General features: G+C 49.2%; 6 protein-coding genes across 6 annotated transcripts; 3 read left to right on the top strand and 3 right to left on the bottom strand.

Annotated features, from left to right (window-relative positions):
* Nucleotides 1–736: 736 nt before the first annotated feature.
* On the bottom strand, nt 737–2,862 carry EI90DRAFT_3085983 (uncharacterized protein; the record flags this gene model as incomplete). The annotated part of the gene is made up of 4 exons (XM_039062169.1): nt 2,630–2,862; nt 2,506–2,581; nt 2,033–2,444; nt 737–1,982 (listed from the first exon to the last, which is right to left on the bottom strand). Exons 1-4 carry the CDS (start codon nt 2,750–2,752, stop codon nt 740–742), a joined length of 1,854 nt encoding a protein of 617 aa, XP_038909229.1. The 5' UTR covers nt 2,753–2,862.
* Nucleotides 2,770–4,004, bottom strand: EI90DRAFT_222065 (uncharacterized protein). The gene is made up of 7 exons (XM_039052716.1): nt 3,926–4,004; nt 3,695–3,868; nt 3,395–3,517; nt 3,258–3,335; nt 3,150–3,207; nt 3,004–3,091; nt 2,770–2,952 (listed from the first exon to the last, which is right to left on the bottom strand). Exons 1-6 carry the CDS (start codon nt 3,942–3,944, stop codon nt 3,034–3,036), a joined length of 510 nt encoding a protein of 169 aa, XP_038909228.1. The 5' UTR covers nt 3,945–4,004; the 3' UTR covers nt 2,770–2,952; nt 3,004–3,033.
* Nucleotides 4,005–18,949: 14,945 nt separating this feature from the next.
* Nucleotides 18,950–19,871, bottom strand: EI90DRAFT_3134225 (uncharacterized protein; the record flags this gene model as incomplete). The annotated part of the gene is made up of 2 exons (XM_039064645.1): nt 18,950–19,669; nt 19,743–19,871. 2 exons carry the CDS (start codon nt 19,869–19,871, stop codon nt 18,950–18,952), a joined length of 849 nt encoding a protein of 282 aa, XP_038909227.1.
* Nucleotides 19,872–20,723: 852 nt separating this feature from the next.
* Nucleotides 20,724–21,447, top strand: EI90DRAFT_2944264 (uncharacterized protein; the record flags this gene model as incomplete). The annotated part of the gene is made up of 2 exons (XM_039055313.1): nt 20,724–21,000; nt 21,083–21,447. Coding segments are annotated over 2 exons (642 nt in total), but the record flags the coding sequence as incomplete, so codon positions are not given.
* A 287-nt stretch (nt 21,448–21,734) lies between these two features.
* EI90DRAFT_2944133 (uncharacterized protein) lies at nt 21,735–22,976 on the top strand (the record flags this gene model as incomplete). Its single annotated transcript, XM_039055309.1, has 2 exons — nt 21,735–22,152; nt 22,204–22,976. Coding segments are annotated over 2 exons (1,191 nt in total), but the record flags the coding sequence as incomplete, so codon positions are not given.
* Nucleotides 22,977–41,140: 18,164 nt separating this feature from the next.
* EI90DRAFT_3134221 (uncharacterized protein) lies at nt 41,141–43,439 on the top strand (the record flags this gene model as incomplete). Its single annotated transcript, XM_039064644.1, has 2 exons — nt 41,141–41,231; nt 42,256–43,439. 2 exons carry the CDS (start codon nt 41,141–41,143, stop codon nt 43,437–43,439), a joined length of 1,275 nt encoding a protein of 424 aa, XP_038909224.1.
* Nucleotides 43,440–58,403: the final 14,964 nt, after the last annotated feature.

The following is a 58,403-nucleotide window of genomic DNA, read 5'->3' as shown; positions in this document are numbered from 1 at the left end:
GCGGTTACAATATCAAGTTGGTTGTTCCCCACTATCCGAGTGTCCCCGCTGAGAGCTTCATAACAACATGAATCGTGTGTGTTGGTGTTGGAAAACACCGCGCTAGCGCGGCCGTGCGAGTTTTCGTACAGCCACATTCCCACGGCCGAGCGAGGAACTCGCCCGGCCAGCCACATCTATTTATTCATTCTTTTGTATTCATTTCGGACTATCCCGCTCCCAAACTACATGGGAATTACCGCTCTTTGAATCACTTTTTCCCTCAGTTCTCTTTCGCATTATTTGCTTGAGACTGAGGTTAGCAACATCATTCCTTTATTTCAATCTATACTTATATACTGTATATTACCTCTAGTTGCCCCGCTTTGCTAGGTAATATATTCGAGTTCTCTTTCGCATTATTTGCTTGAGACTGAGTTGCCCCGCTTTGCTAGCAATCTCATATTACTTTAGTTGGAAGAGACAGTGGGGCCCAGGCCGCATCCCTCAATACCCCAAACGGTGTAATCTGCGCAAGGTCTATGGAGGTCAGGTGTAGTGGGTGGTGGAGTGCCACCCCCATTTGACCACATTCATACCCCATCACTCCTATATCACGCGACCACATGCAAACGGGACATAGCCACCTGATATCCGGGCTCGGATATCACCTCAGATATTTTGCCTCGAAACACAGTGAATTATTCTACATGTGGTAATGATTATGGGTGATACATTTGCACAATCAGCCGGAAGTAATTCAACTAGTACTACAAAATGACCAATGACCAGCATCACAAGCTCCGCCAGGGTACATACTCCTTACAGCATCCCGCATAAATTCTTCATCAGGCTCAAACATTGCAGGGACATCCTTTGACAACTTCAGCAAGGCATCATATGTTCCGTCATCCTGGGACCGAATGGTGCGAAAAGTCCTTGAAGAAGTCCCGGCACACCAAATATCAAATGAGGTGAAGGCACTCGTGCGGACCTGTTTCTCTTGCCTTGATGGCTGCACCCGCTCAGGTGGCATTATAACAGAAACTTTGGATTCCTTCGATGCCAGTGCATTCACCATCCGAATCACTGGGGGTGGTCCTGTCGACTTGGCAAAAATTCCAAGTTCGAACGGGTCCATCTTGTCAAATAAGTGTCCCGTCGGGCTGGTCCCGTAAGAGTGATCATTCTTCGACTGTATCATGAGGACAGACATATTGTTCCTTCGTAGTATGGTGTCTTGATAAAGAATGGGAATGACCACATCAATGCCATGTTGATTATCCGCACAGACAACTCCGACACCCCGGGCGGCAAGCTTAAAGAGATATTGGACAGAGAGTACCTTGAAATCATAAACCTTAATGAAATGCGTAACGTAAATGCGTGAGCTCTTGAATGTATCAGCAAATGCGTCGTTGCAACTGCCTGTCAGCAGCCTTGAGGGCAAAGAATCCTTGATCGACTTGTGATAGATGTCGTGGGTAAAGAGCGCCTCGAACAACGAGGTCACCATGACCCCCCCTGGCTCCCATCTCCCTTCCCTGGACATAAGGTCATCTACGGTGTCGAGAATAATGTTGCACGTAATGAGTTCTCCCCGATCTCCCTTACTCATTCCAGGCCACTCCAAAATGTCTCGTAACATCTGACAGGACCGGACCTTATCCCGGATGGTGCACAAGATGATGGCCGCGGCCTCGGTGAGGATCGGCTCCGAGGCTGCAACCGTAACGACAGACTCAAATCCATCCTTGACACCCAAGCATACACGCATGTGCCTCTCGACTTGGTTCATCTGGTTCCTTACTGCCAACGTTCGGTGCCGACCAAAGTAAATGCTCGTATTGAAGTCCAGCACAAGGCGATGAGACATCACGGCAAACTTTTCATCGAGGGTCAAGTCATCCTTTTCCCACGCACGGCAGAGAAGTTTCTGGACAGCAAATACGGTGATTGTGGCTTTGACGCGTTCTCCGCCCTCTTGGTAGCGTGTCAGCCATCTACAATGACATAAAGTTATTATAGTGAAGAAAGATCTGGGAGAACGTACAAGGGACGACCTAATGATAACCTGTACGGTAACTTAGTGACATCATCCAAAGTCATGCCCTCACGAAACTTCATCGCCATGCGATCGAAACCTAGTGCGCTGAACGGTTTGACACTGGCAAGTTTGCCTTGGAGAATGCGGCTCGATGGATCAAGGGAAGGTGGTGGGGAGAATTGGTCAGACTTTCCTGTTGTGGATAAGAAGAGGGTCCAGATAGGGAACGACCGTAAACCCCGCAAAGCGCGTCTGATCGATGAGAATGCGGACCACCTCCTACCAGTATTTGAAGGCGCCAAGGTGTGGGCTTCATCAAATGCCAAAGTCAATATGGGAGTATGCTGCGTTCTGAGCTCGAAATGAGGGTCGATCTTCCCTAATACTTGTCGGACGACAGTATCAAGTGCAACCATGCCTTGTGTATAAAAAAGACATTGATTAGTCAAGACCATGCTTAGGGAAGTAATGAGGAATACCATTTGTGTTTGTCGTGAACTTCCCGGGCGGTGTTTTCTGTTCTGAAGGAGTCATTGGCCTAATATTTGAATATAGCTGCCTCGATTATGAGTGACCTAGCGGCGACACAAAACAGGGACTTGCCTCCTCCGCTCTGGCCAATACCTCCTCGTAAAACTGCACACGTAGAGGAGCTTGGTGTCCAAACCGCTGTCCAAGTGTCATAAAAAGTCGAAACTGCCCGGCAAGGGATTTAGGATAGTCCATTAATGCCGCTGACTTCTCGGCCGGTGAGAGCACAGAAGAGGAGGCGATAATACTTTTTATTGAGTTATGTGGTCCAATAACGTTGGACACCCTCTCGAACAATGCAGTGAGAAATGCGCTGAAACGAGTATCGCTTTCATGCTCTTTAAGGCCAATCCTTGTGAACCAATTCAAGACATCATGGTCAGGAGCCGGATATCCTAGATTGAAACATTAGAATCACACAGAAGAATACGGGAAGAGAATATCACCTTCAGCTCCCTGACGGAGATTGAAGGGGACTACAAAGTGCTTCTTGGAGAACTCGTCGACCATTCGCGATTTCCCCATGCCAGAGGACTGTACGATTGGTAAGAGGCGAGCATATGTATCAACAATATCTTGTCTCATCATGTACTGGTAAAGAATGTTGGCAGCGTCTCCTCTGTATTTGGAAGACCACGACTTGACTGCCGCTGGAAGGAGGTCGGAAAGGAATGACACAAGCAGGCGACGCTCTACCCACCATCTTCGGATGATTGAGAATCAAGTATCGCTTCAGGGTCGGGAGGACCCGCAGGCTGGGCGGTTGGAAGAAGAATTTCTGTAACGACCACAGTTTATCAGAGCCATCCAACGACGCCCAAAGCCAACGGTGCATACCCAAGTTTCGTATCTCCTTGAACGATTGAGCCTCCCATGCTTCATCTAACCTATCCCCCAACTCCGGATGTTGTGCGATTAAATCATCCAGTGGCGGTAAACTTTTCGAGTCGAGTACTCCGTCTGATTGGAGGACAATTTCTTTGAGAAGAAGAAGACGAAATTGATTTCTGGAGAGATTCTCGGCAAACTTGAGCATGAACTCCATGACAAGTGCGTCAAGCGTTATGTGGGTGGCTTCGTCCAGGACATTGGGATGAACCGCGAGAGTCGTGGGTGCACGTTTAGAGGAGGGCTCACCCACTGACGGGCCAATCTCCAAATTGGATCTCTTTAGAGCTGACTGATTTGGGAGCGGGACTTGAATTTCGCGACTGCCGTGCGGATGTTGCTGGGGAGGCGTCAAGTTTCCTGGAGAATCCCCGAAGGCAGGCTCGGTGACTTCCACCGACGAACCTCCGATGTGCAGAGGTTCTTCTTCCATCAGTGTTTCTGGGGCCAAGGCATCTAATGGAACGGCTCCATGCCTACCGCTTCGCAAATTCGGCATGTTGCAGCGTATTTAGTAGAGTAGGAGGACTTGAGATGGACAGTCCCAAGCCGATCGAGGAATGCGAACTGTAAATGTAACAACAACTACAAAGAACCCCGGCATACTCCGAGCCCCGAAAGTTGGCGCACGCGACCGCAACGTCGTTAAACTAGCAGGGTAAAACAATACGTTCTAAGTACACAATAAACAACAGAAAATTGGCATAAGATACGGGAGGGACCACCAGCTGAAAGAAAAAAAAAAGAAAGTCCCCTGGACCCCGACAAGGCAATCATATTAAGCCTAATACGCTGTCGGGTAGGGGCTAGGAGCAGGGTACACGTTAAACTTTTACAGTTTCCTGTATCCGGGTAATCCCGCAAGGATAAGGCTCATACTGCCGCGAAGTACTCATACAGAAGTACCGCTCGCCCCACATCGAATACCAGCGGAAGTACATGTGTATCCTCACGGACTCCTAAACAATACCATAACATACAATAACGTACAAATAATACCCCACACAGCAGTCCCTCCCCGAACAGCCAATATGCAAGATAGCCCTCTATCATCACCGTCGCCCACTAAATACCTTGAGGAAGATGACACTATGGTAGACGACTCCCCAAACAAGTCATACCGACAAAGTACCCCCGCGACTTCCCGACCATGACCGAACCACCCTTGTCCGTACTCCCACCTACCACCTTCATACTCGAAGTAACCAAACGCCAGAGGTCCCCCGAATCGGCCAACATACAAGGGCCGAGCCTCGCGCCCCCACCCCCCCTACTGAAGGAAGGGCCGGCAACACCTCTACTGACAACCACATGACGGCCAACACCCCAAATCCTATCACTACACCCAACCTCCCTCTCGAACTCCCATACGACACCCGAATCCCGGCCACGGCAGACGCCCCGGACTATGTAACAGCGGCAGCCCAGCGCCCACAAGATGGGAATGACCTCTTCAACTTCGTTGACCTCGACTGCGAACTGACCGACTTCCAAGCCCACGGCGCGTGACCCGCAAGAATTCTTGCCAATATCAGCGACGACCGCCTCGCTCAATGGAGATCCATCTCGAGAACTATTCTATCATACCTGCTAGACGCCAAACACAACGCCGAAAGTAACCAGAAATTCAGGAATAATCTGACGACCTTTCTTAAAAGGGCCTTCCCTCAATCAGGCCCAAACATTACGGTCCGTCCGCCGACGGCCCAAACCCATGACCAATCTGGAACCCCTTGGGGCTTCCTCGTGGAAGGCCTCCACCCCTCACATATCAATACCCTCATAGCTGGCCACCTATGGATAAGCCGCGCGATATGCTTTATCGCGATCGACTTCGCCAACTACAGACCATCCAGATATGTAGTCTCCCTACGCGGGCTCGGAGTGAACCTAAATGAAAAGGACGACGTGGAAAAGGCCATTACTCAAAGAATCCTCGAACATAGATCACCATTCAGAAACTTCCTGGAAAAAGCCAACCTAAATGAGGATGAGATTAACTGCCTAGCGAATAGATGTGCGGCCATCCCATGAGGCTACTCCAACTCCAACCACGGGGGTCTCAACCCATCTGAACGTAGGAACCCAACCTCCGATGCAAATGTCACTCTATGGGAAATCCACCTCCCCCCCCCTTTCTTCAAAGTCCAAGACCCCACCCCCGGGGACATGAATAGTATCCACAACCTATGGATTCAACTGTTCAAACAAACCTCGTTCTCCACCCCCACAAGCAACAATGGGTCTGCCAGTGGCGACCATATTTTCTGCCATACGTGCAAAGGGATTGACCACACATTCTCGGTGTGCCCAATTCATGAGCACCACATCTGGCGCGAGCTCAACCTGGGTCCGAGTAACATCCCAACCCCGGACCGACCCACGCACCACCCTGTGAGACGTGGCCACAGTAGGTACCCTGGCCGAAATAGCAGACACGGAAGATACCATGAATAAATAATAGGGTAAAGTCGCATTACACTACTACAATGGCAACCCAGTCCGCTGCCCAATGTACCTCTCCCCCCATATAATAAAAAATGATCATGCTGAAAAACCCGAGAAAAACACACTGGCACGCCCAAATTTACTGGACCGAAAGGTGACAGGAAAGCATGCCAGCCCCCCCTCCCCACAACAATTTCCCAAATGGCTGGCAACCAATGGGAACTAACACAACCACCAGTGAACAACTAAGTCTAACCAAAAGAAAACCCAGGAAGGATCCCCAATCTCCTTACGCACGCTCATCTGGTAAAAGGCCTCTGCCCCCCAAGGATGATCAGTTTATGCCGTTTAATGAACACCCCATGAAGGGGGCAGTGGATCGAAAAACGGAGTCTCCCAAAAAACCCCTCTGCCTAAGGGGTGGCAATGGACCGCCAAAGAACCCATCTACCAACCTAAAAATAGGTGCCCTCAACATAAAAGGGGCTAATAGCCCCGTGACAAGGAATAAGTGGCCAACCATCCTACAGAAAATGAAACAAGAAAAATACGGCATCTTTTGCCTCTCCGAAACCCACATAGACCAGCCACAACAGGCCTACCTGGACAGCACATTCAGTGCTGAATGGCACATCTCACACTCTTACAACCCAGACCACACCCACTCAGGCGGAGTTGCCATTGTAATAAATAAAAACATAATTAAGAAAGACCCATCCATATCGAGAAGCATAATCCCTGGCCATGCCCTCCTCACTGAAATAGAATGGCAAACTAACAAAACCACGAAAATCCTGACAATATATGCCCCTAACATTAACTCTAGCAACAACACCCAATTCTGGGCAGACCTAAGCCAAAAACTAGATGGCACCCCAATCGACATTATGCTTGGTGACCTCAATACGGTAGAAGAGGCCTCTGACAGACTCCCCCCCCACCCAGACCCTGAAGCGGCAGTAATGGCACTCCAAAACTGCACCACCCTAAAAGCCCTCTCAGACGGATGGAGAGCGATGCACCCAGCCCCAGAAAAGAACTTCACCTACGGTCACGCAACTGGAACATCCCTATCGCGAATAGACAGAATATACACCTCCGATGCGATAAGAAACCAAGCACTCACCTGGGAAATCCTAAACCCTGACCTCACGACAGCCGACCACCAGCTGGTCTCAGTTGAGCTACACGATGACCAAGCCCCAAAAATTGGCAGAGGTCAATGGGCCATTCCCCCATACCTCACCAATGACCCAATCTTCCTACAAGAGGTCGAAACAATTGGCAATGAAGCCCTCGAGGAGATAGCAAGGCACAACAATGCCCAAATCACCTTCCAAGAATTTATAACGGCAGTGAGACTCCTAGCCAAAAAAATGTCTAAAATAAAATCTGGGAAACTCAACTCAGAAGTAAGACACCTCACACAGAGACGCGACAAAGCGATGAAAAGACTGAATACCGCAGACATAACCCTAGCTGAGATTACACAGATCCAAATACAAAACCTAACTAGAAGGATAAACGAAATTGAGAGAACTAAACAAGCAAAGGCAAAAGGCCGCTCTGGATCCAACAAAAAGCTACTGAGTGAAACCACCAATAAATACTGGTGCAGCTGGGGAAAAGAAAACAAACCCCACGACACCATCCCTGAACTAAGAGTTCCAGGATCCAACCCCCCAACCTATACCTCCATAACTGAAGAAATGTCCACTATTGCGGCCAAACACTATGATGCCGTCCAACACAGAGACCTTACATCCACCCCCAAGGAGCGGGATTCCCACCTAACAATCGTGCTTAATAAAATCCACAACTGAGTCCCACCTGAAACCTCTGAAAAACTTGCCTCCCCCCTGAACCAGGACAACATCGCCAAAGCCCTGAGCCAATCACCCAATGGGAAAGCCCTGGGCCTCAACGGCATCCCAACAGAACTATATAAGAAACTAGACATAAGATGGAGAAAAGAGAACAGCACGGGCCTACACATCGTCGGCCTCCTAACTCTCCTGGCAAATGACATAGAAAAAAATGGGACCACCTGCGCCCAAATATCCGAAGGCTGGCTCTGCCCCCTATACAAAAAAAAAGACAAACAGGAAATTGAAAACTACAGACCGGTAACAGTTCTCAATGCGGAATACAAGGTCATAACAACAGCCTTAATGAATAAACTCTCCCCCATAGCCCCTCATCTAGTCCATAAATGCCAAGCAGCCTTTATCAAAGGCCATAGCATTTTCGACCAAATTGACCTCGTAAACCATATGACAGACCTATGCGAGCTCATAGGTCAGGACAGTGCAATCATCACCCTAGATCAGGAAAAAGCCTACGACTGCATCTGACATGACTACCTCTGGAAAGTCATGGAGAAAATGGGCATACCCCACCCCTACATATTAACTGTAAAAAGCTTATATGTGGCTGCCAAAACTAAAGTTATCCCAAACGGCGTAATAAGCGACGACTTCTCGATATTCAGAGGAGTCCGCCAAGGTGACCCCCTATCATGCCTACTATTCAACATTGCCATAGAACCTCTCTCCATCGCCCTAAGAGACTCTACTGCCCTCCATGGCCTCGAAATCAAAACCCCTTCCCTCTCCCAAAGAACAATCCTATCCTTATTTGCCGACGACACAGCCGTCTTCCTCTCCAAAGACGATGACCTAACCGACCTCTTCTCAATCCTAGACAGCTGGTGTACTGCATCTGGGGCAAAATTCAACCGTGAGAAAACTGTCATCCTCCCGGTGGGAACACTGGAACACAGAGAAAGAACTTACAATGAAAGATGTATAAATCCCCACTCGAATAATAAACTTGAGGACTCAATCACAATCCTGAAAGACGGTCAAACTATGAGATACCTAGGGGCCCAATGTGGCAATAAACCAAACCACAAGGACCCCTGGCCCGCCATCATGACTAACATTGAAAAATCACTCACCCAATGGAACAAAACCTACCCATCCATCAAAGGCCGCCGGCTGATTGTCCAGATGACTATCAGCGGAATGATGCAATTCCACACCCGCGCCCAAGGCATGCCCAAAGAATATGAGTGCCGACTTGACAGGAGAATCTGCGAGTTCATATGGAACTCTGATAGCCCCCCCCCAATCAGCATGAACCAACTCAACCGTCCAAGAAACCAAGGCGGGAAAAATGTGCTAAACATACAAGACAGAAACGAGGCGATCTGCCTCACCAAACTCCAGCGGATCCTTGATAGATCCCCTAAAAGACCCCCGGCCTCCGACGCTGCCGAAGCCATACTAATGGCCACCCTCCCCAAAAAACTACAACCTAATGACCCCGACCGCCCCTACATCCTCGACGTATTCACACAAAAGCCCTTCCTCAAAACACGCTTTCACCATAGAAAGATCCTGGCCGAACTATGTGACACCTTGAACACAGGCGCCAAGTATAACCTGAGAATTGACCACCCTGCTATCGACCTGGAAACCAAACTTAACTGCCCAGCCTGGGCCCACCCCGGCCTGGAAGAGGATATAACTATCAGCGACCGCTCAAAGACGGCATCCTGTCTAAGAACAACTCACAACTGCCTCAGAGTCGGCGACCTCCTAATCCAAACAGACGCCCAAGAGGACCCAACCCATAACCCCACTAAGAACCGATGTCGTTGCCGACCCTGCACAACCTACAGACAAAACGGCTGCAAACCCGGAAGCTTGTTACCAAACTGCAATAAAGATAACCACGAACCTCACGCCCCATTACAACCCACATAGCGACACACACATCATCCCTCCGCTAACCAACATCTCTCAGGAATCCGCAAGACTACATGCCATCGGCGACCCAAAGGACATCAAAACCTTTGACCCAATACCACGCCGCTGCTGTCCACTATACTACCACTTCAGGATCTTTGGGAGAAGCCCCCCCAACCCTCCAGATCCCCTGCCCTCCCATACTCCAATGCCCTGAGACATAGTTGCCTACATGGACGGGTCATGTACACAAAATGGAAACACCAATGCAAAAGCAGGGTACGGCATCTGGTACAGCCCCGAAAACCCGCTAAACACCAGCAAAAGAGTCCACCCTCTTCTCCCACAAACAAATAACATGGCGGAAATGCTGGCGATCCACCATGCCGCCACATATACCGCAATCGACTCGAACCTCCACATCAAGTCCGACTCGGAATGGTGCATCAATACACTCTGCCAGAACCTGAACACCCTTGAAGACCTAGACTATATACACGCCAAACACCATTATGTCACCGAACTGACGGCAAGTGCACTGAGAAGCAGAACTCACCCAACCTCCTTCGAATGGCTCAAAGGCCACACAGGCATCCAAGGCAACAAAGAAGCAGACTCCCTGGCCGCACAAGGCACCCAAGAAGCCCCGGACCCAGGCCCACCCATGAACCCCCCACCACCTCACGTACCCAGCAGTGCCTGCCTATCCTCACTGACACAATCCACTGCAACAAAACTAATATGTAGAGCGAGATTAGCAAAAAACATCGAACACAGTGACAGAGCGGCTGGAAACATTACCCACATACAATCAGCCCTCGAGAGCATAGGGAACAGCACCCCCATGCAAGACAGGATTTGGAAAGATCTAAGCAGCAACCGAAGGGACACATCCCAAGGGATCTACTACCATCATAGTAGGTCTACTATGATCTGAATTGATTTTAAAATTCCCACAGCATAGTAGGATTGAATGGAAAGGACTGAATTGGTTCTGAAAGTCAAGTGGCTCAACTACCGTCATAGTAGGATTTTTTTCTCACGGCTAGCAAGTGAGGATGTCCACTTGCTTTTTTTCTCACGGCAGCAAGTGACGATGTTCACTTGCTTTTTTTCTCACGGCTAGCAAGTGACGATGTCCACTTGCTTTTTTTCTCACACACAGGAAATGAAGGGTAACCTTCTCAACCTCCTGTGAAGCCGCTACAAATGGGAGCCGGGAACTATACAGTTTTCGGCTCTTTGCCAACTTTCCATAATTGGCACCCCCCTGTGGCTGTGATGGTTTCTGGGCGAGTAACTCGCCCAGAACGTTCCCACGGTCTGCATGCATGCGGGATTGTGGAACAGTGAAGGGAAAAATAGGAGAAAATGGGGGAAGGGTACCTGAGGGTGTGTGGGGTCAGGGGCTGTGCCCTGACAGCTAGCAAGTGACGATGTTCACTTGCTTTTTTCTCATGGCAAGCAAGTGAAGATATCCACTTGCTTTTTTTCTCATGGCAGCAAGTGAAGATGTTCACTTGCTTTTTTTCTCACAGCAAGCAAGTGACAATGTTCACTTGCTTTTTTTCTCACGGCTAGCAAGTGATGATGTCCACTTGCACTATTGTCATAGTAGGATTGAATGGAAAAGGCCGGTGCATAGTAGGATGTCGGTGCCATCTTAGTGTCTCTACTACTGTACCCACACGACCAATTACCGGTCACGCATCACACGCACCTTCCGGTCCGGCTGTAAGTGGGCTGTTGTCATGCATCACACTGATGTTCCGGTTGAATGATCCTTGTCACACGATTTTTTTTTTGGCACCCAAGCAGCTGTGTGAAATCGAATTAAAAACAAAAGCCATCCATGACTGCGAGGAAGTGGTTTTTTTTTGGTGCAAAATGTATCAACAAGAAAATTTGCTAGTTGGACATCAGTAGTGTCACACCAACCTTTCCGGTTGCTTGTCACACGTCACAAGGAGAAGCCAGTTGACTATTTTGTGTCACACTCGGAACCTCAGCCGGTAATTGGTCGTGCAGGTACAGTACAGTCATAGTAGGATTGAATGGAAAAGGCAGGTGCATAGTAGGATTTAAGCAAGTGAGGACATCCACTTGTTTTTATTCTCATTCACTGCCTTGTGCACTTGTGTGAGCACGGAAGTGTGAGAAGACCTCCAGACACTGCCACAGTTCTGGGCGAGCAGCTCGCCCAGAATGTTCCCACAGGTCACAGCCACAATTCTGGGCGAGCAACTCGCCCAGAACGTTCCCACAGCCTCCAAGTACTGCCACCCGGACCTTCCCTATGGTCACACTGGTACATTTCCTTTTATGGGTGCCATGGGAGTTGAGATTCCAGACTCGTACCCAGCCATCTCCATTATAAAATCTGGACTAAGTGGTTGTTATTGTTGCAAGTTGATTTCCGGAGTAGGTGATCGGATTTGTGGTTATGTCCGTCACATGTGACTTTTGTATTGTAATGGTAGCTATTTAAATTGTGAGGCTATGCAGACACATTTTTTTCTCTCACTGGGGTGCAGGAAGGATTGAGGTGGGGGGAGGGAGGGCCCGCTCTTCCCTTACTAGATAACAATCCCAGGTTCTCTTACCTGTGTCCAAGGCAGGGTTGTGTTGTGCCCGATAGCACGCCGTTGGGATATCATAGCACAGCATCCCTTGGAACCCTGCATCCTTCCCCCGAGTCGAATCCCTGGTGTGAGCCTTTTCTCTCCTATTTCATTGAGAGCTGAACTTGTCCAGTATAACCGGCATGAAGGTGGGGGAGTTGAGGGTGTCGAAGTTAGTAGACTTCTAGGTAGGAACCCTTTGATGTATCTGGCGCTTACATCTCTCATTCCCGCGCAGCATTCCCGTTCAGCATTCCCATTTTTATTTTATTTTTCCCCTTGTCACACTTTGGCGTATCTGCTGCTCCCTGGGAGTCTCTCTTTTTTATTTTCCATGATCCCCCTTCTCAACTCAGAACATCTACTTCAGATGGAGCCTGCAGATGACTTCTACCAACCCCAATTTTCCCCTTTTGGTGACAATCGTGTTGAGGTTGGGCAAGGCAGCAAAACAAGCTTCCTCATCAGAAGAATGAACAGAGTGAATGCTTGCAACACAGCCTGCAGTAATCGCAATTTCCGTCAGCTCTTCTGACATGATTGACTCTGACTCAACGCTCTCTCTTGCCATTGAAAATGTCGGTCTCAATTCGTTGCAATTTGTATCAACCACTGAATCGTCCATATCAGTCTCGCCTGCTGAAGTTTCCGTATCAGATCCTCTTGGGGAATCCCTTTGATGAGAGTTCAACTCTGTACGACTCTTCACTTAATTTTTCCCGCTTCTGGTTGACTTTCTGCCCTATTTGCGCTCAACCGCATTTCCAGACTCTCATTTAGTTTTCTGGCGATCAGATTGATGGTGTCTGTGATCTATGGCGGTGGGTCGCTTTGTGTACGCCCTTAGCCTCCATTTCAATGCCTCACGTTGGTCCAATGCGCTGTCAGCGCTCAAGTTGGGTGATTTTGGCCATAGGCGTCTTTGGGTGGGCTGCTTTGTGACGGCCTTCTGTGTCATTTTTGGCCGATTTGGCCGGTCCTTTGGGCCATTGGCCCGGATCTTACATTAGGACCTTCATCCTAAGCTGGTGGACGATCTGCTGCCGTTCAAGCGATTTTGTCGACGGGGGATGAGTTTTGGCTGGTTTGATGATTTTTGGTGCATTGGTCATAATTTTCCCCCTTTCCATGCCTTTCTCCCCCCTTTAACTCGCCGTTCTGATGTTCTGCAACGCCCTTAGAACCTATTCCCACATCTGATCCCCCCATTCCTCAATTTGCATCATTCATATCCGCCCAAGCCCGCATGTCCGCAGTTGCCGGTTCAGTGATCTCGACATTACACGCTTCAACAAACAAGAGTTCAACAACAACGACAATGTCTTTAGCGTCTGCCCACCTGCTTGCTACGGTCGTTGCATCTGACCGGGCACCCCACTCCCCCTTCCCTAGCGTCAGAAACGCTACCGGTCCTGAGGCATGCATTGCCCAGTCGCTTCATCGGAGTCATGGCATGCTGATTCTGACGCTAAGGAATCTACACTGTCTCTTGACCTCGACAATGTAAGTATCGGTTCCCCCATATCTCTGTCTCGATCTCGCCACCAAATTCACCATCTCAACCTCTTTGGCTCAAGCACTTCAAACTCTGATTACATGTTTTTGCCACCTGTGTAACTCCAACTACTGCAATGAGTGATGATCCCATGCTGCGAGGTTTGTAATGGGGACGGCAAATGAAGGGAGAGTAATATTGTAACTATGTAATACAAGTACTCTGAAACCATGGGTTGTTGGTCACTCAATCAAATCATTGAATGCACCGATTTTTTTGGCACCTTGGTAATATTGTAGAAAGGGGCTCGCGAAAATGATGTTGTTGGAAGCGAGGCAGGCCAGGATGGACAGGCAGGTGACATGGCGAGAGCCACCGAAGATGCATGGAGCCGAAACGACAGGATGGGGGTTGGTGCGTGGTGCAAGAAAAGAGGTGAGATGAACATTGCCAACATGTGGCAGTTGTATCGCACCAATATTGGCCGGTGGAAGTGACAATGTCGGAGGAAGGGGGAATGGGGTGGGCTGTGTCGAGGTGAGCAAAAAGGCGAGCGATGAACGCTGCCGATATTGGGCCATTTCACCACACATAAGTCATGTCTGAATAAGTAGACATGAAAACTTGGCAATGAGGCGATAAGATAAGAAAAAAGCCAAACGCACTGAGATCGAATACGATACCATGTCCGCTCCATCCAAGCAGGTAAGGCTCCGGATTTACGTGCCGGGGGGGGCGAAGTGCTCGCCTGCAACCGGGCGGCTTTGTCTTGGCATAAGGTACGGTTGAAATCCCTGTCTACGTAGGCAAGTACATAGCAGGACGCAAGGTCGCTCACCGAGACGAGCAATGCCAGGCTGCCAGCTCGAGCATGGTGCGCACCGTTGGACCACTCACGAAAACCGCCAAACTGCACCGTCTCCATCAATGCCAAGACGTCGAGGTTCCACCAGAGCCCAAAGAGGCTGTCAATGTCTATGGGAATGGCACATACACATTCCGCCGTTGCTCGAAAACCACGAATTTTCGTTAGTTTCGCCACGAAATATGATGGAGTGTTTGCAATCGGTTTCTCCTCGCTTTCCCAGCACTGGTGTCGAGCCCTGCGCTGCGTTGGTAATCTTGCTTTGATGATGGTTCGACGGCATCAGTGCTGGGTAACCCAACAAACCTACAGTCGAAGTTAAACAGCACGAAAAATCTGTTTTATGAAAATTCACAGCAACACGAGCGAGGCCTGCAGCGTGCAAACGGCTGGGTCACAGAGATGTTGTCAGCGTAACATGGAATGTATAGCACAACACCATCCGGTGCTCACGGATGCCCACTGAGTGAAAGAAGCCATAACACTTCATGCAGCTCAGGCATCTCGTTTGGTTTTGTGCCACCAATCGGCCCACGGAACAGGTTGCCATGGTCGTTGGGCAAACTCATATCCTGGCACAACGCAAAAATATTCATGGTCAGAAATCGTACTAGTGTGATTGGGCTGGGAGAATGGATCTATTTCTGCAGGTGTGGTCTTCCTGGCATGAGAGATCAGTTTGAGATGATGGTAATCGGCATCCTCGCACCTCGGTGCAAGCCGATTGAGTCATTTATTGTGACGTCAGCATTCATTGGCAGGCCAGCCCTCTGTGATGATTATTTGGTGAAGTTGGCACAGTTTGAATGGCCGTCACAACGGCTGTTGCCGGTTTTCCGAGAACAGTTGCCCATGGCCACTTCCATCACTCTTACTTGCTTGGCGGTTGACCATGGAAGAAACCACCTCGCTGCCGTGTTTTTTTCTCTGAATGTGTCGCCTCGCAAATCTGTTGACTTCCTTTGCGACACTATGAAGTTTAAATTAGCCCACCAACCGGATCATCTGGATGCAAACCAGCTGGTTTTGTGGAAGCTCTCAGCATGCGATATGATTCCGCTAAGCCACAGCCAAGGCAAGACTGAACATTGGGTTGCAGCATCTTCGCCCGCATGCCCAATGAACCTCCATGAATCCGAGTCACCACTTATAGCCTGGTTTGACGGTTGTGTGTACCTGTAAACTATGTCAATCAAGCTTGCAACGTATCAAGATTCAATATTGTATCCTAGTCGCCCATGGCTGGAGTACACATACAGCTCGCATCGCTGCATACCGGTGCCAACCGGCTGTGGCTTGCTTTTACCACAAGTTACACGCTACTTGGATTATATATAAGCCGTATGCTTATCCATAGGCCACGCCTGTGTCTTGCTGGCTGCGATCCTCATCTTCCTGACTTTTCGACAGGATGAACCAGCACAACACCATTTGAGAGCGATTGATTTTCACAGTCAGCCCTCCTTCTGCTCCCTCTTAGGGCTCATGTAAATATATGTGACAAGTTTGGTAGCAATGCGATATGCTCAGAGTCGACATCGGGCAAGTCAAGAAAGTGCAGATTTGCACGTTGAGCACCTCGTAGAGGCTCCCCAAGCCTGCATCAAGCCGAGTCAGACACATGCGAAGTTTAAGAGTTGATAATGGTGCCAAGGCTAGGATGTTGGATTACCAGAACCCCACAGATGCCCCGAAGCAACGCCCTGAAACGACAGCGGAGGAAGCGGACAGAGGGGATGATGCATTTCCTGCTTCGACTTTCGCATGCAGGATTGAAATTTCGAGCAAAGTCAACTGAGCGTGATGATCCAAGCATGTAAGCAACGTTAGTCGCGAGCCATTGAAACAAGAGGTCAGAAGTGGGAATGGGCATACTTACTGATCAGTCCAAATCCTTCTAATCGACCAGTGGTTCTCCTGAAGGCGATATCAGCACCAATTGCATAGTAGCCTAAATCCACGGGTCAACAACTAGTAGTGCTGGAGAAGAATCACATACCAAGCACATACTGAGCAGGGCCATAGGCCCGCGAGTCTTGTCAGCGAGCTTCTCACGAGGATGTCTTCCGAAAACAACATCCTGTACATTCTCACGACCTGTCTTGGAAATCCCCAGTGGATATGCCACAGCAACCGCGGCACGAATACTGGGTCTTTCCGACCTGATCTTGGCCTCCTCTTGCAGTTGGCCTGCTTATTCCGGGGGGAGGAGAAATGTCCATTGTTGTCCCAGAATGCATGAAGGGATTTTCAGTACCAGATGAGTTCGGTGGAGTCCAGAGAATTGCACCCTGTACTACGGGCCAGATGAAGCTAGCCATCTCGTGCCTTCTCTGGCTAACCACCTCCAAATTTTGCCTCGTTTGAATCTGAAGGTGTCAAGGGTGTAAATGTCATTCCACCTATCTCTGCGATTTTACCGGATGTGCCATCTTTCCCGTCCATTTCTTCTCTGCCGATTTTGGTTTCGCCTCCTGCCCCAAGTTTCCCCCCGTTGCTGCCCCATCCATCGCCCCTGCTCCTGCTCTACCTCTCGTGTCATCTCATTACCCACCAACGCCGTACCTGCGTCACTCTGCTCCCCCTCTTCCTGATGCCATCTCCCCTGAGGATATGGCGAAAGCTAAGAAGGCTGCGAAGTACGCTATTAATGCGCTTGATTATGATGATCTTGATACAGCCAGGAAAGAACTCGTAAAGGCATTGGCTATTTTGGGCGTTTCTGTCGAACTTTTAGAATCTCGCAATTTATTTCTTATACATACCCCTCCCTTAATTTGAGTTCCTCATTGGTGTTCTCCGGTTTGAGACTATGTGCTCTGTACGCCTTTCGCTCCGCCTAGTTTGTTTTGGGTTTCATGCGTTCATCTTTCTCTCGACCCTCGTCCCATACATTATTGTAGCACATTCACACTCTTCCCCGTCCCATTATTGTCTCTGTTCTTCTCAATCTACCCCCACCTTGGGGCTTTGCTGTCAGCTACAAGTTTTGTCTGTTTCCCTTTTCCTTAAATCCGTCTAGCGCCAAAAGTGGACTGATATTCTGACCGGTATATCGTAACTAGCTTGCTTTTCTTTTCTTTTCCCTTTAACCAGATATCCACCCATTCTAGTAGTACTAGTACGGTTGATCGACTCTGATCAATTCCTTATTCTATTCCGTTTCCCATGATTCCCCTGCTTCCTAATGATGGTCTTTTTTCTGCGTTTGCGCCATTGCCTGTCCCCGGATTCGGGTCTGAGCTGTATGTGGTTTTTGCCGATTTGATTCCATAGACGATTTGCTGTTACCATACGCGAGTTGTCGGGGCCCAGATCGGACCATGTGTAGCACCATGCATAAGAGCGCACGGAGAAGGTTGTTGCGTTGATATGCGGCAGTGCGGCAGTCCCGCGACACCACAACCTGAGGGGATCGGCAATACATGGTAAGGGTGCCTGGTTGGTGTGGCGGGGTGACGGAGTCCGCTGGCTTGTGGTGTCGGGATTATCGGCTGTACTGGATGGCTATGTACCTACAGTGTTTATGAACCTCCGCCTCTTCCGCGTGCTCCGGGTCGATCGCGCTCCCCTGTTCCCTTGGGTGGTGCAGCATGGCGCCCGTTCCTTGGGTCGATTTCTGGAAGAGCGTACAGTAGGACACCTAGCGATGGGGACGACCAAGGGTGGCGGATAGTGATGGAGGATCATGAGTAAGAGTTTGATGACAACATTGCACTTTCAGGGGTGTGGGCGTCGAGTGTTGGTCAGGTCAATGCCACAGCCTCAGGTACGCTGGAGTTAATTATAATCGGTCAATGGCATAGCGTTTGGGCGAGCATGTCGAAATTAATTGCGAAGGGTGCCTACGCTAACCACCAGATACTGGGCAAATGACAGTGACTTCTTCACCCTTGAAGTAAACTTCATTCACATCCCGTTCATCTCAGCATCCACACTCCACGAACTCTCGTTCAAGACATCCTGTAGAGCAGGGTGACGTTCCGCTGGAAGACGAGCGAGCTGACCAAGCGTGAGTGAAGTATCTGGGAAAGGAATCATCTCGGTGTGGAGACCTGTTGCGGATTGAGCAGCTGCAAAGTACAGCACAGTCACAAACTGGTTCCCAGTGTTCTGAGCAGCCGGCAAGGATCTGGACATGACCGATAAAACACGCTGAACTCGTGTCGATCTTTTGATCTAATTCGGAGTTTGTGGAAAAGTGTCTGAAATAATGAAGTTAATTACAATCAACTCCCTCTTTTGCGTGCCCACACTTTCATCGACTGATCTGCTGACTTCGTCATACAAAGAAAAGAGAAAAGGAAGTCTGACCTCTAGGTGCTAGTGCTCATCATCACTCGCGTAAGACACCCACCCATCTATGTCCCAGCGTATCTCTACTTTCCATCCAAGAACCGCGATCGGCGTCTCACAAGTTGATATGAAAGATCGCCATTTCTCGTTTGGCAAATACGGGACCATTATCTTGAGCTCTTTCAGGCACGGAAGTCCTTCAAGGCTCCGTTGGAGGACCATCACAACGTCGTCGTCCGGAAGCTGGAAATAAGGGGAAACGATGCTGAGGTATTCAAGGCACGGAAGGTCATGTCCAGTGAAAACGATGGCCTTTTCATCCAGTAGGTCCACAGATTGGATTGTAAGCGTGGAAACTGGACTGGTCGACTGCCCGAGCGCGGTCAATGCCCCGAGAAGTTTCCCATCCTCTTCACACCATATCAGTCTGACATCTCGTACCGGTCTGCCTGGGACTAGGGCTTTAACGACCTCGCATGGGCCAGTCAGCCCTAAGCTGGGCATTGCCACGGGCTTCGCTTCGCCGCGACTTCTTGGAGAAATCTGGAGACGTCGAAGGGGTCTTGTATATTTTCGGTGGGGTGGTGCGAAAGCTTTGTGCAGTCTTGGCATGATGCTAAGCCGTAATTGTAAGATGTTGGGACAGAGCGTCAATACCCTTGAGAGCAATCCCAAATCCCAAGTCTTATCAACGGTTCTCAAATTGTCAGTGCAGGCTCCGTGCAGAAGAAGCCTCGGTGTCTTCTTCTGGCGTATATTTCTCGGAAGGTCCAACCGGAAATTATGAGCGGGCAGGTCAATGAATAGTGACCACACAAACGATCCCCGCAATTGGCCGAGCGATGACCGATTGGAAGAAACCCAGTGCGATCGTATCGTCCTCAAGTGAAACAATGCGATACATCGCACGTTCAGCGACCGCTTTCCAGTTCCTGCTGACACGTGTCATGGTGCAAAGATCTGCTTTGCGAGTGATATATTCTCCCAAATCCCAAAGGGAAACTTTGAACGAAAGGTTGGGTCCACTGCGTGAGGAATAGCCTATCAAGCATTAGATCTGACTTTATCATTCACGATGGATGGTTGGGAGCGAAACATTCGTTTGATAGCGGAACGGAACTATGAAGGCAAGTCAGTCATGAACAGTCACCAAACCCAATCCATACCTGACAGGATAAGATGACCTGGACGAGGGTTTGGGTCAAAACTAATGAAACCCATAGGGATGGGACCGTGAAACTAACATTTGGATGCTCGTTAGTATCGCAGCGACATCGTGGGTAGGTGACCAGCGATTCTGAAGCAAAGCTCTCCGTTCGCATAAACGTTCGGATGGAGAATATTAGGCAACGGTGGCGGGTAGGACTCGTCGAACGTCAGAAGCAGCTTGAATGTTCCATCGGCTACTTGGTCCGAATATCACTGCATTCCATAGCATGAGGTTGCCATTGCAAGGAGCGCCTGATATTCCCCGAGGTGTGAATCTGACGCCATGCACCATAGATGAGCTTAAGTTCGAATAGGTTCATTGTGCAGCACCCGCACCCCAATAGTACTTAGCAGCTGCTGTAGTGAAGAAGGTCACCACCTAGGGACCCGTCGGACCGCTCACGATTTGACTTGGCAGGAATTAATGTCGCCGGGCGGAGGTCACGGGTCCCCTTCATGTCGGGTGGAGCCGTGAACGCAGACGCCGCGTTGGGAAACCTTTCCTAAGCGGACTTGAATGCGTGGTTGTACGATCATTCAGACTTGCCAATAATCCATGTCTGTCACGCTCCATCTCAACTGCTAGCTACTTGGCGATGATGCTACCCAAGTGTTCCCGGTGGCAATTTCGAGGACAGCGACTGTTGGCATCCTCAAGGAAGCAATCAAAGATAAGAAGCAGGTCGCTTTCCAACACGTTGACGCCAATGACCTCGCACTCTGGAAGGTTTCCATCCCAGTCGACGACAGTTTTGATGCGAATGTTGAACGTGAAAACAAACAAGTACTAGTGTCTGTGAAGAGATTGTCCCACCTTTTTCCGCATCAACCTGATGATCAAAACCTACACATCATTATTCGGTCCCCGCGTGTTGGTGAGTGATAGTCGCGGTGCTTTCTCTGTCTGTGATATATTTTCTCATTCAAGCTCGTCTTTAGTGCCACAATTAGATCCACCTATTCTCGAACTGTATTGTCTCGTTCGTGGCGATGATGCCGACCATATCTTTCCGGTCAAAATTGCGAGTACAGAGTCTGTCGGCACCCTCAAGGAGATCGTTAGGGAGAAGAATAAGTTCGCTCTCGAACACATGGACGCAAAGACCCTCACACTCTGGAAGGTTTCCATCCCGGTCGATGACAGTTTCAAGGAGAATGTGAAGAAGGTTGAACTTGAAGATGCCGGATCGCTATCACCTGTGGATATATTATCCGAGATTTTCCTCCATCCGCCTCAGCGTAGACATCTCCACATTGTCGTCCAGGTTCCACGTATTGGTGAGTGCATGATTGACCAATTATTGTGTTACTCCTAATCTGTTTGACCGTGCGACCGCCCCGCTTTGTACCGCCAGATAGTAAGTTATGGTTTCGTTGGCTCAGCTCAGTTATTGGTATACAAGATTAATTGGCTGTAGCTGCCTTCACTAAATGGCTGGGGACCCCTTCCACCCGTCACGCGTTCCCGTATAAAGGCGGGCTTGTTTCCCAAGCCCGCAAGGAGTATTGTGAGGCCTTTTCACAAAAAGCGCCTTCATCCAAAGGCGTCCACGATACCTTTGCTGCCGACCAGAAGAAGACGCCCCCTGCGTTCGCGTTCAGCCGCCCCCCAATCGCCGACGCGACGGTACCCATTACACTGTATCATCGCATCTTCAGCGAGTTCCAAGATGACTGCAAAACTTACACACCCACCAAGGAAGATCATGATTTCGCCTCGAAGTTCTCCCATTCTATGTCGGCTTTTTTTGAGAATGAGGACGCCAGGGCTCAAACAGCTCGAAATCACTTTTCAGATTATAAACTCGACTTTTTGCCCACCAAAATCAAGTCCTATTGCACTGATGGGGATCTTCGGTATAAAAACCTTTGCTATGCGCTCCTCGAAGTCAAGCAAGAGCTCTCCACGGGCGGTGCTGATCCTCTCTTTGAGGCCGCCTGGTATTATAACGCCTTGACACGGGATCACTCGGTAGATAAAACCCGTTCCTGTCTCCCTTGCTTTATTCTCTACCTCACTGGTGAGTACTACGCGTGTGTTTCCTGGATGTACCCTTAAGTTCATATTCTAGGCGCCCACATTGGCTTTGCAGGTGCCCTCTGGACCATTTACCCTCATGTCCAGGTCCTGGCCCCCACTTTGCCGCTCTTCTACCATGCATCCGACGTCAATATGCGTATGCAAACTGCACGTTTTTTGGGTGCAACAAGGAAGGCGATCTTCGCGTTGAACCACTACTACAAATCCGAACTTCCACAGATAACGGTCGATCCTACCGTCAACTTTCCGTATCCCACCGATTTCATTTCCCTGGACAGCGGCGAGAACTGCGCATTTGAATACTTATCGTGGCTCGACCACAAGAGACTCTTATTCTCTGGTACCGCTGGTGATAAGAAAATATTCATCAAGTTCACCCATCGGTACTCCAAGGATGCACATCTCAAATGCGTCGCATTGAAATGTGCACCTGCTTTGGAGGGCTTTCAGGACATTCCCGGGGGTTGGCATATGGTTGTCATGGGTTTGATTGGTGATGATTATCATGAGTTGCGGTGTTCAGACATGAAAGCCTCGTTCAAATCCGAAATCGAAAGGAAGGTGACCGACCTCCACCAAAATGAATTTGTGCATGGTGACATTCGAACTACCAACATCATGGTCCGGAAAGACGGTAAGCCTGGGATCCTCCTAGTCGACTTTGACTGGGCAGGTAAAATTGGAGAAGTGCGATATCCAATGAACGTGAATGATGTTGAAATCAAGCGACCCGAAGGAGCATCTGATGACCAGCTTATTAAGGCTGAGCATGATATCGCTATGATTGGTTACATGTTTGAGTAGCAGTCAATAGTACATACCGATGGGGATGATGCCCTTTTTGCAGTGGCTCGTGAAATCCTGATTCTGATGCATGGTTGTCCACCACTCGTCCACCAGGGGGTCAGTGAACATGGTTGTGACCTTGTGATGCTATTCTAATCATAGTGAATCATAATACTTGTGCCGTGGCGATTTTTTGGTATCATAAAAAAGAGAAAAATCACACCTTTCCAACAGTGTAATGAGAATAGAAGTCCGGTAAACGATTTAGGAGTTATGTGTCGTGCCCAGTTGTGGCCTAGTTGTAGTGGCCTCAATGGCACACTGACAGCGGGAATAACAAGGGTGGCACCGTTAGCTCAACATCATGTTGTGAGTTGGCCACAGTGCTGCATTGCACTGGGGTCTCTTTGTTAGAGTGGGAAAAATAATGGAATTAAAGTGGTTATGCAGCAGGATGCCCTGGGAAAAATTTTCCAGCACTTGTGCAAGCGTGGCTTATGTAACAGTTGGCACTGGGCATTGGTTTTGTGCCCAAACAACAAATTTGAGGCAACATTTTAGGTCTACAGTAGTTGTACCAAAAAACGTTGCAAAAAAACTTCTGTCTCAAACCCTAGTATACAGTCAATAGGACAGAGAGGATGATGGCAGGAGTGGGAGTGCAAGGACAAGGAAAGAGGAGGGGAACATGAACATGAACACAAGGATACTGTGAGGATCCGGACCCCAGCTGGGAGTGGCCGGAGGGCGAGGCCGGGTGTGGAAGCTGGGGTACTCTCCCCAGGTGCTAACTCCTCAAAGTCGCTGAGGGGACTGGCCTCAGCCTTCACAGGGAATGAGCTGGTATTCATTGAAAAGCGGGTAAGTACACTTGCCTTCACAGGGAATGAGCTGAGAAGAAGGGTAAGCTTCTCAGCCCCCTGTGAGGCCGACACAAAAGGACCCTAGGAACTATACAGTTCCCGCTTGCTGCCGACTTTCCATAACGGGTGTGACCCGTGGGAAAGTTCTGGGCGAGCTGCTCGCCCAGAATGTTCCCACGGTTGTGGCTGTACATTTCTGGGTGAGTCGCTTGCCCAGAACGTTCCCACGGGTTCGCGCGTGCGCGTCATTATGTGAAACAGTGGGGGGAAGGATAAGGGGAAATGGGGAAATGTAGAGAGAGGGTGGTTAGGAGAAGGGTGAGGGTGTCTGAGGGTGAGTGGGGTCAAGGGCTGTGCCCTGACAGATACAAGGACAAGCAGGCATCACATTCCAAACACGCTATGGCCAATTGCAATCACCTATGTACCACTTGGGCTCCCTTCCTGTCAACGTACACAGAGCGTCTGCAGCGCTCTGCAGTTCTTTCCATTTGATGGAGTCAGGGTGATCGTCCACAGCTGAATGCCTGTGAGATAATGTGTCCAAGGTATTGTCAGAGATGGATATCACTTGTGTCACCTCCGTGTTGTGTGATATGATTCCCCTGGATTTGACTGGCCAATGTGACTTGAACTTCTCACAAATACTCTTGCGAACAGCCATATAAATGTTCTCAAGCAGGAGCAGGGACTTTCCTTCACCCGGGGTGGTGGGTACCCCGAGAGCCTGGGCAAGAGGAAGCATGTCTGTGTGTCAGGGCAATAGCCCCGAACCCCGAGTCACATGTAAATTAGATACACATAGTCACGTGGGCAAGCGGGAACCTCCGGGTAACCGCTTACACACCACCGTAAAATACACTATCTTGTATCACTTACGGCCTTGTGTGCTGAGCCACCCTAAGACCTCACACTTTTTTAAGTGCATGAGGTGTGTTTTACAACACAACCCACAACTACACAATCTTAACATCTGACTCAGAAGCACCTATGGTGCCTAAACACGCCCGCAAGGGCAAGGTCGCATCTGCAGCGACACTAAAAAGAAATGAGCGGTTTGTAAAGAAACCGCAATCTCCCATCAAGGGAGATTCAAACCAAAAGCTGTTGTCAGACGACGACGAGGATCAACATGATCCGGCAATAGCAACCACCTCAGGGCTGGTCCCTGAAGGCTTTAGAAACTTACGTGGAGTAAGTGCGGGGTGAAATACCCCCAGAACTCCACAACATACCGATCTAACCCAAGCTGGGGAAGATCCATCACCTCCTCACGAGGTGATCGACTTGCGCGAAAAACATGTAAGCGCTGAACGATCAGCCCAAAAAGCTGATCGGATAGAGTCGCAGGAAACTCCAGGGCCCCACTATCCCCTGGAGTCCCCCCTCACGTCCCCAAGTCAAGCCCCAAAGGCAGACAAAGGGAAACAAAGGGAAGAGCCCCCACGACGGCTATCCGAAAAACTACTGGACTTGTTCCAGGTTCCGTCTGAATGGAGGACAGAAAGTGAAGATCAACTTCTTCTCAGGCTGAAAGCCCAAGAAGGCGCGAAAATACGCCCTGAGAGCAGGATCTCCCAGAGCACGGAAGCTCCAAAAGAACTTCCGCTGTTTACACTCCCACACACCATGCCAGACAAGGCAAGGTCGCCAACTTCGGAGGAGGTCTCCGAGATAATGATGAGGAGGCGAACTGAAATGAGGGAGTTTGCTGAGGAAGCCTTACGTAAAAGTAAGGAGAAACCAGCGAACAGACCCCTCTATGAAAGGGAAGCACCCTCCGCAACGGCCTCGCCTAAACAAAGCGAGCGTGGAGTGTTCACTCCAAGAACCCATTCTGGAACCCCCAGAAGCGGAAATGTCAACTGGGGAGAGTCACTGCTCGCCCAACCAAACTTCCTCCTGGAAAACCAGGAATCACGCATAATAAACGCGATAAACTCGATCCAAAAAAAGATCGAGGAAACGAACCATAATAGCATGGCTCGTCTAGAGATAACTCTAGAAAGAATGGCCAACGCAATCGACGCATTGACTGAAAAAATCAGCGAACAAACAGATTTGCTGAAGGAAATAAACTTCTCACAAAAAAGTGAGGAAACAAATAGACACCCCTGGACCACGGTCCAGGACATAAATAGAACTTGTGAAAAATTCACGAAAAGAACCACCAGTGAAAGCACACTGGAATATCATCAGTGACTCGACAGAGACGCTAAGGAGATCCTTCTCCCAAGGATAGGAGAAGACGATGCCGAAAGAAGGCATTGTTCAGAGATTAGAAGGAGAATTGGCACGTACCAAAGGTTCGGCCAAACATCCACTTATGACGGACCTCTCGAACAGAGAGGTAACTCATTCACACCCTCTCAAAACAATGAGAGAATACAAATACAACTTCAGGCAAATTCGCCTGAAACCAAAGAAACGCTGTGAGGAAGATTTCCCCCAGCAAAAACCCCCCCAAAGGAGAGATCTCCATTGGATAGTGACCCCATGAAGGCAGGGGAGCAAGAAGAGTACCTGGAGAAATGGTATGAAAAGGCCATAAGAATGGCTGAAGTGAGAATACTCACTCCCTACCCAGAAGGAGTGAAGCCAGAAGCCCTAAAGAATGGGCCGGCATTTCCTGACAAGAAATGGTCAGGGGAGAACGACATGGAATCGTTCTGGCAGTGGTTCACAGAACTACTGGGATTCCTCGCCTCGCGAGGATGCAAAGGTCCCCAATTTGACGAAGTCCACCTGGACTGCTTGATTCGTGGATTAGGGGGACCCGCGTTTGACCTCGGAATTAGACTCCGAGATGAAACTCTCCTCAGAGGAGATGAGGGCATGTTCCTTGAAGTTCTCAACATATTGATGAGAACCTTCATCAAAGCCTCCGCCACGTTGAACGCGACAAAGAAATACCGCAACGTCAAATACGAAGCGGAAAAAGGCCTAAAACAGTTCTACTTAGAACTGTCAAAAGCAGCGTCCCAGATGGTGACGCCTCCAGACCAGGTGTCCTTCAACGCCAGGTTCCTAAACTACATTCCCCTCAAATGGAAGAGGGAAATGATCGCTCATGATAGAATCAGAGCAGACTTCTCCTCAAACGAGGAGATGTTAAAAGCAATATCTTGTGTAGACGAGATAATTGACGGGCTGAAGATGTCTTCAGCCTACAAATCAGGTTACTATACCCGAACAACTACCACGGCAACAACGAGCCGTGGCAGAGCCCTCTGTCAGGGACGCGTCCGGGGTCGAGAGGGCCCGGGGGTAATGCCCGGCACTGAGGCCGTCGCGGGGTGTGGAGCGGGCGTGCGTACTGGCGGGCCCGATCCGGGACAGTGGTCCCTGGCCACTCAGACTGAAGTGGAGAATGTGAGAAGAAGGTTACTTCTTCGGTTCCCACTTCAGGTACATTTATGTACATGCGGCTTGAGTCACATGACAGGTGCCACGTCATCCTCGGAGGCAGCCGCAGGCATCCAGGTGTCCCCGTGGGGGATCCCGAGAGCGTCCGCTACATGCGCGCGTGCTGGGCACGGCAGGAAGCCGTCCGGGGTGTGTGGGCCGGACGGGTCAATCGTACATCGATACAAGGGAAGGTGGTCCGTGTAGATAGAAAGAAATAAACAGGAAGAAGAAAATGAGAAGAATGAAATAAAGAAAGGGGAAAGAAAAGGGAAAAGAAGGGGGAGGAGAGGGAGGAAGGAGGGGGGAGGGGATAGACAGCGGGGAGCGGGAGTGGTGTGGCCGGGTGGGCCCGGGTGGGCCCGGGTCAGGCGGGTGTGCCCTGACACCCTCCCATCAGGAAAGAAAGTGGAAGAGCTGAAACCCAGATGGAAAGAGGATACATCCTCGAAAAACTCAAGGAAAACTGACCAAAAGTCAGTTCCAATTTGCGGCAAATGCAGCAAAATAGGGCAAACAAAAGATTGCCCAAGACACAGTATAACGAGCGATGAAAAACCAAGGCGCATAGCTGCCATGGAAATCACGAACTCATCGGATGAAGAGTCGAAAGGCTCATCAGATGAGAAACCAGAGAACAACTCTGGTAACTCCGAAGCATCAAGCTTCGAAGTAGAGGACCCATATGAAGGACCTCAATACTCAACTCAGAGGGTGAGGAAGTCAACGTTGGGACCATAAGAATGGGCCCAATGTCAGTCGTCGACCATGATGACATAAATTATAAAATCAAACTGGCGGTAGCACACCAGCTAGAAAACACAGCAGACGAAAAAGTTGCCGAAGCCTTGGTGGAAGCACCAAGAAAAGACGCCTTGGGGAAATACACCAAAGTACCCAAGGAAAACAAGGACAAAGGGAAGAAGGACCAAAAGTCCATCGAAACCCAGTCCCCCTTGTTCGATGCGAAATTCCGCATCTCAAAAGACGCAGGAAAATACCCCGCAAACGGACCGCTCTCAACGAAGAGAACGCTAACGGCTCACATAAAAATAGCAGGCATAAAAGCCTATGTGCTATTTGATAGTGGAGCCGAAACGGATGCTTTATCGCCGGACTTTGTCCACATGGTCCACATCCCAATTCTCCAATTGGAGAACCCAGTCGTCCTTCAAATGGGGACGAAAGGAACAAGATCACAGATCCTGTTCGGAACCAACGTGGACGTTGAAATCAATGGCCACGTAGAAAAACACTACTTCGATGTAATAAACATCGACAGATACGACGCCATCTTTGGCGCCCCCTGGTTAAACAAAAACCAGGTAAGCTTAGACTTCTGGTCCCACAAAGTGAGAACGGCAAACAAGGGCAACATAGACACCCTTGGAATAAGCGAAGACCGTGTGACGAGATCACACGGATGGAAAACTCGAGCAAGAGCCTGAGAACAACCAAAAAAGAAGCCCCCCTGACAGGGAGGCAGGATCGAAACACACCTCAGGGTAATCACAAGAAAATACCCTGAAGGTTGGCCCAATCCTAGTCCGGAAGGACTAGAACTTCCAGACGTACCACACCTGGAAGGTCTCTCCATGAACAACCCCGAGTTCGAAATACTCAGGGAGTGGTGGAGAGAAAAATTTGAAACCGTAATGGTGCCAGCGCCATTAGAAATGCCCCCCCTGAGGGAGGTGAACCATCGAATCCCATTGAAGGATCCGAACAAGAAATTTCAGGAAAACACCCCGAGATGTCCCGCAGCACTGCAGGAAGCACTAGCGACCAAAATAGATCGCTATGTAAAAGCAGGATGGTGGTATCCCACGAACAGCGAGTGAGCATGCCCGCTACTGTGCATCCACAAAGCAGATGGATCCTTGCGCACGGTAATAGACGCGAGGAACCGTAACTCAAACACGATCCTCGACGTCACACCAATGCCAGACATGCGACTGATCCAGGAATCAGTCGCCAGAGCAACATACTGATCTAAGATCGATATGTCGGACGCATACGAACAAATACGTGTGGATCCAGACGACGTCCATAGGACGACATTCTCCACGCCCCATGGGACGTACAACTCGAACACGATGCAGCAAGGAGACTGCAATGCTCCCTGCACCTTCCAGCACGCACTGACCTGGGAACTACAAGGAGAAGTAGGCAGACGCCTACACGTCTGGTTCGACGATATATTCACCAGCACAAGCTCGGTGGAAAACCACAATAAAGCACTATTGTGGTTATTCACTCGCCTAAAAGGGGCGAAATTCTACATAAGCCAGAAAAAATTCCAGCCATTTGCCCCAATCCTAGACGTTCTAGGAAGCCAAGTGGATGAACAGGGCATCCACGCTCAAGCGGATAAAATGGAAAAAATCCGCAACTGGCGAGAGCCAGTAGACCACACAGGAGTCCTAAGATTCCTGGGAATGGTAGAATATCTATCGATATTCATGCCAAACGTCAGCGGTTACACAGGACCACTGCAAACAATCTGCTCAAACAAGCAGACATTCAGGTGGACACCACTCCACCAGAAATGCTTCAACGAAATCAAACGTCTAGCATGCAGGGCTCCGATCCTGAAGCCCGTCCAGTGGAACCCATCGGAAAGCCTCTCAGAAGAAGAGAGGACCAAACTCCATGTCTGGGTCATAACAGACGCATGCCCAGCGGGCATGGGTGCATTAATTGGACAAGGCGAAAGGTGGCAGATTTGCCGCCTGGCCGCATTCATGTCCAAAAAGTTCACCAACACACAATGTAGGTACTTCGCCTACGAGCTCGAGGCACTGGGTGTCCTCGAAGCGCTCATGAGATGGCAAGACAACCTCATGGGAGGCCGTGAATTCACAGTAATCACGGACCACAAAGCTTTGGAATATTTCAAAGCGAAAAACCACAACTCAGGGAGACACCTGAGATGGCAAGCCTTTTTTGCAAGCTTCAATTGCGAAATAAAATATGTGGAAGGCCACAAAAATAAAGTGGCAGATGCACTCTCACGATACTACGACTCGTCAACAGACGAGGATCTGCATTTCGACGATTATGTTTTGGCGGACATCCACCTGGACAAAAATGCAGAAGATATCATCCCCGACAGAATCGAGGAATATGAAGAACTGCTACTAAGCAGTACCCTGAGTAAAAACTCAGAGAAAAAGAGACTCGCAGCGATATGTGCGAGAAATACCCTAGAGGAAGCTCTAGGGGGGAGCAATAACCTAGAGGAAACTCTAGGGGGGAGCACCCAAAATCTGGAAGAAATCATAACTCCAGAAGAGAACCTTCGAAAACAATTCGAAGAAAAAGACCTCATTGAGGCAATAAAATCTGGATACTTGAAAAGCCAGATCCACCAGGAAATCCTAGAGAACCCGGGGAATTTCAAAAACTTCTCTGTAAAAGACGGGCTGATAACCTGACTTGGAGAAGGAGGAACGACCCAAATAGTAGTCCCGAAAGGGAATGTCAGGGCACACCCGCCTGACCCGGCCCCACCCGGCCCCACTTCGCCCGGTACCCCGCCACCCAGTCTTCCCCTACCTCCTCCCCCCTTCTTCTTTCTTTCTTTCTCCATTCCACTCTCTCTTTACTTATTTCACCTTCTCTTTATTTTCTCTTTATTCTACACGGACAACCTTTCCTTGTATCAATGTACCATTGACCCACCCACAGCGTGCTCACGACACGCCCAGCCCAGGCGCCTTGGGCGACCCCCGCTATGTCCAGCTCGCGTGTTCACAGCGGACGCCCTCGGGATCCCCCACAGGGACACCCGGGTGACTACAGCTGTATGCGAGGATGACGTGGCACCCGTCATGTGACCTAAGCCGCATGTATATAAACATGCCTGAAGTGGGAACCGAAGAAGTTGCCTTCTTCTCACCCTTTTCCACTTCAGTCTAAGTGGCCAGGGACTGCCTCCTGAGCCAGGCCTGCCAGTACACACGCCCGCTCCACACCCCGTGAGGCTTCTAGTGTTGGGCGTCTCACCCGGGCCTCCTCTACCCCGGATGCGTCCCTGACAGCAGAAGAAGGCTTCAACCTCGTCTCCCCTATCCCTCCTCCCTCCCCTGCCATGGTAACCAAAGAGCAGTACGACGACCTGCTGGCCCGGTTCCAAGAACTACAGGCCATCATTGAAAGCCAGGTCTTGAACCAGCCGGCACCTGCCCCCATGCCGGCACCTACACCCGCCCCTGTGCCCCCACCCGCACCCAGACCCAAGGGGCCTAAGGTTGCCCCCCCCACTGCCTTCTCAGGAGCCAGCGAGGACCTTGACCATTTCAAGGCCAAATGTGGCATCTATTTCCACGTCCGCGCGGCCGAGTTCCCCACCCCCCTCTCTCAGATCCTCTTCGTGTTGTCCTACATGAAGGGGGGGACCGCAGGAGCGTGGGCGACCCAGCATACCATCGTGCTGTTAACGGCAAACTCTCCCACCCTCACCATGGACGAGTTCAACATGGAACTCGATGCCATGTTCCAAGACCCCAACCGGGAAGCCACTGCCCGGCAGAAGTTGGCAAGCATCTGACAGGGGAGTGACTCCTTGGACAAAGTCATCCAGGAGTTCGAGATACTGGGACCCGCCTCGCGGCTGGGCGACGTTGGGCTTGTCGACTGTTTCGAGCAAGCAATCAATGCCCGGCTCCGCGAAAGTATATATCGCCTCCGCCCCATGCCTACCACCTGGGCCGAGTGGGAACGTGAAGCCACCCTCCTGGACAACCAGTGGCGACGCTTCCAGGCGACACAACCCCGCGCGCCCCCGCCCAGGCCCCCGTTTACCCTGACGCGACCCCCACCAACTACAAACCCCCCTCATGCATGTCCCACACCCGCAGCCCCACGACCTGGGCCCATAGCCCCCCCCCCCAACTCCTGCAGCCCGCCCCCCTACAGGGACGGGCCCGCAACCCATGGACCTCGACCGCTCAAGGACTGACCACAGGAGGAACGGGCTGTGTTACAACTGTAACGCCCCAGGGCATATCGCACGAGACTGCCCGCAACCTAAGGTCCACCGAGTCCGACGCCTCCACCCGGAAGACCTTCGAGCACTGATGGAGGGGTTGAAGAGGCAGCTGACTGAGGGACCAGAGGGAGAGGGGGAAGAGCCAGAGGCAGGGCCTCAAGAGGATTTTCAGGAAGGCAGCCGGTGAGGGATGCGTCCCGGGCGCCCGTAGAGCATAACTCATGTAAATACCGCAGAGCGCGTAAGCCAGCAATGCCAAAGCTTCACCGAGTTATCGCAAAGAAAAGGAGAAAAAGCGCATCTCCAGCACAAGAGAGTGAAAGAACCCCAGGGGTAACACCTGAGGTAGCGGTGTCCCCACCCGCCATCTACGTCCTCTCTAAACAATCCCCCAGGTCGCTCAGCCTCACCGTGAGGCTGACCGCCCTGACCTCCCTCGCTTCTGTATCCGTGTCAGCGCTCCTGGACTCAGGAGCCACCGGGAACTTCGTAAGCCCCGAGTTCATCCGGAAGCACAACCTTGAGACCACCCGGCTCCCTCAGCCCATCCCAGTCCACAACGTTGACGGGACCCCCAATGAGAATGGAGCCATAACTGAGGAACTGGAGGCCCTCCTGACATTCGGACGACACACAGAGCGAGCCCGGTTCGCGGTTGCAAACCTCGGGCGACAGTCCCTCATCATAGGACATTCGTGGCTGTTGCACCACAACCCGGAGGTGGATTGGGCATGACACAAAGTCACCATGTCCCGCTGCCCATCCTCCTGCAAGCTGCTACAGGCACGAAGCGACCCGGACCTTGCCCTAGAACCCGGGGACGGGATCTATGCCGCGATCATCCCCCCAGGGTGGGGGCATGACCTGAGAGCGACTACGACACCCTCCCAGCGGATGGCCCAGGAAGCCCAGGACCCGGGAGCAGAACCCGTGCCGTTTGAAGCGTTGGTGCCAGAGCACTACCAGGACTTCCGGGATGTGTTCTCGCAAGAAGCCTTCGACCAGCTACCCCCCTGGAAGCCCTGGGACCACGCTATAGACTTAGTCCCAGACGCCAAACTACCCAGGGGGAAGACCTTTCCCCTCTCACGGCCGGAGCAGAAAGAGTTGGACGAGTTCCTGCGCGAGAACTTGCAGAACAGGTGCATACGACCCTCCAAGTCCCCGATGGGGGCTCCAGTCTTCTTCATCAAGAAGAAGGACGGGTCGCTATGCCTAGTCCAGGACTACTGGAAATTGAACGAGATCACAGTAAAGAACTCGTACCCGCTTCCACTCATCTCAGACGTTCTCGCCCGCCTCCACAACGCCAAGTACTTCTCAGCTCTGGACTTACGATGGGGGTTTAACAACATCCGGATTAAGGATGGCGATGAGTGGAAAGCAGCATTCGCAACCAATCGAGGGCTGTTCGAGCCCATGGTGATGTTCTTCGGCCTATGTAACTCACCTGTGACCTTCCAGACCATGATGAACGACATCCTTCAGGATTTCATCGATCGGGAGGTCGTCATTTGTTACATGGACGACATTCTCATCTTCACAGCCACCCTAGAGGAGCACTGGAGGGTAGTCCGAGAAGTCCTAGAGACGTTACGGAAGAGAAAGCTCTTCCTGAAGCCGGAGAAGTGTAAATTTGAACGGACGCAGATCGACTACCTGGGCCTGGTCATCTCAGAGGGCAGCGTCGCGATGGACCCCATGAAGATCCGTGGAGTCCTTGACTGGCCGACCCCAACCAAGGTGAAGGAAGTGCAGTCCTTCCTGGGGTTCGTGAACTTCTACCGTCGCTTCATCAAAGACTTCTCCGAGAAAGCATGGCCCCTCCACGTGCTAACCCGGAAGACCCAAACCTGGAACTGGGGCCCGGACGAAGACTATGCCTTCTGCGCCCTCAAAAGCCGTCACCACCGCCCCCATCCTCTCCTTCCCTACAGACACTGGCTGCTTCAGGCTTGAGTGTGATGCCTCTAACTTCGCAACCGGTGCAGTCCTCTCCCAACTCCAGGCGGACGAGGAGTTCCACCCGGTAGCATTCATGTCCAAGAGCTTCACGGACGTGGAGCGTAACTACGAGATATACGACAAGGAGATGCTCGCAATCGTCCGAGCCCTGGAAGAGTGGCGACACTTCTTAGAAGGTGCTGGGGAGAAGGTCGAAATCTACACTGACCACCGTAACCTGAGTTACTTCCGGACGGCCCAGAGGTTAAACCGGCGCCAGGCCCGGTGGACCCTCTTCCTCTCCCACTTCTACTTCACCCTCGTCCACCGCCCAGGGAAACTCATGGGGAAGCCGGACGCACTCTCCCATCGAGCCGACCACCCAAAAGGGAAGGACGACAACAAAGGGCTGACCCTCCTCCTTTTTTTTACTATTATCCATAGGGGTAATAGCCTATTACCCATGGACTCCCTAGATGTTTTGAGACCTAAATATGGAGTAAAATCACAGCTTTCCAACGGTACTAATAATTAAGAAAATGGTGGAGCGGATCAGAAGTTATGAGGTGATCTTTGCATGGACTCCCTTGGACTCCCATGGACTCCCTCACTTTTCTCGGAAGTTTACTTGAAAAAATTAGGGGTAATGGTGCATATGTTTTAGGTGTTACTAGGGCCTACTGAATGCAAAAAAAAGCAAGTGAATTGGTTGAGCAGTTGGTGAGTTATTGAGGAAAGAAGTAAAATTGAACAGGAAGGGGGTACAATTTTGAAAGAATGTTGAATAAGTGAAGATTGGATGGATGAAAATTGAAATGGTGATAGGGTTAGGAAGGTGTGATTTTTGTGAAAATTATAAAAGCAAAAAAATATCAGTGGCTGTGCAAAAGGTGCACAGCCACATGAGAATTGTTTTGATAGGAAGAAAGTGGAAGGTGAGAAAAGTGGGAGAAGAGAGCGAGGAAGGTTAGAACTGAAGTTGAGAAGCACTTGAGAAGACAACAAGACAACAATGCAACAAATGCAACAATAGGGGGTTTCACGATGGGCTAAAGTGCACCAAAACTGCCGATCCTTAACTGCACCTAAACTGGACAGAACTGGTTCTAAACTGTCAGTTTAGCTAAATTCAAAAACAGGCCTCTGAAGGCCGAAGCTGTACTTTAGAGTAGTCCAAACTCAAATCCCAAACTCGGGCTTAGTATACATATGTCCATTTGGATAACTGTACAGATCCTTCACTGAATTAGTCTCTCCATCACTATCAGCACCATTGTTGCAGTCAACCCCACCCCACCACATCATGCCATCAACTTAGCTACCAACTGTGAATTCAAGCTATTGCTCATAACTTGTGCCTCCAAAGTGGGTTCAGGGAGTGTTGCTATGACTAGCCTGGTAAGGTGTTAGCGCTCAGCAGCTACACTCGCACTATAGTGGGGGACTTAAGTGGGACTGTCCCTGGGCCCCCATTACATGTAGTCCCGTTGTAGATTAGTGTCATGTGACAGGTGACGGGTTGAAACCTATTGCTTATCACCCCGTAATACCCACACCTTTGTGACACTTATGGCCTGGTGACCTGAGCGAGCCCCACAGACCTCACACTTTTTTAAGTGCATGAGGTGTGATTAAAACTAATCTACACATCCATTTTACATCTGTTCCAGGGACGGTGCCTGACATGGCACCGTCATACCCCCAAATGGGGAAGCTCGCATCTGCAGCAAGAACAAAGGGTGGCTTTGTTAAAAAGCCGCAATCTCCCAATTTGGGAGATAACCTAAACACTGCATCATTGGATGATGACGAAGACCTGCCACATATTGGTAGGACCTCAGGGACAAACCCTGAGGATCCCAAAAACTTACATGGAGTAAATGCGGGGAACAACACCCTTAGAACCCAATGTGCTAACATAATCTCTCCTAGAAAGAGAGAGTTCTCACCACTGGGTGAGGAGGCAAACATGCGCACACATAAGCGTGTGGCTGCCACACTAACAGCCTTAAGGGCTGGGTCAGACATGCCAAAAGAAGTCCCTGAGCCCCACTATCCTCAGGGAACCTCTCACTTGGTGCAAAACACTGACAAAAACAGCAGTAACTCCTGCTGGTGCAGGGGGCCGTTTGTGGCCCCAAGCAATGTGGAAAAATTGTCCACATTGTCTTGAGTCACCCGCATGACATCCAGCTTGCAAGATTGCAGCAAGCCGGTTCACTCCCAAGTCTATTTGACTGGGAGTTACACAAAACCATCAAACGACAACTCCTGCCAGCACAGGGAGCCGTTTTTGATCCCAAAAAATGTGGAAAAATCTTTCACATGTCCAGCATCGTCTCGCATTAAACGCGAGACGTCCAGATTGCAATATAGCAGCAATCTGGTTCACTCCCCAGTTGATGCGACTGGGAGTTGTCATAAACAACCAAATGACCATTCCTGCTGGCACAGGGAGCCGTTTGGAGTTCCAAAAAATGTGGAAAAATCGTCCACATCTACGGAATCGTCTCGCGTCAGCTGTGAGACGTCCAGCTTGCGATATAGCAGCAAGCCGGTTCACTCCCCAGTCTATGCGACTGGTAGTTGTGCAAATCGATCAAACGACAACTCCTGCCAGCACAGGGAGCCATTTGTGATCCCAAAAAATGTGGAAAAAACTTCCACATTGTATACATCGTCTCACATTAACTGTCAGACGTCCAGCCCGCAAAATCGCAGCATGCTGGTTCACTCCCCAGTCTATGTGACTGGGAATTGTGCAAAACAATTGAACAACAACTCCTGCTTGCACAGGGAGCCGTGTGTGATTGCAAAAAATGTGGAAAAAACCTCCACATCGTCGTTACCATCTTGCAACTATAGTGAGACATCCAGCTCGCCGCCTAGGCGTGAGCCGGTTCAAACCCCAGTCTATAAGACTGGGAATCATCAAAAACCCTCATGGGATGACCCCCGCTTGTGCAGGGAGCCAGTCCTGAGTGGAGGAAATGTGGAAAAAACTTCCACACCACCGACACCATCTCACAACCACTGTGAGACACTCAGCGCTCTGTCTGAGAACGAGTGTACACACTCCAACATGGATATAAAGGCCATGTCATCCAGATCGACACAGACTCACAGGTTGAGCTCACTTCCGGACTGTCCTCAGATGGCCTCGGACCCAGCATGGACAAGGGACCAGGTGCAGGAGGATGAGGAAGCTCCCCAAAGTCGATTGTCTGAGAAACTTCTGGACTTTTTCCAGGTCCCATCCGAATGGAGGACAGGAAGTGATGAAGAACTCCTTCTCAGGCTAAAGTGTTACAGGAATGGGTTCCGGGGAACCCAACCTGAGCCGTTTGGCTCACTAATGGAGGTGGCTGCGTAGCCATCGGAGGGAGAGCGGAATAGGATGAGTGTACAGAAGTACAACACGTGTGTCGGCCAACGGTAACTTGGCGCTCCTGGGAGCGTACCGGTAGCGAGTATGATGTGGGCTCCTTGAGGGAGCCACCTGGCTGTCTGCTAACGGGGACTTGGCACTCCTGGGAGCGTGCCGGTAGCGGGTGTGCTGGGGGTGTTTGGCTAGCGGTGACTTGGCGCTCAATGGAGCGTACCGGTAGTGAGGGATACTGGGACTCCCAAAGGGAGTCACCCAGTTGGTGGCTATCGGTGACTTGGCGCTCATGGGAGCGTACCGGTAGCGGGAGTTGTTGGGGAAAGCGGGCTGGTGGACCAGTGCACGGTAGTGGGTGACCGTGGGAAGTGGGACCCGCAGGTGCGTGGCCAGACATCCTGGAGCTGCCTGGACCGTATCCTTCTCCTGAGGAGGTGGGATAGGTTATAGTTCCTGATAGGGAACTTCTGGTTGGATGGGAGTAACCACTCAACCACCCGGTGGACTGGTGGGAGTGGGTAGCAGGAGGTTGGGCGTGGGAATGCCCACCTCATTGCGGTTTTGTCATGGAGAGGAGGAATAGGGAGGTGGACATGGTTCCAGGGTTACAGGTTGAGTTTACAGTGGTGACACAATGGTGAGGATGTTACAATCGCGGTACAAGGTTTGTGGGTTATGTATTTGATAATGAACAACATCCTCGGCATTTGCCTTTACATGTCATATGACTGGTTTCTATCTAATATCAAAGTCTCAATGGTCAAGGGAAGTCCCTTGAAACTTAACAATTCCCCCAGCCAGCACCAAAACCCAGTGGGAAAGCTTGGCATGGAGTTTGACAGAGAAATATAATGGAGGGCAGAGACAACCTACCTACTTGCAGTCACGGACCATAAGAATCTAGTCCATCTCTATAACATAAAGGCCCGAGGAATAATAGGAGAAAAGGTCAAGGGCAGATGCTCAGAGAGCACAGAGGCTCAGGGGAAGCCACTGCTGCCAAGGCCGAACCCAAAACTTTTGCCAAAAAAAGCGAAGTCACCAACTTTGGATGAGGTCACCGAAGTCTGTAGGAGTGCAACATGGCAGAAGAAGGAGCCTAGTAAGGAGAACCCACAAATGAGTGGGCAACCATCAACACCAGGCCCCATCTTAGGCGATAAATGGCCCTCCTTGGTCACTTCACCCAGGCAAAGGATAAGTGGAAGTAACCTTCCACAAAACCCCTCCAGTAATGCTGGAGAGAACCAAACAAACCCTCGTGAAAACTTCACAAGGAAAACTTCCAGCAAAACATTGCTGGAGGACAACTGGCACCTCGAAAGATGGTACCACAAGGCCACACGGATGGCCGAACTTCTAACTTTCACCCTGCTGTAGGAGAAATAACGGCCACGCTATGGAAACCCATTATGGAAAAATTATTATGACTATACATGATAAATCGAAAGAAAGAAAAATAGCAAAAATACTTCAAGCTCACCATCAACGAGACGGAATTCTCGGGGGAATTTATAGCAAATATTAAACCAAGAACCAGGACAATCGACCAAGATTTGACTATAAAAATAACCAGAGAACCTCCACGGAAACTACTTTCCCACGTCCGCACACGTAGCCAAGGATGGAAGTACCACAGAACAAAGATTCCTCAGGAACTAATGCAAAAGTCAAAGTCGTGTTTATAATAGGAAATGTAGATGTCCCCCAAACGGACCCAATGAGAGTAATTACAGGGGAAACTACCCATAAACGACGGAGATATGACTCAAACTCCTGCAAAACGAGGACAATGTCTAAAAAGCAAGTGCGAAGATTAACTAGTAACGACCAGACAAGCTTGATAGCCCATTAGAAAGGAAGGGATCTAATCTTAATCCTCCCAAAGTTTCATAATAAAAGGATCATGCGTTAATGAGATATCCAATAACAGGAATAGCGACATCAAAAGTCCGAGCTCAGGGAAAAGACGATGTTTGCATAAGATCCATAATTAAAACATACAACGAAATTTACACAGAAATTATTAAAAATGGGGAACTATAGATATACAAATTTTCAGCCCAAACGGTCCAGCCGTTGTGAAGTTATACCCATGACGGGAATATAGAAATCCGCATCATGTGTAATGACACGTGAGGGTGGCAATGCGCAGGGAACCGGCCGTCGGAACCGAGATCCGCACTTCAGCAGATTGCGAAGACCAATTTCCGTCCAAATAAGGAAGAGCCCGGTCAAAACAAAGCACAGAAAGTGCAAAACAACCTTAGATCATGAGGGAAAAATCTGAAATAAATCACAGAAGCCCATATGAAGGAAATAAACACCCATGCATATCATAAATTCTGAACAATTAAACAAAAACGGCTCCCGCATACGAACGACTATGGGAACGACGCACATGATTACCGAATGTGCACGCGAATCTTTGCTAACTCAACGAATACCAGGAAATAGGACACAATCTTAGTACCATTGGAAAGGTGGGAATAAATGAAAATTTATGATACAAAGAACGCGAGAAAACATCCAGAAATGAATGAGATATAGGGACATGAAGTTAGAAACCTGAAAACGCGCAGGAAAACAGCTTCAAGAGGTCCAGAGTCCTAAATAAAATACATAAAAATATGATATCTTCAAGGACGACCTACTATAACAACGAACAATACATATGGAGGATTAGGATGTGATAATACAAAGGGGAATCAGGGAATATGAACGAAATTCACGAAAACCACTAAACTACGACGGACCATGGCAGGAATTTTAGGGAACGATATTCTAATGAGGTGGAGAGCTATAACACATTCGTTTGAGTAATTCTTGACTACTAGCAACTTTTTCTTTCAGTTTTAAACCTGAATAATTCACTCATTTACCATTTCAGTCTCATTTTAACTAAATGTCACTAAATAAAAATGGAATAAATCAGCTGAAGGTCTCAGCACAGCCGTACGCATAGTAATGCGAAGTTTGAATTCAGAATCATTGAGTCATAGCAAATTTAATGGTATATATAGGGAATTTGAAATAGGTAACTGCGGCAAATGCAGTGCAGCCAAGTTCCAATTAACCATTAAAATAGCTTAGGTGAGGGAGGACAATAAGAATTCTAGGTGCAGTCTGACCGCAGTAGAACCGCAGTTCAGCGCAGCAAAAGTGCAGTAGAACTATAGCATGAAAATTTCATTTTTATTCAGTTTGAGAAAAATACACTGTAAATAAATCCTGTAAATAGAAGGTAGAGCGTGAAAAAGGAAGGCGACCCAAGGAGTATAAAAGGGAGACCCTTTCTGCGACTTTTCACCCCCCCTTAGAGAAGTAAGAAAATAGAGTATTATTTTTCTCAAGCATTTCTGGTTGTCACTCCAGTGCGAAAAAGTGATATACAGTTACAGCAACCGTCAAAAAAATCTGCGCGTCAGATTTGGATGCATGACCCCAGTCGGATCTCGTGCTTGTCCAAAAATGGTCGGAAATCAGGGTCAATTTCAGTGTCAATACATTTGGCATTTAGCGCTCGTGGTGCTGGGGTCTTCAGGTTCGCAAGAGCCTCTTCTGTACTCATGTGAGGCATGGATAATAATATAGCATGAATACAAGAGCGTCGTCGGCCACGGGTCTCAGCAAAGATGGTCAGGGGATTCCTGATAAGGCAATACTCAACTCGCGATCAATCAGAGGTAAGCTAGAAACTATCTTGTCAACGCACGTCTGTGCGTATTTATACATACACGAAATGTATTACAATGTGAATATACGTAAAATAGGTAACTGCGCAAGCACGCATATGCAAGCATGAATATCTTGGAATTATCTGGGGATTTCCCACAACAATCCAGAATATTCCGGCAGGTTCTGGTCACTTGCGGATTCCAACAGGATTACAGAGATCCTCGTGGATGGTGCATGCAGACAGCTGGGTTACTGCTGAAATATCGTGTGTGCTCGTCAAGTTAGGAATCGTGATGATTAGATCCTTGGCTGCGGGTTTGAGGTGTTTGCCCACTACATGCATGTGCAGCCGCTATAACAATGGAACGATGAGTAATATCCTTTTTTGGTGGTGCCATTGGGACACAGTGATTTTTTCCCTAAATCGCAAATCACATGTTTTGCCTGATATATCCACCAAGATTTGACGCGCAGATTTTTTTGACGGTTGCTGTAAGATTGCCACTGTAGGAAAAGGCAGCAATAAAGGAGAGAAATATTAAGTAGATATTTCAAGAGGAGAGCTGGTTAACACTCCAGATTTCAAAGTGTAAACACAAAACAGTTATTTTGCTACTGTTAAAACAAGCAATAAAATAAGACAAAAATAAAACAAACTCAAGGGACACTCCAGACACAATCCAAATTCATTAACTGAATAGAATCTTTGAAACTTCACCAAGTAGAAGATTAAATTCAAGTTTAAATCCAAATTAAACAACGCTACACAGAATTACACCTAGACAAATTAATAAACTCCAATAAAGAAACAGCTCCACAGGGCTCGGTTTATCTGTAAGTCAATTCCCAGGAACTTTAAAACTAACCCATAAAAATAGAATTAGCCAAAACACTCGGATTGGTACTATATTTACAATAAATAACACTAGTACACTTCCCCATCCTAACTAAAGAACCAGGGAACAGCTTGGTGGTGGTTTCGCTTGAACCTCCCAACTGACCTTCCTTCATTCTCTCCTTCACCGCACATAGACAGGGTGAAGTGGGACTGGTTAAATAATGGTCCTACTCAACTCCCTGACATGAAGTGGTCAGGCAAAAACGATACAGAAATTTTCTGGCAGTGGTACACCACACTGCTAGGATTCCTCACATCACAAGGATATAGAGGTGCACACTACGATGAAATCCATCTGGATTGTCTCATTGGTGGATTGGCAGAGCCTGCACTCTCACACGGACTAAAACTCCGTGAAGAAGCCCTCCTTAGAGATAAAGGGGGGAAATTTCTTGAAGTTCTCGATACTCTAATGAGGACATATATCAAGGAGCCCACCACATTGAAGGTGACGGAAAAATACTGCAATGTAAAGTACAATGCAGGAAAAGGACCCAGACAGTCCTACCCAGAACCATCGCTTAATGCTAGGTTTCTGGAAAACATCCTCCCTGAATGCAAGGAGGAAATAATCAAAATGGGATTCTCCTCTTTCGAGGAGATGTTCAGAACAACATCTCGCATGGATGAGATGAAAAACAGGCTGAGGATAGCTCCAGCCTACAGGCCAGAATGCTATGCCAGACCTGAAACCACCGCAACCACAAATCGCGAAAAGCCCAACCAGGTGGGAAAGGAGAAACACGCAGAGGCAAGAGCCGATGTGCAAGACCCTAAACCCAAATGGAAAGGCGAATCCTCCCTGAAGCAGTCAGGGAACACTGACCAAAGGCCGGTACAAGTACGCAATAATTGCGGAATACCAGAGCAGGCAAAGAGCCACCCTGAGCACCAGTTAGTAGGAGACAGAAACCCAAGGCACAGGATCGCCAGGGAAGTCAACTACAAAACAGAAGGTGAAGTTGGAGACGACTCCGACGAAGAAGAACCAGAGAATATCTCTGGTGATTTCAAAGTGGAGGACACCTCCAATGACTTTGAACCAGAGGACCCAAACAAGGGACCTCACTACTCGCCCAGAAGAAAGGGTGAGGACATCAGCATTGGGACCACAATAATGGCCCCAAGATCCGACGTCATTGAGAACAATGACGAAAAAAATACACTAAAACTGGCGATAAGCCAGACCAAAAAAAGAACTACCAACTCTTTGGTGACGACACTGTCAGGGCCCGGCCCTCGTTCCGTGACGGGCCCAAGGGGATCCTCTGAGTCGCTGGGGTATCTAGTCCCAGTCCGAGGTCTTCAAACTCACTGAGGGGGCTAGCCCCAGCCTTCACAGGAAATGAGTTGAGAAGAAGGGTGTTAGACACTGGTCTGGGGTCGGCACTGAAGGTCGCCGTTGCGGGCCGCTATAGGCTGCGATGGCCATGATGCCGAAAACAAGGCCCGGGGGTAGGGCATTTGGCCTCAGCAACTCTAAAGGGAGTGCTGTGCCCCCCTAGCTGTCTCTTGGCCCTCATTTCGGACTCACTGGGGTTACCTTGTTGGGGTCAGGACTTAGGGGTCGTGGTCACATCGATATTAGAGCTAAGGTACAATAAAGTAACATACAGGATATATATAGGGAGAATGAATGAATGGAAGCGGACCTGGGCTGGAGGCCGAAGGGTCCGGAAGCAAACAAGAATAAGGAGCGGGGTTGGCCGCATAGCGGCCAGCAATGACCGAGGGTCAAAACAAACAATAACAGATAAATAAAGGAAAGAGCGTAGGGCCGCGATAGCGGCGATAGTATCGTAACGGCGCTGGACTCGGAGTTGGGCCGGAGTTGGGCGCGGGAATGGTAGCGGCCCTGTAGGGGCCAAGTGGGCAGGGTAGGGGAGTCGCGCTGGGCACGGTGCCGGAGGCGGACTCAGGGTGGGGAGGTTGGTGCAGCAGCAGGGGAGTCGGCCAAGTATAGGGGAGCCTAGGGGCAAGCAGGGGAGTGAGCAGGGAGTCCTCAGGGAGGATAGGGCTGAGGTCGGGGCTCGCGCTCATGCTCACATAGCAGGAACAGGCTCAGGTGGCATTGGGATGGGCAGCTAACGGGCCGGAATGCATGGCCGTGACAAAGGGTAACCTTCTCAACCTCCTGTGAAGCCACTACAAATGGGAGCCGGGAACTATACAGTTTTCGGCTCTTTGCCGACTTTCCATAATTGGCACCCCCCCCGTGGGAAGATTCTGGGCGAGCAGCTCGCCCAGAAAGTTCCCACAGTTGTGGCTGTGATGGTTTCTGGGCGAGTTACTCGCCCAGAACGTTCCCACGGTCTGCATGCATGCGGGATTGTGGAACAGTGAAGGGAAAAATAGGAGAAAATGGGGGAAGGGTACCTGAGGGTGTGTGGGGTCAGGGGCTGTGCCCTGACAGACACCAAAGAGGGATTCCCCTGAGGAAAGTCACTCAGAAGACAACACCCCTGAGAAAAAAACCTCGGAGGGAGACCCACTGAAGGAGGTCCGGACCCTTCGGAAGAAACCACCCCGGAGTCTCCAGAAGAAGACGAGCTCTGGGTGGAGTTTATACTTGGCTGGCTAGCGGCCACAATCCGCCCTCTCCCCAGTAGAAATACTGGGCTGCATCATGCATGATTGGCCAACAAGGCCAATCAGCCCTCCTTGTACCTGAAGGAGGACCAAGAATTGGCAGATAAGATCAAGTAGAGATCCTAACTCCCACTTGTGCAGACAACCCAGTCCGTGCAATCTTGCTGCCAACTATTGGCAGCCTTCCTCTCATACCAAGAGGTTTTTGAAGACCATCGACCTATAGTAATATGCTATAGTTTAACTCCTCAGACTGAGGAGACTCCATTGTGTCTGGAAGTGCTCCAGGCCCTCTTTTTTTGCCTTGTTTTTTTTTTCTTTCTTCTCTGGTGTCAGGGATGGCTTGAGGAAGGCAGAGGCAGTGCCGTAACGCTCGGCACTAGCAGCCCGGACGGCAGCGGGGCGGTGAGACCGTATAGTGGATAGCCCTTACTCGGGCCTACATCCCTGTGTGGCTTCTTAGGCTGAAGCGGGAAATGTATTGTTATTAGGGTGGGAAGCCAGACTAAACTAGGGTACTTGCCTGAAGCGGGAAATGAGAAGAAGGTTACTTCTTCGGTCCTGCTTCGGCTTAGTTTATATACATGTGTGAATGGGTCACATGGGGTTGCCACGTCACCCTCTGTCAGGGACTGCATGTCAGTTCACGACGAAGAGGGCGTTCCCGAGAATCCTAGTCATTGTTAACGCTGAGGTGCCACCCTCAGCGGAGATAGGAGTTATATACATGGGTACCGCTACCCACTAGAGTGCGGCTACAACGAGATAGAAGATAACCGATAGAATGACGACATGAAAAGATAGCTATTCATTCGGATAATCGTAAGTGAGGTGTGGGAAAGGGGTGACATGTGGATGGAAGATAGGAAGCGGGAGCTAAGCGAGAGCTAAGCGAGATTACCTGCGTTCTTCGGATCACTCCGGATCGTCTTACGGCAACTCCCTTCCGGCATAGGGAGTCAGGGTAGCTGGTTAGGCCGTGCCCTGACACCCTCAGACGAAGCCAGGTTACCGTGGGTGGTTCCGCAGTCGATCCCGAGTGTTGGAGGGGAAGTACAAGTAGAAGTGTGCAGCACATCCGGCGTTGCGGTGCCCCTATGGGGTGCTCAGCGTCGGACGCATCCGTGCTACAAGGGTAGGAAAGAAAGAGAGGTCGTCTGTATAAAGATAGAAAAAGAGAAGAAGAAAGAAGAGAGAATGAGGGGATGAGACAAAAGGAAATGGAGGTGGCAGCGGCGGCAGCGTGCCCTGACATCTGGCTCTTTCCTTGGGAAGGCCATAAACACGGTGAATGAGAAAGTCACCGATGCTTTGGTAGAAACACCAAAGAAAGAAACAACCCAGTCCTAGCACAGAAGAACTGGAACTCCCAGATAAATACCATCTGGAAGGCAATTGCTCAAGGAACCAAACTCCTTGAACTTGCAAACAGGGATAAAGCTGAATAACTCGGCCCAACCTATGCGATACTCATTTTAAATCCATTTTAATTGTAAATTTGCTCTGTTTTGAGCAATACAACTTTTGTACTAATTTCCAAAGTCCTAATGCCCCTACAGCATTGGTTTCTCAGACTTTGGTTCTCTATTCCATCTTCTTCATGTCGCAAGTGTGTGACATTGAATTGCGTCGCAGAGCATGACATTTAGATGTGTCACAGTGCGTGACAGAAATTCCTGTCATGCCTTGTTACATGCTCCTGACCAAGGAACTTCGGGTAAAGCCAAGCAACTCAGCTTAAGTCACCTGACATTCAACATGGTGTTGAATTGAAAGGGCAACTGTGTGGTCTCAGGTTTAACCCCACTTATCAATGGCGGGGAAAAACTCGGATAAACATCCGAGGGATAACAATAGGGGAGAAAACATCCCTAATACAATTCCTTGATAGGGGAATTCAGTTTGCTTCCGGTGCCAGCCTGAGACCTCTGGCTGACCACAAACGCAAACAGATCATACTGGCATTAGAAGACCAGTTGTAAGGAGTCATCATAGGCATCATGCCTATGAACCTGAGATACTCTCAAGACCAAATAACCTAGAGGAAGCTCTAGGGGGGAGCGACAACCTAGAGGAAACTCTAGGGGGGAGTACCCAAACCCGGGAAGCAACCACATCCCAACAGACTTGGGATATGATTCCGTCCAAGGAATTGTCCACAGGCAGACACAACAACGTCCACCTGATCCCATTAAAACAACCATGAATGCATTAGAACTAGCATTCATGTTTCTTCGTGAAGTTGTATGACTTCACAGACTACCACACTCAATCGCACAGATCGAGATTCAAAATTCATGACAGAAAGTAGTACAGATACTACATGCGATGGTCAGACCAGATCAATGCGACTGGGCAGCAAAGCTGTTGATGGCAGAATTCGCAATCAATGCAAGCTCGAACACATCGACAGGATTTGCCCCGTTTGAATTAATCTATGGCCACATGCCAAAGATGTGCCTAACAGCACCACCCTCGGACTACCCAGGAGTGAATGATTTCGCCCAAAAGGTGAAGGAAAACCTAATGGCAGCACACGACGTGATAATACACAATCGTGCTGCTCAAACAATCCAGGCAAATAAAAAAGACGCCTGGACCTGCCTTTGAGAAAAGGCAAGCTTGCATACTTATCCACAGATAAGTTGAACCTACCCAAAGGGAGGGCAGGCAAACTAAAGCCCCTGTATATAGGGCCTTATGAAATTCTGGAAACATTTCCAGAGACGTCAAACTACGTCCTCAAGTTGCCACCACAACTTGAACAATGTGGAGTCCACCCAAGATTCCACATATCTTGGCTCACACCCCACGAGCTGAATGACCAAGAAATCTTCCCAAATAGGGAAGTAAACATATTCTATGACTTCGGGGAAGACCCCGATTGTGAAGCAGTAGTTCGCGAAATCTTAAACCACGCATGGGTTCATGATTGTCAGGATCCGGACCCCAGCTGGGAGTGGCCGGAGGGCGAGGCCGGGTGTGGAAGCTGGGGTACTCTCCCCAGGTGCTAACTCCTCGAAGTCGCTGAGGGGACTGGCCTCAGCCTTCACAGGGAATGAGCTGAGAAGAAGGGTAAGCTTCTCAGCCCCCTGTGAGGCCGACACAAAAGGACCCTAGGAACTATACAGTTCCCGCTTGCTGCCGACTTTCCATAATGGGTGTGACCTGTGGGATTCTAAGAAGATATGGAACTCTCGGCATCACTATGCCCCCAAAAACGGAGGTGGAAAAAGTGAAGCTGAAGGGCGATCACCCACAGCCAAGAGCTTGGGAAGATTCTGGGCAAGCAACTTGCCCGGACAGCCACACCATGGGCTAGACATCACATGGGCTAGGCGAGTAACTCGCCTAGACCATGTGAACCCCAGGCTCACATGTAAAACCATATGCAGTACAAACTGCACCGATGGCACAACAAGCGCCATTCCAGGGGCAGCAATTGCTGCTGCAGCCCCAGGCATACTCCCCAGGGAACTTCCCTGGCCAAATCACTCCCTGGATCGGCCAATTTGGCCCAGATCCGACAACCCAGCCAAATATAGGCTGGGAATCAGCTATTGCATCAGCGGTAGCTGCCCAGACAGGTCAACTTCGTCAGGAGTTGAAAGAGATAAAGTCCCTCGTAGGAGGGAGATGAGGGAGCAACAGCAGCTCCTTGTCCAGGCTGTCCAAACAGGCATGGTCTGACAACTCAAGGGTGTCAGATGATGCCTGCAATGATTGCGCCCATTGGAGGCATGAATACAATAGGGCATGCAGAGATGCTTTGGCATCTTTGCCTCTCTGAAAGACACAGAGAGAGAAGTCGACCTCCAGAAGAGGGAGATCAAGTTGTTAAAATGCGAGCTTGAAGAGGCACGTGCACTGGCAGACCTCGCTGCCAAACCCATTATGATGGGGGCCTCCCAGGTCAGGGGGAGGGGATATGGTTCCGGGCCTCATGAGGCGTGACCCCATATGGGGACTAGCGCACCAAGGGGCGGGGCACTGACTATCCCACCACCCCATGGGCAGGCGACCCTGTCCGGGTTGCATAAGGGCCTGCCCTCAGGAGGGCAAACCCATGTCGAGGGGAGATGGGAAGACGGTAGGCAGCCAATGACAGACCCCCAAAAGGGGACCACTACCAGAGGCAGCAGGCCACCAAGTACCATGACACCCTATGGGCAAGCCACCCCACAGGGAAGTGTCCACATGCTTTTTGAGATGGCCAAAGCCGACGAATTCTCGGCCCAACCCAAGCTGAGAGCAAGCTATCACCCCTGGTGATAGTGGACAACACAAGCCAACTCCGAAAGGAGTTGGATGAGACAGAATCCCTCATGAAAGGGAAACAAGAGAGCAAGACAAGCTCCTCACTCAGGCAATCCAAATAGAGACGACCTGATTGGTCAGAGGTGCCAAGAAATGCCTATGAGAACTGTGCCACCCAGAGGCAGGAGTACAAGATTCGCATAGAAGTGCGAAGGATTACCTCTCTCCAAAATGAAGAGAAACCGATTTCCAGAAATCGAGGAACTTGAATGTGAGCCTGAGCTCACTTGCGCATGGGCAGAATCCCACTGCCAAGTCCACCATGATGGGGCCTCCCAGGTTAGGGGGAGGAGATGTGATATTGGGTCTCAGAAAGTGTAACCCAGACAGGGACTAACACGACTGGGATGGGATACCACAATTCTCGCTACCCTGTGGGTAGGTGACCCTGTCCAGACTGCAGAGTGGTGCTCCAACAAGAGCACAGACCCAGGTTGAGGGGAGGAAGGAAGGAAGGCAGTAGGCAGCCAATAGCAAACCCCAGGCTGGGACCACTGCTAGAGGCGGCGGGCTGTCAAGTACTTCGACACCCTATGGGCAAGTAACCTTGGTGGGAGGCATCCAATGCAACAGGGAACCATTCAACCGAGATAAGATAGATCTCGGTCCAAAAATCCTCACGAACACTGGGGAACACAGCATGGGAGCTGGGCAAGAGGCAACAGCCTCCAAACAGCACCGGAACAAAGTTCCGGGGACTCATGCTGGCCATGAAGTCGAACAATCATTTGCTCCCAAACCAGGAGCAACTAGTACTCTGTCAAGCTCCGCACTTGGCAAGGTGGCTCTAACCATGGAAAACCATCCAGCTAAACAGCCAGATGAACAAACGAAAATCCAGAGCACAAATTTCTCTGGCAAAGTGGAAACCACTCCACTCTTGTGAAAATGCAAGAACTCGCACACAAAACAGTATGCGAAGCACTGTAAACAATATTTTACAGACCTAAATTATCAATTTGAGGAGGAAACACAGGCCGAAGATGCAAAACATCTTTGGAGAATTTCCCATTGGGAAACCCGATATTTTAAGGACTTCATATATACTTATCCCTATGTATAACACTGCCCACTTTAAAAGACGTTCACTCCTTTTCCTTTATAACTTGATGTACAATGTTGCCCACTTTAAAGTGGCAAACACATTCCTTATTCATTATTCCTTTTAAGCTTAAACTTTCCTTTTCTTTTTATCTTGTATGCATCGCAACTGCAACACAAGGGGGGAGAGTGTCAGGGCACAAGCCCTGGGCCCCCATAACATGTAGTCCTGTTGTAGATTAGTGTCACGTGACAGGCGACGGGTTGAAACCTATCGCTTATCACCCTGTAATACCCACACCTTTGTGACACTTATGGCCTGGTGACCTGAGCGAGCCCCATGACCTCACAGACTGCAAAGGGCAGTGGCCATAAGTGACAAATATTAGGTGTATATATGATACCATGCAAAGGGTTGGATAGTGCACAGATGCATTGGAGAGACTGGATTACAATGGAGGTGGAATCGCTGAAGCAGCTGGTGACTCATAATCCAACAGGGAGATCACTCTCACCCTACTCCAAAGTGCTGATGCCTGATATACCAGGGGCCCAGTGTGCAGAAATAGTTTCCACATGCCACCAAAGAGTCGGCATTGTTGGCCTTTGAATGAGTTCAGCATGTTGGGCGGCAGCAGCGATGAGTTACATAATCCATTTAGAGCCATGTGGTGTTGGTGATAAGGAGCCAGCTGTGGCCTCAAGTGTTGGGCGGGTTTGGGACTAGTTTGGGACAGTCCATTGTGAATGCTTCTCAACTCCCATCTAAACTGAACTCTTAACTGTCCCTCAACTTGGGTCACTTTAAGTCTAGTTTACATCCCAGTTTAGGACCACTTTAGCTCATCGTGAAACCCCCTAATGCGACAATGCGACAACGTGACAACTAAACAACTACAAGGGAAGAAGCAAAAATGGAAAACTGTTGAACTAAAAAAAGTGAGAACTGAAGTTTGAACTTGAACTTGAGTGCAATAAGGTGACAAGACAACAACATGACAATGCAACAAGGCAACAACTTAGACAAGGGAAGAAGCAAAAATGGAAAACTAAGGAAGTAAAAAAAGTGAGAACTGAAGTTTGAACTTGAACTTGAGAACCTAAGAAGGTTAGACAAGGCTGGTGGCAAAAATGCGGAACTGTGGAAGGAAAAAAAGTGGGGACTTGAGTTTGAAGTCTGACTTGAGAAGGCAAGAAGCAAAACTGTGGAAGTAAAAAAAGTGAGAACTGAAGTTTGAAGTCTCACTTGAGAAGACAAGAAGGCAAGAAGGCAAGAATGCGACAAGGCTGGAACTAGAGAACTAGACAAGGAAGCAAAAAAAGGTTTGGACTTGGGAACTGTGAAAGTTTGGAGGGGACCCGACAACCTGACAAGGGGACAAGTAGACTAGACTCAGGGACTGTGGAACTGTGGAACTTGGGGACCCGATAACTGGACAAGCTGACAAGCTGACAAGTAGACAAGTAGACAAGGTGGGAACTGGAGAAGGGGAAGTGAAAGAGAAGAGGGTGGTGGAACTGGAGGAGTAGAGAGAAGAAAGAAGAAGAAGAAGAAGAGGAAGAGGAGGAAGAGGAAGAGGGAGGAGAAGGAGAAGGAGAAGGAGAAGGAGAGATGCTGGGATGCTGGGATGCTGGGAGGCTGGATGGATGCTGGGTCTGACTGCCACCTACTATGGAGGCTCTCAAGGAGAAGTGCTGACACTGTCGGCACTTTGGATGCTGGCTCTGGCTGTACTGCCACTGCACTGCCACTCACTATGCAGCCTCTCATGCAGAAGTGCTGACACTGTCGGCACTTTGGATGCTGGCTCTGACTCCACTGCCACTGCACTGCCACTCAATATGCAGCCTCTCATGCAGAAGTGCTGACACTGTCAGCACTTTGATGCTGGCTCTGGCTGTACTCCCACTGCACTCCCACTCACTACAAGCAAAGGTGCTGACACTGTTGCTACTCTGTACACTAAGTCTGACCTCACTGCCACTGCACTGCCAAATCTTTGCTCTCTCCTCAGTACAAAATTACTCTCAGGGGATGCAAATGGCTCAATAGGCAGCCCCAAATAACAAGTGTCCAATTAGGCACAGAGAGGTAAATATGAATGAATGGGGGAAATTATCATAGTGGATCAAAAATGGGGATTTAGCAAGTAACTAGAATCGCTGCTGTGCCCCCTTGTGATGGGAATTTTTGTATCGAATAATGGAAATATTGAGTAGCATTGTAGGAGAAATAACATATGAAGCTATATTATCAACTGGGGAGTAAAGGCTAAAGAGCCAGTCTACCCTCGATGCTACTTTATATACATATGTACAAGTGTATGCTGGAGTGTCAGGAACATGTCAGATGCGTATCCGGATGATCCACAAGGCGTGTGAAGTCATCTGGGCTCGTAAGGTCGGAGGGGCTGGACTTCAGCTTCAGCAACTCAGGTGGAGTGCACTGCACTTCGTTCTTACGTTGTTGTCCCAATTTCAGACAGAAGCCTTACAATGTAGAAAAGAAACTAGGGGGGGGAAATCCAAGTCGATATACGAACTGAGGTACATCCAGTCTAACCTACATGCGTTATAAGCACAAGTAACTAAATGGGCCGGCCCGGAAGGAGTGGTGGATCAAGTGCGATATTATTGAATGAAGAAAGAGACAAATAGTTAATATCCACAAACTTGGTCAACAAAAGGCAAGCAAGAACAACGAGTGGCAAAGGAGGAACAATAGTCTGCAAGCGAACAAAAGAGAAAAGGCCATCTGGCCGTCTAGCAAGCCGTCCGGTTGGCTGGCAGACAACAAAGAACCACTTGAGCAGGCAAACTTGGTTGGGAGGTATGCACATGGGGGAGGAAGTGCAGATGAGGGTGACGGGTGGATGGATGATGATGTTAGCGGGCGGGACGGGCCAAGTGGCACTAGGGCATGTTGATGGATGTGACGGATGTGCTGCATCATGACATGGAGTCGGCAAATACATGTGGCTTGGTAAATAGTAAACAAGCGCACTTTTGCATGTGATCTCAGCAAGATATAAATGGAATAAAATGGGGAAGCATGTGCAGCCTTCTCAGGCCTTACAGGGATCGACTAAAGTCAACCACATGATTACTGACAGAGTGCACCAACTTTCGCTATCTTGGTGAATATTGAGAACTGAGTTCAATGCAAGAAAATTCCTTAAATAAAAGAATTATTTCTCAGAAAGCCTGAGTGACTGATCCAACAAAGGAATCACAGTAAATTCACAGAAAAGTTCCAGCAAGAGAAAAGCTCTGCAGGGGTTCTGTTTCCTAGTAATTCTAACATCCTGAGTTTCAAAGACTAATGTACAACAAGGAGAATTAGCCAAAACACTCAGGCAGGCACAAAGATCTCAAGTGCACATCCCCAAATGAACAATGATCCCAGAGTTCGTCACTCTCGCAACAATTTCTTATTTGATCACCCCAAGAACACCAAGAAGGGAAGCAACAGGAATGCTGTACGGTTTATATACAGGTGGGAATCGGTCATGTGAGGGTGCCACGTCACTCCCAGATGGAGCCAGGATATCGTGGGTGGCTCCGTGGGTGATCCCGAGTGTCAGAGAGAAGAGAAATACAAGTAGAGGTGCGTGGCATGTCCAGCAGTGTGGTACCCCTGTGGGGTACCTGGCATCAGATGCGTCCAGGCTACAGGTATGAAGGAGAAGGTCATCTGTGTGGAGAAAGAAAGAAAGGAAAGGGAGACAGAAAGCAAGGAAGACAGACAGGAGAGGGAGAAGGAGGTGGTGCAGGGCGGCATGCCCTGACAGTCACTAACCTCAGAGCCTCCATATTCCGCAATCACCTCCGACTCCCTCGATGGTCACCACCCCTCAATTCAATATATTACCTATGCCTCCCTGAGTATGGATTCCCAAAGGCCTCCAGACAGCTCTGATGTCCGCTAGCGCATCCCTGCCTCCGCTGGGCAATTCACTTGCTTGCCCTGCAAGTCTACCTTTGGGCCGATCCCTCCTTTCCGTTTCTGGGTTATAGCTGCCACCCTGCTAACCCCATAACCCAACTCATCAGTAATATTCAGTCAGCTAACATGTAACTCTGTTAGCTCCACTCCACTTGTCCCCACCATTCATGGGCCCGCCCTCTATGTAACTATATATACATAACTTGTAGATAGGTTACAGTTGTGGACATGCAAAGCCTGGAAATTGAACTCAACCCAAAATTCTCACAGGAAATACCTGAATTTGTCATCAAATCATCATAAGTCATTATCCATACTCAGAAGCCCAAAAACAAGCATGTGGTTTTTTGTCAGACTCGAAAAATTTGCGGGGTGCTAAAAAATAAGTGCCCAGGTGCAATCTGGGGCTCATTTTGTAGCTTTGATGGTCTACATGATGATTACAGAAAATTGGAAGCAGGAGTAATTGAACTGAGGCATCAAAATCAATTTTTGTGAAACAACCTGAATTGGTTCTGACCTGACTGCAAGTGCCTGCACATGCCACCAAGAGCAGGCAGCATAACTTCAATCTTTAAACAACCTATGGAGGGAATTGAATATGTTTCAGACTCAAGTGATAAAGATAACGATGACTGGAGCCCCTACCTTTGCTGAAGCGATGCAATCACACAATATCAGAGAGCACAACCAAGCTCAAAGCTGACATTTTCTTCTTGAAAGCATATATTCTGTTCCAGATTTTGTAGATACATACATGGAAATGCTCAAAGCCATTAAATAAAGATTCCAAAATTGTCAGGGACTCATCGAAGCCCGGGTGTAGCATCCGGGGCTGAGAGCCAGGGGGCAGATCAGGCATGTGTACTGACAGGCCCAATGCAGGACAATGGTCCCTGGCCACTTAGACTGAAGTGGAAAGATGAGAAGAAGGCTACTTCTTTGGTTCCCACTTCAGGTATCTTTATGTACATGCAGCTTGGGTCACATGATGGATGCCATGTCACCCTTGCACACAGCCATAACCACCTGGGTGTCTCCATGGGAGATCCCAAGGGCATCCGGTGTGAGCACATGTGCTGGGCACAGTGGGAAGTCACCTGGGGTGCCTGGACTGGGTGTGTCATGGGCATGCTGCGAATGAATGGTACATTGGTACAAAGAAAGGTTGTCCATGTGAAATAAAGAGAAAATAAAGAAGAAGTAAAATAGGAAGAAAGTGAGGAAGCAGGAATGAGGAGAGAGAAAGGAAAAGAGGGAGGAGGTGAGGAGGGGTGGACAGCGGGGTACCAGGTCAGGTGGAGCCGGGTGGAGCCGGGTCAGGCAGGTGTGCCCTGACAAAAATTCAGCTCAAATTTTTGCGGGGTGCTAGAAAAAATAGATAAAAATCTAAGGATTGTGTTTTTATGCATATCCTGTCAAAAGGGTTCCAATTTTGACAAAATAAAGCTAACTGATTCAAAGAATCCTGCTGTAGAAAATTCTTGTCTTTGTGTGTCCGCAACTGTACACCCTAGTGATAAAATCGACTAGAGTTTCCCTCTTCTAGATCTCTTTGCCAGTTAGTAAGTTAGGGCATGGACATGTAACTAGGCACAGCGCTCCTGGTTTAGTCGCTGAGGCCAAAGCCCTCCACCATGGGGACGTCTCCTTCATCCCACATCAGGTCTCTAACACTAATGTCTAAGACCCTTCCACTCATAACTCTCAGCCTTGATGTCCAAGAGGGATGTAGGTGAGTTGTTAGTTGAAGTTCTAGCAGACCTGGTAGTGCCCCAGGACCAAGAACCCAAACCTCCCACCACATATGCATCCACTACCACCCTCCCCCTTCTCTCTGTCTCAAGTCTAGGTGATAGACCCATTACACTGTACTAGATGCTGTACCCAGCTTTTGTGTTGGTGTTTCCATTTTGTGTGCACAACCCATCCATTGTAGGAGAAATAATATTCGGAGAATAAAACAATGATGTATCAGAATAGTCAACAATCAGGTGACAAGTTCAAATGTTTAACAGATCTCATGATCTTTATGAGACTGGACGGACATTAGAAGATCATTATAATTATCCACACCCATGTAGCATGAGATTTAAGCTACTACAAGCATGCCTAGAACCTGGCATAGGTGTAGGAGAATATAATATTCAAAGAATATATCCCTACAACAAGAAAAAAGCACATAGCAGCAGAATAAGAGGGAACATTGGGAAAGAAATGTAAATATCTCGGAAACCAGAGAACCTTTGACTGTAATCTTTTTACCATCTGAAAGGACTGTTTCTTAACTTTACCCATGCTTTTGTTTCATTCTAAAAGCTTCAAAAATGACGGAGATATCGCTCAAACGGCGAAACACCTTATAATTCATATATATTTATTTGCTAATTCTTACAAAAAGTAATGTGACTCAAGGGAAATATATTGGCGCCCAGAAGTCTGGCGGAACCGAATACCATATGACAGAGTATCCCCCAGCGCAGGCAGACAGTTGTTGATTGCATCAGAAGAGGAGAAAATGCTAAAAAACCGGATCTTGTATATTTTCCCATGATTCATCAAAACTTTTTGATTTTAAGCTCAAATAAATCGGAACAAAGGAATGATTGATGATCTGGATCTCGGATCATAAGCATAAAGTGATTCAGAAGTTCGCGGATCAGTTAATTAATTGGAAAAGCTCTAGAACATTGGTAATGATGTGGCTTCACAAAAGGGGTGAATGTCATATCCGTACATACCCGATCCCAATCTGACTCCTGGACCCCCATCTTCACCACCTCCGGAGTCCTACCCTACTGCTGTCCATTCCAATATTCACCTTCGGACCTGACACCACTCCCCCTCTTACTCCTCACATCACCTCCACCCTTCCGTCCTTCTCCCACCCTACTTCTGTCACTCTCCTACCCTATCTCCATCTGCTCCGATACTCACCTTGGACCAAACATCACTCCTCTAGCCACTCTCCTCCTCTTACTCCTCCTCTTACTCCTCATGACACCTCCACCCTTCCGTCACTCTCCTACCCTTCTCCTGTCCACTCCGATACTCACCTTCGGACCTGACACCTTTCCTCTCCTCCACTCCTCTCCCTGCTCTTCTCTTCTCTCTCCTCCCTCTGACCCTCTCCTGCCAAACCTCCGGCAAGTTATGACCTTCCGCCGTTTTCCCATACCCTGTACTTGGACACCACTCATACCTTTGCTCTGAGATTCCATCATAGTTCCGACCTCGGACTTTGACTCCACCTTGGCTTAAGTCCATTGCATTGGTGACCTCATACTACATAAACACCATTGCCAACATTCCTCAGACTTTCAACCCCACCTCCATAACCTCTGTAAGCTCCGCAACCTCCAAGCTCCACAGATCATACTCAGCACTTTTGCCATTTGTAATGTATCTTTCATGCTTTCCCCTCATCCTTATTTGGACTGCTGCTTCTCTCCATTCTAGCCAGTTAGTCATCATCCCCACTTCACCTCATCCTCCTGCCCCTCCCTATCTCCTTTCAGATGTACCACAGGTTCTGACCTATGACCTTCAGTACTGCTCTGCTTCTGTCATCCCTTTGTTCTGATTTGGACCCCCTTTGATTTCCTTGTGCTATCGTCTCCCTATTATATACAGGCACTTGTACATACTCATTTTGGACCTTCAGTCTAAAATCGACCTGAAATGCCCCCTAGAGACTTCCTGCTTGCCGCCTCTGAAATTAAGGACCAAATGGACAAACAGCAATGGCACAGCACTCTGCATGAGTCACTGAGGCCAAGGTCCCTCCTTGCTAAGTCTCCAGTTCCCCTCTGAAATCGTCCGCCCTTGCCCAGTTCTAACATTGCCCAGCCTAATTTCCTCCTGGATAACCGAGGAAATGAGCCACAACAGCACAGCTCATCTAGAGATAACTCTAGAAAGAATGGCCAATGCAATGTTGACCAACAAAATCAGCAAGCAAACTGACTTGCTGAAAGAAATAAATTTCTCACAAACTAGTGAGGAAACAAAAAGATATCCCTGGGCCATGGGCCAGGAAAAAACCAAAACTTGTGAAAAATTCACGAAAAGAACAACCAGTGAAAGTACACTGGATTACCACCAGTGACTTGACAGAGATGCTAAAGAAGTCCTTCTCCCAAAGATAGGAGAAGACGATGCCGAAAGGAGGCATCATTCAGAAATCAGGAGAAGGATCAGCACATACCAAAGGTTTGGCCAAACCTCCTTCATTGAAGAACCTCTTGAACAGAGAGGTAACAACTTGCCCTCTCAAAGAATGAGAGAATTCCTATCCAGCCTTGGGTGCATGTGAGGTCTTAGGGTGGCTCAGCACACAAGGCCGTAAGTGATACAAGATAGTGTATTTTACGGTGGTGTGTAAGCGGT

This window comes from Cantharellus anzutake (assembly GCF_015039405.1).
Source record: "Cantharellus anzutake strain C23 chromosome Unknown EI90scaffold_115, whole genome shotgun sequence".
Lineage (NCBI taxonomy): Eukaryota > Fungi > Basidiomycota > Agaricomycetes > Cantharellales > Hydnaceae > Cantharellus > Cantharellus anzutake.
This window is presented reverse-complemented; position numbering and strand designations above follow the sequence as displayed.

Bases quoted from the DNA above. Each gene is read 5' to 3' on its own strand.
- EI90DRAFT_222065 (XM_039052716.1), bottom strand. The intron at 3,518-3,694 runs GTGAGCCCTCCT...TCCTCCAATCAG, and splicing joins GGAGATTGGCCCGTCAGTGG to ACGGAGTACTCGACTCGAAA. The intron at 3,336-3,394 runs GTATGCACCGTT...TGGTCGTTACAG, and splicing joins CAAGGAGATACGAAACTTGG to AAATTCTTCTTCCAACCGCC.